The 72,089-nt window shown below is 32.5% G+C and overlaps 2 protein-coding genes across 3 annotated transcripts; one reads left to right on the top strand and one right to left on the bottom strand.

The window, feature by feature from the left end:
- The first annotated feature begins 853 nt into the window (after nucleotides 1-853).
- On the top strand, nucleotides 854-16,834 carry LOC139493160 (uncharacterized). 2 transcript variants are annotated; one of them, XM_071281333.1, is made up of 4 exons: nucleotides 854-1,232; nucleotides 6,617-6,946; nucleotides 12,964-13,198; nucleotides 15,598-16,834. In XM_071281333.1, exons 2-4 carry the CDS (start codon nucleotides 6,854-6,856, stop codon nucleotides 15,894-15,896), a joined length of 627 nt encoding a protein of 208 aa, XP_071137434.1. In that variant the 5' UTR covers nucleotides 854-1,232; nucleotides 6,617-6,853; the 3' UTR covers nucleotides 15,897-16,834. The 2 variants fall into 2 exon arrangements, with proteins under 2 accessions (XP_071137434.1, XP_071137435.1); XM_071281334.1 differs by lacking the exon at nucleotides 854-1,232 and having other exon boundaries at nucleotides 6,398-6,946.
- Nucleotides 16,835-34,459: 17,625 nt separating this feature from the next.
- On the bottom strand, nucleotides 34,460-39,640 carry LOC139492316 (ryncolin-4-like). The gene is made up of 4 exons (XM_071280532.1): nucleotides 39,521-39,640; nucleotides 39,043-39,139; nucleotides 36,557-36,721; nucleotides 34,460-34,707 (listed from the first exon to the last, which is right to left on the bottom strand). Exons 1-4 carry the CDS (start codon nucleotides 39,620-39,622, stop codon nucleotides 34,460-34,462), a joined length of 612 nt encoding a protein of 203 aa, XP_071136633.1. The 5' UTR covers nucleotides 39,623-39,640.
- Between the last annotated feature and the right edge of the window lie 32,449 nt (nucleotides 39,641-72,089).

Raw genomic sequence — 72,089 nt, forward strand, 5'->3', positions numbered from 1 at the left:
GCATTACATTGCATTACATTGCATTACATGGCATTGCGTATTTCACATTATATATCTATTGATCGTATTGTTGCTGATTTAATTAAAGCAGAATTCAAATTTTCTTGATTAGCTAAGAACATAATCATTTGAAGATTGATTTTATAATATCTATTTATTTGTCGTCCTTCATCGTTTTCATAAATTACTAGAGGGAATTTGTAGATTAATCCTGGCCACAAAAACAATTGGTATAAATACTGGAATGCCCAAAATTACTACTTTAAATGAATAGTACAACACTCCATATAAGATTGGGTTCTTTTTGTCCTTATTTCATTTTATTTTATACATTTTTATACATTTTCCTGCATAAAATTTTTATATTTGAAAAGTATTACAGTATTCCATTTCTGTTAAAAGATTAAATAGAAGATAATTGTTATAATTTATATAACACTATGTTAACTGATGCGAATGTCTGTACCGTGCAAGTTAGAGGTTTTGCTAGCTGTATAACCAGGTTAAATCTACCATTTCTTATACGTAAGGAAATGTATGTGACAAGTAAGGAATTATATAACACAGCTGTTTTCCATTCGTTTGATGTGTTTGAGATTTTGATTTTGCCATTTGATAAGGGAATTTCTGTTTTGAATTTGTCTTGGAGTTTATTTACATTTCAATATGTACCAAAGAAAATATTTAAAATACATCAACTGAATAACAACCCAACAACACCTTAATACCCCCAGTTTTTTTCTTTCAGTTTCAGCAGAGTGATGTGTTTTAGTGAATATCATTGTAAATATTATCTGTTGTCTTGGTTTGAAATCGACCTAATCAATATAAGTATGTTGCACAAGTAGTACATGACACATCCAGGGTTTTCCTTGGTCTCTGTTTCCGTATAACGGTATAATTATACTGAAACTTAATACCGAGTGACAATACTCAAATATATCGCATATTTAGTCTTATTGTTGCAAAGTTTATTGTAATCTATTCAACATTTAAACTATCTGTTGATTTAATACAAAGATTAAAATTAAAAATTCAATAAGATTCAATTTATTTTACATGAATGACTGTAACATAGAATACAGAAATAACGCGATAGGTATTTAATCTGATTTGTTTATTTTTCTGTTAAACTCTTCAAAAAACCGTCACGTTTGTATGTGTAGTGATATTACTCATCATGCGTGGGAATTGGAGAAATATAGAGGACTAGATATTGACAATAGCAGAAGGTAAGAATATGTTTTTTTTTTTTATTAAAAACCTAAAGATTCCTATTTTTTAGAATAGAAGGCTTTCAACTCCGTTAATCGCACCCGTCTCATAAATGTGAAACAAAAGACTGGAGTACATGTTAGCTAGTAGTTATTTCTTGTAACGTTTTGATATATATTCTGACTTAATTCGATTTATAATTATAATTAATCCTTTAGATCTTGATAATTTTCCTCATAGCAGGTATAGAATATAAATATGTATACTTAGAGTATTAATGCAGTATTGATGAGACTGTCATTAAAGTGAGAGGGTTAGCGCTATAGAACCAGGTTTAATCCACCATTTTCTACATTTGAAAATGCCTGTACCAAGTCAGGAATATGACAGTTTTTGTCCATTCGTTTTTGATGCGTTTTGTTATTTGATTTTGCCATGTGATTATGGGACTTTCCCAATTGATCTTCTTCTAAGTTCAGTATTTTTGTGATTTTACTTTTTATAACATTGAGAATTGAAATCGTTAAAATGATTGTGAAACTTAGCGCTAACGAAATAAATCTGGTACATTTGTGTAACAACACAAAAAACACAGCTACATTATTTCAAGTAATCTTGATGTACAGGTCTAAAGATGCATATCAAATGTACAACTGTAAAGCTGTATATAAACTGTACAACTGTAAAGCTGTATATAAACTGTACAACTGTAAAGCTGTATATAAACTGTACAACTGTAAAGCTGTATATAAACTGTACAGCTGTAAAGCTGTATGTAAACTGTAGATCTGTAAAGCTGTATGTAAACTGCACATCTGTAAAGCTGTATATAAACTGCACATCTGTAAAACTATATTATAAGTTGTACATTTTTAAAGCTGTATGTAAACTGCAACTCTGTGAAAATGTACATTATCTGTACATTTTAAAGCTGTATGTAAACTTCAACTCTGTGACAATGTACATTATCTGTACATTTTAAAGCTGTATGTAAACTGCAACTCTGTGACAATGTACATTATCTGTACATTTTTAAAGCTGTATGTAAACTTCAACTCTGTGACAATGTACATTATCTGTACATTTTAAAAGCTGTATGTAAACTGCAACTCTGTGACAATGTACATTATCTGTACATTTTTAAAGCTAAATGTAAACTTCAACTCTGTGACAATGTACATTATCTGTACATTTTAAAGCTGTATGTAAACTTCAACTCTGTGATAATGTACATTATCTGTAAATTTTCAAAGCTGTATGTAAACTGCAACTCTGTGTCAATGTACATTATCTGTACATTTTTAAAGCTGTATGTAAACTTCAACTCTGTTACAATGTACATTATCTATACATTTTTAAATCTGTATATAAACTACAACTCTGTGACAATGTACATTATCTGTACATTTTTAAAGCTGTATGTAAACTGCAACTCTGTGACAATGTACATTGTCTGTACATTTTTAAAGCTGTATGTAAACTTCAACTCTGTGACAATATACATTATCTGTACATTTTAAAGCTGTATGTAAACTTCAACTCTGTGACAATGTACATTATCTGTACATTTTAAAGCTGTATGTAAACTTCAACTCTGTGACAATGTACATTATCTGTACATTTTAAAGCTGTATGTAAACTTCAACTCTGTGACAATGTACATTATCTGTACATTTTAAAATCTGTGAATAAGCTTAACATATATAAATTCTACCACTGCATCTTGTGTGATACGATACCTATCAACAGTTTATATACAATTTACAGATTTACAGATTATATACAGTTTTATAGATGTAAATTTAATATACAGCTTTACAGATGTGCAGTTTATATACAGCTTAATAGATGTACATTTGATATGCATCTTGAGACCTGTACATCAAGATTACTGGTACGAAAGTAGCTGTGTACACTGTAACATTGTGACTCTACCAGTGCAAGTCATCTGGATAATATGTTGTTGGTTGTTTTGTTTTATTTTTCTTGTTTGTAAGTCAACTGTTCAAAGGAGTCGTGTTTTGGTGTATTCTCGTTCTAAATGTTATCAACTGCAATTTTTTTTTTTAATTCCCACAAATTATTTTGTGTATTATAATAAATTATAGGGATACACGTGTATAGGGAAATTATTAATACACCAAATTGAATACTTTTGACTTTTTTAAGTTATCATTTTAGCATAGGATTTTCCTCAATGTACAAATTAAACAAATAAGGTTGAATCTTGATATTTAGATAATGGATTATGCAGTACACCCTTTATTAAACTAACAGTACATTGATTATGATCTCTGACTGACTTGTGTACATGTAATATATAAAGACATATCTTAATGTTAATCATATCACCTAAATATTAAAATTTAATTCAATATGTTCTTAATATAGCGATGACTGTTTTATTGAACAAACTAGGGGAGATTTGTAACATTTCAAACATATTGAAACAGTTACAGGAAGTCTGGACATAAATTCTTATTACTTTAAAGATCATGTTACCAATTTCAGTCAAGACTAGTAGACCTGTGTGGTACATAACTTTTGTATTTTATGTTTCCATAGTTAATGTATCAATACGAAATACATTATATAAAATAAAAAGTTTAAAAGGTCATCCCTGCGAAGGTTAATCTGTAATCAATCTGTAGATTTAATATTTATAGTGTTTTCAAATAGTTGTATATATACAGGTCCTCGAATAACATAAAATATGGAAATAAACGCAAGTCATTTGATGATTATATTTAAATTAAAACACACAGTTCAAATAAGAGTAAGAAATGTGTGACACATAGAATTTCCATAGATTTCTAAAAAGCTTAGAACAACCATGATATAAACATATGAGATATTTTTCTGTTAATGAAAAAGAAGAATAAATTCATCGTAGATTCCAAGATTCAAATGTACATGTCTTCTAAAATAATTTCACCAGTGACGCTCGCATAAAAAAAGTTAAAAAATAAAACATCCAAAAAGGGAACGAAGTTGGAAAGTATTTCTCTAAAATCACCATAGTATTACTACATGCTAAAAGCAGATCAAGTTAAAAAAAAAAAATCAGGTATTTCTTTCGCAATTCGTGCTTTCTCCGAGAAGACTGTCGCGGTATATGGCTTTTTGTTGCTCTCAAGTAAGATGCAATTAGATACAGACTTTCAATCACGTACGCGCAGGCGATTCCAAAGACGTTTGTATGATGAAGACATTAGTTATCAATGGCGTCATTTCAGATCAAGCATCGTCCTGAACATACAAGGACTATTTGACACTGGACGTTAAGAGACCAACAATCAATCAATCAATCAATCAATCAATCAATCAATCAATCAATCAGATCAATCATCATATCGATAATTTCACTCATGTCTTTCCAACTTATAGCCTACAACAATTCAGATTTGGGACAAGCAAAAGGAGTTTGAGGGTGCTGATCGTAATTCGATTTCTTGTTATTTTACATACGCTGTATTATATATAATTCACCTAGAATGATCAAAATGATTCATGTATGTTATTGACTACATAACGTCTGTTACCGAATTATTTTGATTTGTTTCGTATTATTTTTTTTTTAAATTATGATATAATCTGAAGCGCTAGTGGCTACATGATGTAAAACTATTTTCACAAATATATATAGATTTTTATTTATGATTGTTCAATGTATCTTTCTACTCTAAAAATAAACCTGGTGTTTTCGAGACAAACATATTGAATACAGATTTTATTCCGGTGGCACACATTCTCCTTTATGATACCACTATAATAAGACATTAATAATATTAAACTCTTTTGATTTAATTTCAGAATAATGTTCAGTGTTGTTTTGAGAATTACCCCCGAGGATTGACATGGGGTATAATAATTGTTCACTTTGTAGACGTCTTTTCGAATGCCCTATGCGCTATGTCTTGTAAGAGAACTTGCACCAGCTCGTTGAGGGGTCTGTTGAGAAACTATTCATATCTACAATGTAACATCCTTATTCTTCATTGGCAGTTAAGAAAATTCCCGTCCCTTATCCTGGTCGTTCACCTTGCAGAACATAAATTATACCTATTGCAATAATAGTAACGATGATATTGTCAAATATATATACGTACAATAACTCACTGCAACGGAACTGTTAACAAGCACATATTAATCAATCAACATCGAATTATGTATAAAATTACTTTTATGTGCAGAAGCGTGCAGGTTATACTACTTGCTTTTAAATTCCACCTCGTAGTCTAATGAAGGAAGAGGTCTTTATCGTTCTTTTTTATGACTATAGCTTCATCCATTATGTAAAATAAGTTAATAAAAGATACATTTTGGTCAGACACTTGGAAATTAAATCCAAAATCAATACCAACGTACGTAACACAGAGTATTAAGTAACATGCAATCCTGATACAAAAACGATGAAAATCTATAATAAGAAGGATAGCGATAATAGACGGACAAATGTATTGACAAGTGGAATCACTTTGCTTGTGCTTTAAAATTAGAAAAGATGACACCAGTTTTTACTAGCAAAACAAAGGAATAAAAGGTCATTAATACATAAAAATAAAAAAAGAGATGTTTAGGACACGTGTCGAAATTAACTCCGACCGTCTCTCTCTCTCTCTCTCTCTCTCTCTCTCTCTCTCTCTCTCTCTCTCTCTCTCTCTCTCTCTCTCTCTCTCTCTCTCAAAATTCATTTCCCGTGGCATATATGTCTGTAATCTACATTAATTTATGACAGAACCTACCTATTGTAAATATTGTTAATTTGTTCTCGTCCTGAATATATGCATGATATATTTGCCACTGGACGTTAAGCAACCAAAAATAAATCATACAATCAAATGTTTTCGTTTTCAGTATTACATAAATAATAAATAGAAATGTTATAAACCCCCGTTCAACTGTATATTTTACAATTACTAATGAGGGGAATACATAAACTAGATTTGATTGTATTGGGAAGGGAGTTGTCTTCATTATATATATATCAACTGAATGATTGTACGACAAAACAATAAAACTATTCACTTAACAACCAAAACATACGTGCATTTAATTTTAATAGTCTGAGTCAATTAACAAACATATCTATAAAAACCCTAAATGCATTTTACAAGTAGAAATACAATTAAGTTGAATATCTAACAAATGTTACCAAATCTAAATCAATAAACTTCAACTTAATTCCGTTTTACCATTAATAATAATTGTGATTTAAAGAAGACAGTTTATTATATAGTGCATTAAGAAGAGCAAGTGAGATAAATATAAATTCCTATAAAATTACAGAAAAGTCAATAAAAGTGTAATGATGTCATTCGGCCGTATCAAGTCATTAAATGAATGAACTGTGGAGAATACAACACGTGTCTTATTGATTAGGTTTTATTTTTCCTTTCAGAAAAAGGATATTTTTACCTGCAGAATCTGATCCAATCTTCACGAGACAAACTAACGCGTAGATAGAGACACAACAAAGGACTTTCACTTTTCACTTTGCATGAATGTGTAGTTATAATTATAAAGTTGGAGAATTGAAGTATTTACTAAACGTCAACACCGTTATAAGCATGGTGAAGTATTTATTTTAAGTTAAGTAAACTTCTTGTGACACCTTGCAGTGATAAAATTGTTTATAATGGAAAAGACGGGTATTCTCCAGTGTGCTCAGGAATATAACTATCTGGTAGAGAAAGTCAACGTTAACCTTAAATCTCTAAAGACAGAACTCGTAAGTATATATTTACTGATTATTCAATGGTAATAATAATAATAGAGGAAGGCTATTACTCAATATGCTCAAGAATCTGAACTTATGAGAAAAAAAGTCAAATTAATCTGAAATCGAATAAGACATGGGAACGGGTTAGTGTATGTTTTTAATGTATAATTATTTTATCAATGAAAAGAAGATGTGTGCTTTTCAATGCACATAATTATACATATAGTTGTGTCATAGAAAATATCAGTATTAATCTGAAATGTCGAATAAAGGAAGTGGTTAGAATATATTGTTAATGTATTTCTTTTGATCAATGACGTCGGTGTGCGCTCTTCAATCTACTTAGAAATATAATTGTCTTGTGCAAAATGTCAAAATACGGAACTGGTTAGTTTAATGTTTATTCCTTTTCCTATATGTGGATGTTTTCTTGTATTGATTTTTTCATCTTAGTTTTTTTTATTGATATATTTATTATGTTTCCTGGTATATGCATCAAAAGTTGACAAATAAACAACAATAACAATGGAATGAACATCATGTAATAACAAAAAATGGGCAAAAAAATAATATTGGATTTTATTGTCATGACGACATCTGTCCGATACCAACAAAGATCAAAGTGTAACAAAATGAACATCTGAATATACACACATGGCCTTCAAAATAAGCTAAAAGTAATCCAGCAAATTGTATAAAATATACACATGCTATAGATTGTTCAATATACTTATAATACAATACGTGTGCATTAATATTCATAATATGATTTGTAATATAATATATGCTAACACTGTGTAGATCTATGTATAATTGTGTCACTTTTGACATTTTACAAAAACAAACTTGTATTGATTATCAATTAGTTACTCTTTTTTTTTAGTAAAACATATTATATGTTATGTATGAAATATTTCCTACGCAAACGGTATACATTACAGGTTTTAATAAAAAAATATATCGGCTGCCATCATTACGTTTCTGACAAATTTGACATGGTTTTTTTTCACTGTGTTTTAGTGAGATAAGTAAGAATAAATCTGTATGTTGAAAACCTTATACTTAACACTATAGATATTGTCTAACGATATAAAATCATAGTTACGACGTATGTAACGTTGCAACTGATCTGCATGAAACATTTGCCCCTTGACGTTTTTTAAGCATTCACACAAATGTTGAACAGATTTTTTTGTCTGCACCAGGCAACCTACAAACCTAATATTATCGTTTACAGAGCAAAATATAAGAATTAATATGTTTTGCGGAATAAAAAACACCTTTTAAGATATATATAGACTTGCTACAATTCCCTTTCTATTATTTCTCTCTTACTAATTTATATGTTTACTGATAAGTGCCAGCCTACTGATTGCCCTTGGAGAAAGGCCTTCCTCCTGTAGATGTCAGTATAATTGTAATCTCCTAGTTATAACAGTAAAATTATTAAAGGGGCAAAATTGAAAGAAAAAAAAAAATAATAATTAGGAAGGGACATGCAGCAAGTCTAGATTATATCCACAATGTTACAATGAGAATAAAATTTAAATATTCAGTTGGTTAAAATCTAGGTCGTCAGGTCAATTATCTTAATAAACCGGGAACACCCAAATTCAACTACAGTACTGTATAATAAATATTGTAAGTTTATGTGTTTACAATCTTAAAAACAATTTAAGTACGCTAAGAGTCAGAGGTCATTATTTTAAATTAATTTGTTATTTACGGAAGACAAAGGCTGGTAAAAATCCTTACCACGCTATTATAAAAGAACATTTTCACGAAATCCTCATAGATATATAATGGTTCTATTAAAGTACGAAAGTGAATCAGATCTATACAGTTTGCAACATTTACAGTTTATATTCGGACCTTTTATCGTGTTTTATTTTCTAAATTCGAGATTTTTTACCATTGTACATTTTGAAGTCCTTTTTCAAATCGATCATCTTTTATTAATTCTTTAAATTGAACTGACATAATAAGAATTCCATAGTTTTAGTGTTTGGATTCAGATTCTCCTAACAACAGTACTGTTGATATATTTTCCCACGGAGCTTTATCCAAAAAACTTAAAAAGTTTGTACATTCGGCATGTGTTCTGTAAACTTTCATTTTGATACCCATTTGATACCAAAGTAAAAAAAATGAAGTGAAATCAAATTGAAATTAAAATCTTCCATAGGTATGACAATCACCAACAAATGGATTTGTGCTGATCCCTAAGTTTGTGAAAACATATACAATCGTGGTAATGCGTGCAAATATCAAACAACTCGGCTGCCTCTATGTTCGGAATCCCCTTACGTATTTATATAGGTTGATATAAATATCAAGCGATGTTGTGATATTTTGGATATAAGACTACATCCAAAGATATTTTAATAGTATAATATTGTTTTCTAATCGGTTTAAGACAATAGTGAATACTGTTAAAATCTAGGCTATTCATTATAATTACACCTTATGTAAGAATCCTGGATTTTGATTGGTTGATAGCTAGTGTATTTTCACCAATCTACTGTTATCAAATGAATATCGTTCATTTTTTAACAACGCCGGGGTATTTGCCTAAAGGATATGCCCTCTCTGCCGTGGTATTTGCCATAAAATACTCTACCCGACTGGACGCTTGTAACGTTACGATCATCAATGCGTTTTTGAACATTAACATTCGGTGTAATAATCAGATATAGCATGTTCCTGAGGGGTATTTGCGAAAAATACCAGTCTTGAGAATGAATTTTCCTCGCCTAACGGCTCGCGAAATTTAACATTCTCTCGACTGATATTTTTCGCAAATACCCCTCCTTAACATGATATATCTGTTTGATAGTACCTCCGCTATCATCATTTGGTAAAGAGGGGGGGGGGGGGCAAGAGGCCGCATGCCCCGGTAAACAAGAAGATGACCAACAGTTAATGTGAAAAAGCATTAATTTCAGAAAACTGTTTACAGTCCCCGAGAAAATTTGACGAAGAAGTTATACATAAAGATGTGGTTCATGAGCATTTCTCGTTTTATTGTATGTATAGATTAGACCGTTGGTTTTCCCGTTTGAATGGTTTTACACTTGTATTTTTTGGGGGGCTCTTTATAGCTTGCTGTTCGGTGTGAGCCAAGGCTCCGTGTTGAAGACCGTACTTTGACCTGTAATAGTTTACTTTTATAAGTTGTGACTCGGATGGAGAGTTGTCTCATTGGCACTCCCACACCATTTTATATCTATGAGACATGGTATGATCGCTAATGCAATGAGACAAATATCCACAAGAGACAGCACTAAGATGTAAAAGACGATATTGCTCTGTACGGCCTTCATAAACTTGTACAATGTATAGTAAGCTATATTAGCATTACATGTACATAACAAAAAAAATAAGATGTGGTATGGCCGATGATACACAACTCTCCACAAGAGACAAAAATAGGTTTGATACAGAAATAAACAACTGCCTATACATTTGCATTTTAGCATGAAATCGGGTTCATGAATACTATCGAGAGAAACTTATGTATCACTGAAAAATTATTGCTCCAGGGTTTTCGATATCACAAACTAGTCAAAACATTTACTAAATTTTATCATCGGTATAAGGACATCATTCGTAAATATACCTCAACATGCAGACTTCTTATACGTTCAGGTATTTCACATCCAATCTTTTATGGTAATATTCTTTACAAGGCACAAAAATGTCAGTATTCGTCTCAAAAGCTTACAAAACCTTTAAGCAGACTTATTAAGAAGGGATATAGTTACGATACTGATGTCAGGTCATTAAGGATTGTATATTTTGGCTTTAATATTGATTCACTTATAGGGTTTTTGCATCGGAACTAAACACATTTATTAAAAAAAAAAAAAAAAGAGGTGTTGGCATGACACGGGTTATGTTCTTCTCATATATAGTAAATCCATAACGGGAGGGATTGAGCCTGATATTCATATGATATTTCAATCAGTTTAATTGAGGTCTGGAGCTGGCATGTCAGTTAACTGCTAGTAGTCTTTTGTTATTTATGTATTTTTGTAATTTTATTTATTTTCTGTTGCTACAACTTCTGACATATGACTCGGACTTCTCTTGAACAGAATTTTAATGTGCGTATTGTTATGCGTTTACTTTTCTACATTGGCTAGAGGTATAGGGGGAGGATTGAGATCTCATAAACATGTTTAACCCCGCCGCAATTTTGCGCCTGTCCCAAGTCAGGAGCCTCTGGCCTTTGCTAGTCTTGTATGATTTTTAATTTTAGTTTCTTGTGTATAATTCGGAGTTTAGTATGACGTCCATTATCACTGTACTACTATAAATATTGTTAAGGGGCCAGCTGAAGGACGCTTACAGATGCGGGAGTTTCTCGCTACATTGAAGACCCATTGGTGGCCTTCGGCTGTTGTCTGCTCTATGGTTGGGTTGTTATCGCTTTGACGCATTTCCCATTTCCTTTCGCAATTTTATTAAGTACTATGCCCAAATCCAGTAAAAACTTTCATATGAATAATATTTTACAGAAATAAATCAAAAGAAATTAAGTTATAATATTACATCTTCATGTTTATGTATTTGTTCCCATAGTCCAGTGATAATTAAATGTGCTTTTTGACTCTATTTTGTATTGTACCATGTAGATTGTTAACACATTTCTAAAAACAACATGGGAAATGTTTCTTAAAAATATGCAACTACTTGTGTGTTTATCTTGAACCCACTGACATAGTTTTATACTAAAATGTAAACAAACAGTATACTACAAAGCTAACTATTTTACAGAAATGTTTGATGTAGAAAGGCTCCCATCAACATATAAGTGATGATAAAGTTTTATTGACATGACCTCTGTCAACACATGCTAGCACTTGATATATGAAATATTGCTTCCTTAAAGTACAAATCAGTTTTATTTATACTACCTCGAAAACAAATTTCGTGTCGGTAGTGAAAATAATCTGAGTGCAATGCAAGTGATCAGCTTTTTTTTTTTTTTTTTTTTTATACTTTTTCTGTTTGAAAGTTGGAAGTTATGTCATAAACATTAGCAATTTCGATAACATAAAAGTGCAGTATATAAAAATTGAAGAAAAGATGTAGCTGTGTATCTCATTAAAATGTCCCTTTCTTTACATTTTAGTGATCAGGATTTTTATACAAACGCTCAACAAAGTTAGAGGTAAATAGGGACTCTCGTGTCCGTCCGTTTTTTTAGTTCCACAAAATTGTTAATAAATAGCCACTTTTCATAAAAATTTGAATGTTTTGGACTAGATAAAACAATTGATTTCGATTTTCTTGGTTTTCACCTCAACTAAAAAATTATTGTTTTAAAAGTTTAATACAATAAATTCTATGCACCTTAAATCAAAGTTTACTTGATAAGTTAAAGTTTTCTAATATAATTGGTCCAATTCATCGGTTGTCGTTATCAACATTCTTTTTATAAACTTAGTTTTAGAAAAAAAAACGTATACAGTGGTTAGATAATTCCCGTTCAAGCCCATCAAAATTTTACATTTAAGATATTTTACGGTTGTCACTATAAAAATCTAAAATCAACATTGACCATAATGACATCGGGGCTTTAGAAGAGTACATCCTTTACAATACTTGAAATACATATGTAGGAAGAGAAAAATAACAATAAATCAATTACACCGCTAACAAATGTCTTCTGATAAAACAAACAAACAAACAAACAAACAAACACACACACAAAAAAACAAAAAACAAATACAAAAAACGAAAAAAAAAAACCAATGTTTAGTAACCATGTGTATTTTAACTGCACAATGTACTAAACTATGACATTTACGTATTCTTAACCCATTTTGCAAGGTTGGATCGGACTTTATTCTGGTAAATCCACATTTCAGAACCTACTTGTCAATGATTTATTGTGAAACATTTGTCAGTCTGATTATCGTGGAATATATTTGCTATGGATCATATATAATCTAACAATAATTAATCTACACGGTCCTTGTAGTTGATTCAAAGCTATATTTGTATTAATCTTATTTCAGCTGGCTATGAAGAAACAAGATGTTAACTTACTGAAGCAGCTGATACATATCAGTGACGTTATACAAACAATATGTCAGAAACAGCACACGCCTAGCCCTGATAGCGCTGTTGACGAGTCACCCACAGAAACCTTCCACAAAACAAAGAGGGCACCACTAGTCAGACAACAAAGTGTTCCTTATTATATAACTGTATTAAGAGCTCAATCTAGTAGTTTTAATTCAAGTTTTGAAGGTATGCATTCGTCTCGTCTTGTATGTTTAGATAACACAGATATACGTGGATAATGAATACAAAGTTCAGTTAATGAAAGTTTATAATATTATCACGAATTTTCAATTAGAAGAAATATTGTACACTGAAAAGTGCATATACATATATACAGCAACGTATTTTGATTTTTCATGCATTTCATTTTTTGTCTTTTCGGCTTTTTGGTTCAGTTTGTGTTCTTCATATTTAATGTTTAACTTAGTTTTTTTGTTGATTTTTCGTCGATTGCCACGATTTTGTGTGTCGCACTAAGGCTTGAGAATTTTTATTCTCATTTATTTTGGTAGATTCAATCGCTTGTTATGATATAGCCGCCTTTCTATACAATACTAGAACACACCCGTGATATCGCAGGTCTGTGACTGAATTAAAGTATATAAATATGCGCAAGCCTTATTTTAGTAATAGTATTTTCATCTGATAAAGTCATGCCGATTATAAGATACACAGTTTTCTCTGCTTTCAAATCTTTCTGTTTGAACCCGTCGAACTGGAACTTATCAATTATTGGTAATATTAATTATTTGGAAAACAAAAGGTCCTGGAATGGAGTATTTTTTAATCAACAGCATTGTCCTATATTAGTTATAAATAAAGTTGAATTCTTTGATTATCTGTTTTACGTCATACCCGCTAACAAATTGAAAAATATACCTATACGCCTTATTTTTAGTCCAGATTTTTAGTATTCGTATTGTTATCTTAGAAATTCTTACTGATTAAAATACTACAATAGGTAACAATTTGACAATGATTGAATTTAGTAGTGTCAACCCTGTGATTATGACCCGTGTTTATAGCATAATCCTAAATACACCGTTTGGTGGTGCGCTTGTCAGATGCGGAACGTGCATATAAGGTAATAGATAACAGGTGAATATACTATTGGTATCGGTATCGGACTCGACCCGGAACTTCATAATTATTGGCAATATTAATTACATGGAAAACAAAAGGGCCTGGAGTGGTGTAATTTTTAATCTATACCTTTGTACTATATTAGTTATAATATATAAAGTTGTATTCTTTGATTCGTCGTTTTTACGTGATGACGGCTGACAAATTGGACCTCGTAATTTTAGTATTATAGATGAGTAGGGTTTCAACTGAGTGTGTCGATGTTTGTATGTTTAATAACAAAATTGACCATACCAGGTTTCAACTGTTCTGTGTAGTCCCCTTTTGTTTTTATGAACCAATGAAAACCACCTAATAACAGGTTACTGATTTAAGACAGGAACAATTGAATTGGGCTTAAACATGTTTGTAATCGTTCAATTCTACCCTAACATTTGAATGTGGTGTAGCAGTACAACGTGAGAAAAAACATCTTTAAACTTAGGTGCGAATGGTTTAACTCATTAAATCGATACGAAGCCTAGTCAAAACAAAACCAACTAACACAAAATATAGACACGAAGCGCCGCCAAAAAGTCAAAGCTAACTATAACTAATACGAAATATAGACACGAAGCGCCGCTAAATCGTCAAAGCTAACTATAACCGATACAAAATATAGACACGAAGCGCCGCCAAAACGGCAAAGCTAACTATAACTAAAACAAAAGATAGACACGAAGCGCCGATAAAACGTCAAAGCTAACTATAACTGATACAAAATATAGACACGAAGCTCCGCCAAAACGTCAAAGCTAACTATAACTAATACAAAAGATAGACACGAAGCGCCGCCAAAACGTCAAAACTAACTATAACTGATACAAAATATAGACACGAAGCGCCGCCAAAACGTCAAAGCTAACTATAACTGATACAAAATATAGACACGAAGCGCCGCCAAAACGTCAAAGCTAACTGTAACTAATACAAAATATAGACACGAAGCGCCGCCAAAACGTCAAAGCTAACTACAACTGATACAAAATATAGACACGAAGCGCCGCCAAAACGTCAAAGCTTACTATAACTGATACAAAATAAAGACACGAAGCGCCGCCAAAACGTCAAAGCTAACTACAACTGATACAAAATATAGACACGAAGCGCCGCCAAAACGTCAAAGCTTAACTATAACTGATACAAAATATAGACACGAAACGCCGCCAAAACGAACTCACGAAACTTGTTACATCTTACATGTGCTTATTTGACCGCTTTAGATAAAAGTCAGTGGGTGCCATAGTTCCTTATTTAATTAAGGAAAGCACATCGTATGCTAGAATTATGATCTTTCTCCATTGCCATAAGGCTTGATTTTCCTCTAACTTGTCCATCATTATAGTCGTTTGGTGTTATATGTTTTTTGGTCAACCTGTATAGTTCTATATCTTAGATACAAAACATATTTCTTTAATGCATCTATTGCCAGACCAATAGTTAAGTTTATTTTTATTTCATAGGAATCAACGAAATTCCTGAAGATGAAACAGATTCCTGCTCGAATGATGATAGTGACAGTTTACTGTCAGTCAGTATGAACGGAAGTTACTCCACAGTACCACTATATATACAGAGGGCGAACCGACCTAGGTCCCTGTCGTATGAGGAACCAGTCGGTGGAACCAGTCATGGCAGTATTGTAGGACTGGACGACAGTTTCTTTGAAAGTGTTCTACAAAAGAATATTGCCTTGTGGAAATCTGAGACACAATCAGAAAAAACTAAACTATACAGTGGTGACAATGTGATTGGAACTTAGAGACAAATGTGAATTCCATTATATGATTTTACAACGCAAACGTCCATGCCGTGTCAAAACCAAACATCACTTTCGCGAACCTCTGAAAAGATCTCTTTCATTTCAAATATGGTATACGAAGGTTTTACAATGTTTTCAAACACTCATGTTATCAGACATTTGAAATGTGTGGAGTAATTTTGTATATTTATAACTTCGACTCATGGCCAAAGAAAACGGTTAAAATTAAAAGTATCGCAGTGAGTTTGTATAGGATGGTTAACTTAAAAATTCGAAACGCAAATGTATACCTATATGTATTTATCAACCTTGGATTAGACCAACGAATACTTTATGGGACATAGATGGATGAAACAATTATATATGACCCGTAACATAATACATATGACATATGATTGAAACATATTTACACACACCATTTAAAAAAATATATTTTAACCATATACACTGCTACTTTTGCATAGATAGTGGTACTATTTCTGTACTTAAAATCTGAAGAACTGGAAATTTAGTTTTAATATTTTGTTCTATTACTTTACTTTAAAATTATTGTTATATTTAGGTACCTTCATTTTACAGTACTTGTTTTAATAATTTTAAAGTAGCAAAATAGCACTAAATATTAAAAGTAAATTTCCAGTACTACAGATGTTTTTGTACAGAAAACCTATGCAAAAGTAGCTGTGTACACATAGCATTTAAAATGATATTTTAATTGTATACATGTACATGTACACCCATCGTTTGAAAATAGTGTTTTTATTGTTTATTGCTTTATAAGCTTAAAATGATAACAGAGTTTAGTAAGAAATTAAGTCCTAAATTTCTAGACAGTAAATCTAGTAAAATTTTACAAATCGGTTATAATTATATATATTTTGTTATTTTGTTGTCAAATGTGTGCAATATATATTTTTATTATTAAAATTTGAAAATAATAGCGTTGAGTTTGCAGTGACCAAAACAAGCCAGTTTGGTCAGAATGCAATTTATTATACTTTATATAAGTTATATATAAAAAAAAAAAAAGGGTTGCTACGATGGTTTCTGCAATTAAATTTAAAAAAAGGTGTACATACTAGTTCAAGATTAAAAGACGAGGAACAAATAATTAATATATACGAAAAATTATAAAAAGGATCACACCAGTTCTTATCCAGTTCTTATCCAGTTACAGGTTTGCACAAAACTTATTGTGGAATTATTAATATATGACTGTCAACATTGAATATTTAAAGTTGCGCATACAATTGAAAAACGGCCAAAAAGTTGCTTAACTCTTTCTCGGAATTTGGCAAACATTTGAATAAAACGGCTAACTAATCTTTGCATCTTAAAATCATTCAAAATGGTTGATACCTTTTGCATTTAAAATTATACTACCTGTTCATGTTCAAAGTATAAAGTCTTCTGTTCTTCATAGATAATTATAATTATTGTCGGATTTTAAGAAGAAATGTTGGTTTTCGTTGTATTTATTTCCGATGCGAGCCTACTAATTGACATTGAGTCATTTATGTGTGTTCTCCAGGCTGTTTTTCTGACATCAGCATATCGTATAATCGATATGTAACCAAATTATTATTGCGTAATGATTGTAGATAGCTGCAATTTCAGTACAAATGTTGAAAGATAGAAATCATGAAACTCACAGAATGGGCTAGATTGATGTAAGGGTTTACTTAGTCGAACTCGTAAGCTGAAAATGATAAAATCGTGATGGAATCTGTCAAATTTTTCGTGACCTCGCCACTGCTTTGAAATCTTGCAAACAGTTTACGAACTAGAACACATTAAGAGAAGAAAACCGAATCAACACCAAAATCACTGACTCCTGTCCTTTTATAAATACAGCCACATTTCCTCTCTCCTCTAAAAGAGAGACGAAAGATGCCAAAGGGACAGTCAAACTCATAAATCGAAAATGAACTGACAACGCTATGGCTAAAAATGAAAAAGACAAACAGACAAACAATAGTACACATGACACAACATACAAAACGAAAGAATAAGCAATACGAACCCTACCAAAAACTAGGGATGATTTCAGCAGGTGCTCCGGAAGGGTGAGCAGATCCTGCTCCAAATGTGGCACCCGTCGTGTTGCTCATGTATTACAAATCCGAGAAATTGTCTAATTCGGTAGGTCACATTCATGAAAGGGAAGCCAAGGGCATTGAAGGAACATATCTGATATCATCTGTGAAACGGTCAATCAACTCGTGATGGCGTCCGTAAAATGTACGAAAGGACGATTTCAACTCTAGGTGTAATAGCTTTCTTGTGAGCATCAACCCTCTATAAAGACAATCATGATAGGAAATACAAGCACGGGAATATCGTATCAATTGGGAGATGTATACCCCGTATGCAGGTGCTGCTGGAATGTTGCGACTTAGAAATGGAAAGTTCACAATTGGAAAGCCGAAATCATCTTTTTGTCGTAAAGTTTTGTTTTCAACCGACCCTCATTGTCAATATCTAGATATAAGTCAAGATATGAGGCCGACTTAACTGTATCTGTTGTATCCTTTATCTATAGTTCGACAGGATAGATGCCGAGTCATCAAACTTTGAATTATTTAGTGAGATAACATTATCTAGTATATAGCGGAACGGATATTGCTAACTTCTGATCTTTCTTCCTTAAGTTTCACCACCAAAGACACAAACGCCTTAAAGACTTTAAAAAAAAGTGAATTGGCACCGGTTTTACATGTCTGTGTACCAAATTTCACCACCTCGGGTTTTCATATTGGTGGAATTCATGTTACGCAATTTTTAGTTTTTGTGGAGAAGTGTTTGCTTGTTTCTTTTAAATTGTGATGGTTTCTTTTCATCTTGGTTTTTTCTTTTTTCCTTTATCTGTTTTTCCTTTTTGTCCTCCATGCTGAAATTACAGGGTAAAACAACACTCGAATCGCTACGAAACTGTAGAGTATTCAACATTTTAAGTAAATTGACGTGTTATTTTCTTAGAAGTTTAAAAAGCAACAAAGTTCTTCATGTAGAAAACTTTACAACGGTGGTACAAAAAAGAAAAATCGTAAATCCCCAATTTTCATAATGTTACGTACATCATTGTATCGCATTCATTATATTGCAGTGTACCTACATCGTACATGTAGCTATTGAAGTAGGTGTCGGGGTAATGCATGTATGAGTCAGAAAAGAAAAAAATATAAAACACAATAAATAAATAAAAAAAAAATCCACAATCGTCATACATTATACATGTATATGGCAAGCTTTAGTACGCCCAGATATACATGTATAACTCGTATATCAATTTTACAAATAACACATCTAACTGAATCATTTGACGGTCTCGTGAGAATAATTTACACGAAACTGTTTTTAATAGTTAATAATCATGTGAAATGTATCTTAATAGGACAGAGTACTGAAGAGACAGAAAATATAATGGACCATGGTTATTATATATAATTGGACTATTACATATACATACATTTAAATACATAAATATAGTTTATGATTTCAAGCAGCTCATACGAATATTATAATATCTATCGTTTATATATAAAAAAAACAACATTATTCATGTGAAAATAAGGAGATCGTTTATATGGGTTTACTATCTATTTATCTTTAAACTGGGAAGAAAGTGAAATTATTAATTTTTACTTGATGTATGACCTTTATGTCATTTTAAACTTGTGAGAATAAATATGTATGTAGTGATCCATATTAAATATATAACATAATCCTTAAACGTATCTGAGAAAAATAAAGCAAATGAAGTTGAACGATCATTTTTGGCAATCTTCACCACTTAGTCACAGAAGGATGATATTGCACTTATTCTGTCAGAATCATGCAATACGGGGATATGACAGTGGTATTGGTAGTCGAAAGAAGAAAATAATGTCTTCAAATGAAGCTAAAAATGGCGACACACTAATTAAATTTTATGTATCAGTCATCAAATTTTTAATAATGAACCATACCGGACAAACTTTTGTGAAAGGAAATAATAAACGCCACTTATAAACTTATAAAGAGGTTTGGGCCCTATTAGCCAGTCGACACTGAAGTTGTGAGTTCATATCCCGCGTACGGAGCAGGTGTAATCAACTTCAATCTTAGTTGACTAGGCTTGTCAGTTTTCCTACCGAATGTCAGTGGTTCTCTACGCCAATAAAAATGGCCGATACGAAATAGCACAATAGTGTTGAAAGTTGCGTACAACACTTATGTTCTTCTTCGCTATACTCATACGAACATAAAAATTGTCTTAATAATACATAAATAAAACAAAAAGCAATTTGGGATGAGAAATTGTACTGATCAGTTTAATAAAAATAAATTGTGACAACTCTGGTCATGTAAATCATGGTCTCTGGATCTCCGAAAAATGGTAGGAAATCTACAAATATAAAAATGTTAAATCAGAAAAAGAGATAACTGCAATTACATATCATGAATGCAAAATATACGTGTCGATCTGATCAGTAAGTTTTTCTCGACAAGAGAAAAGGCGCGAAATCTGGATATATATGTGTGAAAACCGAATTACTGATTTAAGCGCATGCGAATATTTATACGACAAATTAAGAAATGAATTTATCAATTAACAGTGTATGTAAAGTGCGGATCCTAAAATATCATTTTCACTGTATATGCCAGAAATTTTTGATGTAGAATGATAAATAAACAGACGACTTTTTTTTTAATTTTTGATGAAAATGAAGAAAATTAGTTAAAAAGTATATGTTAAGAAACACATAATACTAATAAAACAAAGTAAGAGATGCGAACGGGGTTTTTTCGCGTCTAAATCCAAATAGCTGTGAAGATCTGTGAAATATATACCAAAATAGGTGAATATTTAGGACATTTCACAAACAGATCGTGCAGGTGTTTATTACTAACAGGTAAGATGTTGTTGCAGAAAAAATATTCATTTCAACACAGTTATCAAAGTTGTATAACGTAGAATAGGTTTTGTCATTCAGTTTCTTCATATTGAACTGAATTCCACTATGATGCTTTCTTTATGCGAGTCATGTTTACTGTCGAATAATGATACTATTCTTTCATTTTCACTGTACAGAGCGATTCATTAGTATTGTATATGCGGCGCATTTTCACTGTATGATATATATATTTTTTTTTATCTATTACAGCGTATTTTTTTAAGCATGTAAAGCAAGACTTTAGTTAGCGTGCATGCTTTGTTTTTTGTTTGTACAATCATTATGATAACACCCAATTTAATTCAAATATAATAATTATATAAATACAGGTTAAACTATGCCGATAAATATTGTTTAAAGATGTCAATCTTATTTACAAAGTTTGTATAAACAATTATACAAACTAAGCAATCAAGTCAACCAAAGTTTTGCTTTACATGCAGTAGGAAATTAGCTGTAAAGCCTCAATTTAGCCGACTTGCTCAAACAATAGATAAAGTAAGAGACGGATTTGATAAAATTTAACTTACGGAGGAAAGTTTGGTTTTAAAACACTCTAAATAAATTCAATAAAAATAACATTTATTTCAAATGTATTCCATTTTTAAAATTTCTTATGAATCGTATAGGGATCTTTATCCTTGTTTTTTTTTATCCATTTCCATAACCTTGTTTTTTTTTATCCATTTCCATGACACTTCACCACTAATTACGTACATCTTGATACAGATTGAATCGTTGGTTTTCCCGTTTAAAAGGTTTTACACTGGGGCCCTTTATAACTTGCTGTTCGGTGTGAGCCAAGACTCCATGTTGAAGACCGTATTTTGACGTATAAAGGAATACTTTTATAAATTGTGACTCGTTTTGAGAGTTGTCTCATTGTCACATATGACATCTTATCTATCTGTGGCTCAACCCAAAATTAGACAGGATAAAAAGGGATAAAAAACACACTTTTTTAATATATTTATAATGGGCTTAATATGAGTCAGAAAAGAGTAGAATAGTGGGACGCGTTGGGGTATAAGCGTGACGCGGAATTGCCGATTTTTTTTGTAAGCGTGACACGTGATAGTCAAATGATTGTGTCGTGAAAACGAGAAATAAAGTATAGCGGGACACGGAAAGTTATAAAAAATGAGAACTGCATAGTAGAAGCGGGATACGGGAATAAGATATTTTTTTTATCTTCATCCTATTGTTACAGTCATGCCTTCAATAACAAATGTATCCCATGCATGCATTTTTATAGACAAAAGACCTTATGGATATTTGGGGTTCTTTGACATGCTGAATCTAACCTTGTATCCAGTTTGGGGATTTTTAACAAGTTACCGAAATAACCCACATAGAGGTCCAAAGGGTCTAAGATCATCAAACATGAATTGTAGCATGCATGTTGTGTACAATTACCCAAATGTGCATTATTTGACCTCTGTGGTAGTATCCACTCGCGGATCTAGAAATTTTTATAAGTAGGGGTCCAATGACTACCTAAGAGGGGGCCCGCTCCAGTGATTCCATATAAAAGTAACCAAATGTTTTCCCAAAAAGGGGGCAACCCCCTGTCCCCCTAAATCCTCCTCTGGTATCGAGTTGTTCATTACGGATATTTTTTTTTGTATCAAGGGTGCTCTACTTCACGTACAAATGCAAACAAAAAAGTTCGCCCACACCTTACATTTCATGTTTTAATGACTGTGGATAATTTATGTCACATACCGTTTCACCTTATACAGTTTAAATCATGCAAGCAACAATCGAGTCAAGAACATTTGTTCTACAAAAACTGTCTTTTTCAGAATATGGAAATTGAAGCAGTTGAGGGTACAACTGGGGAAAGTTAATCTTTTATAAGCTTTTCTGTCACCATTGCGTTTCAAGATGCATATTTCTCTGTTCGAAAGTGTATTTATTGCGTCGACGATAACGTCCTCAAATGTACTCGTCTCTATTTTACACAGACTGCACTTAAACTCCGCAATATCAATCTTTGACTTCAAAAAAATACAGAAATATCTTTTAATTTTTTTTTAAATCAAGGAAAAACGTAATTTGAAGAATACAATATGACATTTTGAGAAGCGTTTTTGTTACAAGTTTGAAAAGCTATATATTTAATAAAGAATGAATGAGGAGTTTGTATTTCAATTTGAAAATACATTTATCATAAATTCTAAAGTCATCAACTAAGTTTTTTCATTTGTTTCAAGTGCATTTATCACATAATTCTACAATAAAAATTCCTCGCATCTTCGAAAATTCCACATCAGAAATGACTGCACTAACAGTGATAATTCATCGCATCTATAGTTAAAATGGATCGCTTTCAAAAATCGATATGCTATATTATGTTGCTTTTATAACACTTATTTGAACTTTAATGCTATGTTTGTACATAATAAAGACATATCACAATGAAAATATGTAAAAACTTTCCTTCAAATCAATTAATTTGGTATTTTCAAAACGTAAACAAATACAGTTTTCCCATGATCCTTTATTCTACAATAGACATACCCGCATATGACAGTGAAAATGAACTAGCTGGATTCGCACCTTATATACACTGAATTAATATAAAGAGGTTAACTGGTGTTGTTTAAAAAAAAAAGATCTTTTAACTTTAATGTACCAGAGTTATCTTTCTTATCTTGTATATAACACAATTTCATATCATAAATTAAGGTACTTATCTGACAAATGTACTAAAGGATTTCAATCTCGTTGGTATTAGAATCGACCGGAAGTTCGAAATGCGCGAGAACCATATGTTATGATACATCCGGTCCACTATAACTATAAGTTTTCTTTCTCGCGGCTTAGAAGATAGTCGTGTTACTACGTGCTCGTCATGCTGCCGTTTGAGATAGCAGAGGAAAGTAGTAACGGAGATATTTCTCTGGTTGAAGCATATACTTTTGAGGATTTCTCTCGTGAAGTGTACACGTCATGTGCACCTTCATCTACATCATTAGTTATGGAACGCCAACACGTCTTGTTATGACCATTTTCATTATATGATGTGCATTTACCTTTATATGATGTCCACTTGTCATTATATGATGTGCAAACACCTTTGTATGATGTGCAAATATCCCTATATGATGTGTAAACATCCTTATATGATGTGCAGACATCATTATGTGATGTGCAAATATATGATGCGCAAACATCAATATATGATGTGCAAACATACTTATATGATGTACATATATACTTATATGATGTGCACAAATCATTATATGATGTGCAAACATACTTATATGATATGCATATATACTTATATAATGTGCACATGCACTTATATAATGTGCACATGCACTTATATAATGTGCACATGCACTTATATGATGTGCAAACATTCTTATATGATTTACAAATGTACTTATATTATGTGCAAATATCCTTATATGATGTACAAATATACTTATATCAGGTGCAAACATACTTATATTTGGTACATATCATTATATGATGTGCAGTTACTATTTTATGATGTGCAAATATCTTTATATGATGTGGTTGTGTCATTATATGATGTCGAAACTTCATTATATGATGTGCTTTCATCGTCGTTATGGTCAATGACCATGATTACAATTAGAATGATTACTGTCTACGTCATAACTGATTCCGATTTGCTGCTGTAAACTATAAACCCGGCTCAAATATGTGTCTATCGCTAGCGAGAGTGAATTTAATAGGAAAAATGAGACAATGTAATATAACAACGTTTCAAACATTTCGGTGGAAGATTAAGATCAATCAATACAGGAGCTAATTGGAGAAATTTGCAGTTGTGGCGAAAATATGATAAAACAAATTCTGAGGCTCTTTATAGCTTGCTATTTGGGTTAAGCAAAGGCTACGTGTTAAAGGTCGTACTTTGACCTATGATTGTTTACTCTTACAAATTATGACTTGGATGGAAAGTTTTTTTATTGGCTCTCATACCACATCTTCTTATTTCTATTCATTGCAAAATACACCATTGAACTCAGTCACCTTTTAAAAGATTTCACAACAATAGCTATAGAATTATCTACTCATGCATAATGTGGCAAGATGGTTTGTTTTATAAAATATCATTGAATAAAATAAATGGTAAGATGTATAATGTAGTGTTACTCCTCCAAAACCCTACAAAGTCGGAAACATTCGTGATATGACGTATACATGTAGTGTTTTGTACTTCCTTAATTTGTATTTGAAACAATCTTTTTTCCACAGAATAAGCCAAAATATCCAAATTCGGACACCGCGTGCTTAGTCCACGTACTGCCCGCGAAATGCGAAATGTGAGGTTGGGTAATGTTCACAAATTTGAATATACAGATTGTTTATTTTGAACTCTTTTTAATGGAGATTATTTTAATTGCTAATAAAATTCTGCAACATGAGTATGTCAACAGATTTGGAGTGTCGTCAACGGTTTTTGAGATACAGAGGGGTTGATTCCTGGTGAAGTGTTTTGGATTTTATTTTTCATCCGATTACATGAGATTTGTTTCATTGTTAACTCATTTGGATCCTTTTCAGTAATGTCAAAGGATTTTACATAGTTCATATTGTTATATAGTTAAAAGGGGGAAAACACTGAAAATCACACTTTGCCACACTATTTCAATTTAGACGTGTTCGTCTCTTTAAAGAAAAAGTTAAATGCATTAACCGTGTCCAAATCCTTACTGTGTCCACCTTATTACTGTGTCCACAATCTTTGTTTCAACACTTTCCCAATTGTTCTGCGATTTCGCTGGCATCTTCTAGTAATTATAATTCGGAATACTTTGCTTGCTTGTGACAATGGTGTTCGACAAGGAGAACACTTATCACCTTTTCCATTTTCTTTACTTTTGATTGACTCAAAAAAAATGTGTGCGTTAGTATATTTAAGGACTTAACAGAACTATGCAAGAGAATTAGAAATATATCTATTTTTTTTAATATATTGTGTCGAGTACTCGAAAACCAGTCCCGAAGAACCTTTGTTCATTTATAAAAAAATATATAAACACATGCGTTTGTCCTCCTGACTAAAGACTTTTTTGAAACCTCTCTCTCTTGTTTTGTATATCTTGTAAAGTTATTATTGTCATCTCTTTACTGATGTCATGCATTGACTTTATGAGGATAGAGATATAGATTTAGAGGTCATAATTATACCGGTATGGATGATTGGTTTGATTGATTTGTTGATTGATTAATATTTAACGCCACTTTCAACACTTTCATGCTATTTCGTGGGGGTGAGTTTATATTGGTGGAGGAAGCCGAAGTTCTAGAGAGACCACCCGGCCTTCGTTTGGAAAACTGACAATTATGGTCAATTAAGATAGTAGTCGAGCTTACCTGCCACATGCGGTATTCGAACTCACACACCTAAGTGTCCACAGACTAGTGATACAATAATTAGACTATTCACACCACTCAACCAGCGAGTGCCCATCTCTTTCATCCGAAATTGTTTAAAGGAGATATGGAATGAACTTCAACTCGGTGTATTTCATTTGCTTTCAGCTTTTTATTATGTTTTCGTGCATATATTTCACAACTTCAATATACATGTAGATGGTTATGGATGGATGCTTGATGGGCAAATTGATAAGCATATTCGTACAAGAACATGTTACAGCTATTTTCCTAATGTATGTAGTTTCAAGGTTTAGTTGGCTTGCTTTCTTTGTTTATATAAATGTTTGTTCACGCATTCAATAACATCATACAAGCTGAAACCCAGCCTATCTGTTGAATTGTAAAACTTGATTAAAATGCATGAGCAAACAGTTATAAAAACAATGCAATCAAGCCAATCAAACCTTTAAACTACATGCATTAGGAAAATAGCCGTAATGTGATATGAATATTAACCCTGCTTTGTACAAGACCGACACCCTGAGCCTTATTTTTAACATGCTAGTTCACAAGTTAACTTTCCGAAGGAAGGCATGTCACCTTACCCAGCCAATTCTTCTGATTCCGAGCCGACCAGCTTTTGCTCTTATTCCTTAATTTCGCGTGCTTACATGTAGCAGGGAAGCAGCAAATATCAATTTGAAAGTCTTTGGATTTGACCCGACCGAGGATCGAACCCATGACCACTTCCACTCTATGAGAACATGTTACCACGAATGCACCACAACATGTAGTAACCCGCAATATAAAAGGTTTTGTGGGAAGCCGCTCAATTTTTTTTTTGCAGAGGGGGGGGGGGGGACATTTTTGGTAAATGTTTCTTGATTTCTTGAAAGAGATTTTATATTTTCAGAAGGGAAGCGAAATAATTTTTCTCTAATTTTTGTGCTATTTTCACATTTCCTGACCGGTGTGAGAAAAATATTTCTCCTCACTAGTGAAAATCTGTTCTCGGCAAATGATTAGTCGAAATTTGATTATGACGTCAAAATGTTTTGTTTTCTTCTCAATTTTCCTATTGTGACGTCATGAAAAAAGGCGATCTTGCCTGATGACGTCGCATATAAAGAGCACAATTTTCTGAAAATCTTTGAAAAAGAACGATAAAAAGCATTAGAGAAACAGATTCCGACACTATAACTCGTGTATTACGATATTTCTCCACTCTCGACAGTTAAATTTTATTATTTAAAGGGCTCGGCAAGCCTCGCGCTTTAAATAATAAAATTTAACTGTCTCGAGTGGAGAAATATCGTAATACACTTGTTGCAGTGTAAGAATCTATATGTTTCCATTTAAAATCAGAGAAAAATTAAACAATAATGAAATTAAAAAAAAATAACCATGTTCTTTTTTGTTTTTGTTTTATTAAAGTCCATCAAGGAAATGCACGTGATCCTACCCACACTACAGTCTGTGTCCAACAAATGATTAATATTGTACATCTGTCTTAGCTTTGGTTACAAGGATCTGACAAGACTTCGTTTTACTTTCTGTCCTGGTATATATTACATCAGCCAATGACATTTTAGCCTTCATATGTTTGAAGGTATGGATCAATCCGACAAAACTAGAGAATCCAATGATCTTGAATTGAGCGTTTTCAGATCGGCGTAAGCAAAGCTTGAACACACAATACCTGTAATCTGATCAGATTGGTTCCTAAATGAACTTAAACTCTGCATTTATTTATTGTTTACTGAGACCTGTTGTTCTCTTACAGATAGAGAGTTGTGTTTTGAATTTTTTAAAGTGAAGATTTGCAGTAGCGGCTTTTAATATTTTGAGCTTATCCCGGAACTATAATAGATAAAAAATAGTGCAATGTGTGTGAGTATGCTCTATAATGAAGGTCCTTTTGGGCAATTTTGGCTCTTCAGAGTTTTGTTGTTTAATTGGTTATTATCTTGATAACTTATCTATAGAAAAACTCGTATAGACAAGAACAGATATAATCAAAGTAATGATGTACTGATCATCGGATGACCTCAAATTCTTGTGGATGGAAAAACAAATCATATCTGTACCTGAAAGTAATGATGAATAAATGATTGTGAATTCAACGTCACCGTAATAATTATTATATTGTAGTGATACAAATTATATATTATTAATCTGTGATCAAGAAAAAATATTTTTATGAGTATTCATTGAAGAAATAAATTAATAATTAAAATGTCAATTGTTCTTGAGAGGTCTTTCCTTTTTGTAATGTAAAATACATGTTCCAATAGTCGTAGAATGCATTGAAAAGCTCTCAAACACACATAAAACCGTTAAAATATGACAAAAACAACAAATTCGCTTTTTAGGACATGACCTTGACTTTTGACCTTGTGACCTTTGTAAAGGTCATTGCTCCACAATGTCATTATAAAAGACCCCATGGGTCTAGGACCTTTGGTTCAAGAGTTAAAGCTAATTTTGTCTTTTCAGAAACCGTTAACGGGGGTTATGCTCCTTAAGGGTATGTCAAAGCTCTTCGATCAAACTGTAAAAAAGTTGCGCCTTAGTCAACTCAACATTTTTCACTATTTACTATTTCTGTAAGTATAATCGTTTTTGAGATATCCAATAAAAAGTTGAAAGGTCAAAGGTCAAGGTCAACCTTAAAAAGCTAGAAAACACACTAAAAATCCTTAATATAAGGTTAAAAACACTAAATTCTCTATCTGGGACATGACCTTGACCTTTGACCTTTTGACCTTTGTCAAGGTCATTAGTCCCCAATGTGATTGCTGAAGACCCCATGGGTCTAGGACCTTTAGTTATATAGTAAAAGCTGATTTTGTCTTTTCAGAAACCTAAAACAGGGGTTATGCCCCTTACAAAAAGGTCAAATCTCTTCGGTCAAAATGTAACAAAGTTGCGCCGTAATGACCCAAACATTTTCCACTATTTAAAACTTCTGCAAGTTTAATGGTTGCTGAGATTATCCGGTAACAAGGTGTTAGGTCAAAGGTCAAGGTCAACATACACATTTGACCTTGAGGTATTTTTCAAAGTCACATGAATTGATGATGAATGGTGAAGATCCTAGGTGTCTACGACTTACGGTTTCTGAGTTTGGGTGGCCAACCGACACCGGTTAATTTTAATAGGGGCATAACCCTACCAATGAGTTGTTGAATCCTTTCGATCCAAATGTGACGAAGAACCGGGGTCTGGTCCTGAACAAATTTCACCCTTTGTTTTTTTTTCTACCTATTACGGTTACGGTGTTGGAACGGTAACAAGGTTTTTGGGTTTCGGAGGGATTACTCCGAACCGACAAAATATTTCGACTCACAGGGTGAGTTCCAGATAGGTATTCATGACACCGATACAAAGTGTGAACATGAAAGCGACACGTCTTACGGTTAAGGCTGCTAACTTCGTCAAAGTTTGGCGGAAGAATAATAATAAACAGAAGAAATACAGTAAGGTCTTTCCCTTTAGAAAAAGGAAAGACCTTAACAAGCGATCAGGAATGTTATTTTGCACTCTATAATGTCCGTATTCATAACTCGGCTACCAGTCAAAAACGAAAGCTACGTAAGTAATAATTATGGTAATTTTCTTTAATTGGGGATGGGGACGTGTGAGGAAACAGTGGATTTTTTCGTTTTTTTTCTAATGTCTACACCTTGAAAAAGGAAAAAAACAGTCAATAAATACTCCTTTTCCAAAGACCCACAAATTTTAACCCCCTCCCCTTCTCCCCCCCCCCCCAAAAAAAAAGGCAACACCTAACAATTACACACAAACGCGCATACACACATTTTCAATAGTTTTGTTCGAAATAACAAAAAAAAAAAAAAAAAAAAAATCGTATTAAGTTCCTAAATGCATTCATATAAGATTAAAATATTGCGCCAGTAGTGGATCTAGAACTTCAAGTGTGGAAGTTGTTTGCGACTTCAGGAACTTAATTTGGATTTGCCGGTTATGGTCTCAATAATATTTACCACACCTTCATTCGATATTAGCTTCAGATGAACAATTTTCTGCTATTGAAATTGTTGAAACTAAGGATTCAGGTTTTAACAATTGAGGCGAGCGGAACGAGGCGTAAAAAATGATGCCTACGGATTTTGAAGACATCACCATAACATTATACCGCAAATCTATAGCTATATTAAATTGAATGCACCTTTCCATTAAACAAAATATGAAATTAAAGGCCCCTTTTATTTCTTCCTATCCCCCCTTTTTGGGGTCACAAACGACTGGTCCCTTACATGAGCAATTACTCTATCAAAGTCTGATTTTTTACCATTCTTTTGTGTCTATCTTGAGAATTTATAAAAGGAAACTCGAACAGCTAAAATAATCAGCAAGGGAAAATTTACATTAATGTACATACTAGAAATTCGTGTTTTAACTTCTTATAGATTTTTTATGGTGTACATAAATAGACAAATTTAATGCCCTCCCTTGTTAAAATGAGCATAGAGCATGAAATGAAAGAATTATTTCTTGAATTTAATAATTTTAACCGTATGTTCATTATTGCAGACTCCGTATGTTTATTAATTTAGACCAGTCGATTAAAACAAAACGTTACAATTCATATATTTTGACAATTTCCAAACAATATCAGATGTGAGTTTTTCACATCTTAAAGCGAGGTATTAACATGCCAAGGTTTATCTCTTTTTAAATCTCAACCATTTCCCAAACAACAGCTAAAAAATTGAGCCTGATTAATTGTTACTCCCTCAGAAGCAGATCGGAATCAGTTATGAAGTAGTGAGTAATAGTAATCATGTTCATTGACCATCAGGACGATGAATGCACATCATCATAATGATGTTTCGACATCATCATAATGATGTTCTGACACCATATAAAGATGTTGATAAAGGCAACAGTAGTATACCGCTGTTCAAAACTCATAAATCCATGGACAAAAAACAAAATCGGGGTAACAAACTAAAATTGAGGGAACGCAATAAATACAAGAGGAGAACAACGACACAACATTAAAATGTAACACACACAGAAACGGACTAAGCATTAGACAAAAGTCTATGAGAATAACAAATATAACATCAAAACCAAATACATGAATTCGAGATAAACCTGATTTTGAAACTGGTTTTGTGGCACGCCAAACCTCACACTTTAATGGCAATGTTAAATATAACATTAAAATGACAACATAATATTACAGGACTACAATACAAATAAATAGGAGAACGTATTAGAAAAAGAAACACATGAATAATAGATAACAAAAGGCATCAGGTTTAAAATTCAATGCGCCAAAAACGCGCCTCGTCCACACAAGACTTACCAGTGACGCCCAGATTTAAAAGTTCGAAAGTAAAAAAAAGTACAAAAATGTACAGCACTGAGGATCAAAAGTTGGAAAAGGTTGTCCAAATACGGCTAGGACTTTCTGCTTGGGATAAGTCAAAACTCATAAATCCGAACCACACCCTATGATGTTACATTGTCATAATATAATGACCTTACCACATCATATAACGATGTTAGCATATAACATAAGGATAAGTTCACATCATATAAAGAAGTTTGCACGTTATATAAAGACATTTGTACATGATATAAGATAATTTGCATATCATATAAGACCATTTGCACATCATATAAGATTATGTGCACATCATATAAGATAATGTGCACATCATATAAGATAATGTGCACATCATATAATATAATTTGCACATCAGATAATGTCAAATTGTCATCATATAAAGGTAATTGCATATCGTATAAAGGTGATTGCACATCACATAATGCCGTTTCTACATCGTATAAGGAAAACATCACATAATATAAGGACTAAATCACATACCATTATGGGATAATGGAGAAAGCACATCATATTATGAATTGTGGACATGATATAAAGATGTTTGCACCGCATATAAATGTGTTTGATGGCATAAAAGGACAACTGCACATCATATAATGATAAGTGTACATCATATAAGGACAAATTGACATCACATAATGACAAGTGTACAAAGTATAATCTACAAATAATTCAAGATGATGATCAAAATTGTCGATTGACCCCTTAAGGAATTATGGCTCTTAATAGTCAATCTTTAATAATTGTTCGTAAATTTTTGTAATCTTTCAAAACTCTTCACTTCTGAAACTTCCTTGCAAGTTTAATCACACTTAGCCTCAATAGTTATCTAGTTTTAAAAATTCATCCGATGACCCCGTCTGCCAACCAACATAGCCGACATGGCTGAAATAAATTTAAGGGGTAAAATGCAGTTTTTGCATGTTTAAGGTGGCTCGTGGGTACAAAAATTTTAGCAAAAAATTAAACCTCTATTTTTTCATTACAAATTTTATTTATTACACTATTAGTTGTTACTTTATGATATGGTACAAAAAACAACCCAAAAAAATGATTTGGTTTGGCCCCAGATGACTTTAAAAATTGAAAAAGCTCCAAATTATCTCCCTTTGGTGCAAAAATGCCATTTTTTGGCCTTAAATTTGAAATATCTTTTTTAACTCATCGGTGACCTATATTTTTTTATTATTGTTTTCAAATAAGCTGTACATAAACTAAATAATTGTAAAATTTAAGCGATTTCTTATATTAGGTTATTTTTTTATTTCGATATTTCCTCTTTTTCTTCTATTAGTTCAACAGAAAAAAAGGACATTAACAAAAATGTATGCTTCTTCCAGAGGCAGATTTTAGCTTATATGAACGGTGACCCCATTTTTTTATTTCATTTTTCTTTTAAGTATATGATAAAGTTCATTCATGAAAAAATATAGCGAAATCCTATATTAGAAAAAAAAAATTATTTATACCCAGGAGCCCCTTAACCCCGCCACATTCTGTATGTATGTCTCTGTCACTAGTCAGGAGCCGGTAACTCAGTGATGGCGTTATTGATCATGTGTTACATATTTGTTTTTCGTTCATTTTTTTGTACACAATTTAGGCCGTTGGTTTTCTCGTTTGAATTGTTTTATATTTGTCATTTTGTGGCCTTTTATAGCTGACGTATGGGCTTTGCTTTGTTGAAGGCCATACGATGACCTATAGTTGTTAATTTATGTGCCATGTGATCTCTTGTAGAAAGTTGTCACATTGGTAATCATACCACATCTTCTTTTATGTATTTGGATTATATATCTGAAACCAAACCATTTAGCGAAAATTGTCCTGGATATAAATGCTCATTAGGTTTAGATCCATCTGCACTGAAATTTGCAGACCAATCAGATAACCCGTTGTTGTGTTGCTGTCCCTGAATTGGTAATTTAAGGCAATTTTGCAGTTTGTGGTTATTATCTTGAATACTATGACAGATATAGATAAACTGAAAACAGCAAAGTGTTCAGCAAAGAAAGATCTGCAAATAATATAATATGTTCAAAATTGTCGATTGACCCTTTAAGGAGTTATAGTCCTTATTAGTCAATTTTTAACATTTGTTCGTAAATTTTGTGTAATCTTTCACAACAATTTTCTCCTCTGAAACTTTTTAATTTTAAACACATTTGTCCACAATCATCATTGAGGTATCTAGTTAAAACAAATGTGCTTGATGCCTCCGTCTGCCAACCAAGATGGCCAACATGGCTATACAGAATAGAGGAGATAAAATGCAAGTTTTATCTATTATTTTGAAAACAAACTTTAATAAAAAGAGAACATCTGACCAGGTAAAAATGTTCAGATTGTTGAGCTCAACCAATTGTCCATACATGTATAAACTGTCAGGATTTCTGGGACCGAAAGGTTAATTAATATTAACTTTGACGTACAATCACGCCTTTTTACGGTTGTTTTTAGCAGAAATAGCTTTTTTATCAGTTACCAATATAAATTAAAAGGGTTGTTCGATGATCCTTTGTCAAGGAAATGATCAATTCAATAGATCACAAAACTTCAATGAAATAAACTATCCATGTTTTCTGTTTTACATTTAGATGGTTATAAACCATAGAATATAACGTTCTTCAAAATTTGATTTGATTGGATTAAAAAAAAGACGATACGGACTGTAAATGATTCTTAATTTTTTAATCTGTAATCAGATCAAACTTTGGCAATAAGGAACCATCCATGACACTAACAATATTGTAAACTTACAAAAGCCTACACAATCGAAGTCCAACGAATGACTGAGCCATACACTATAATCTAAACAAAATAAAAAAAAAATCAAAATGAGAATATGCATTATTTATTGTTCATAATTTAGATTCATCTATCTAGACTTTGCGGATCATCATGGTTGTTCCTTTTAATGAGTATTGATAGCCCTTCCAGGTTTTCCAATTGACGCCATCAGCAAATGAATCATGATTTCCTTTCAGATAGAGGCCATTAAGGTTGCTAAAGTGACAATCATTATACCACCAAGCACCCTTAAACACCACTGCACATTCCCCGTCCCATTTGTCGTTTTCCTTATCTTTTGTGGAGAATTTCTGTCCGTTCTGAAAAGCCATCGAATCTCCTGTAAATATATGTAGTATATTGCAATAGGAATTTAAATACTCAAGTTATATCCAAATGCATAACAACGATGTCATTATAAATATTGTTGCTAGCATTCGATTTAAAGGTTGCACTTTGTAAATACAGCTGTTTCTCAAAACACGCCTCTTTTGTGTAGACTTAAAATATTCATAGATAACTAGCTTTGTTTACATACTGGTTTCCAGTTCTGATCTGTAGGTTGCATCTCATAGAGACATAACTTAAGAATGTTACCGGTAAATATACATGTGACTATTGCTTATATTGAAATCTGTGGAAACTCTACAGTCGAAGTAGGAATAATTTTGAAATTAAGTGTTAGTTTAAACTTTTGAAGTTCAGAGCCTATAAACGTTGAAAATATGACGCACAACCCTATGTTTTGACCTTTGAAAAAAATAGTAGTGCATTTGCACTTTCCATTCTAGGAAATGATGTTTTTCAAAACTTCATAGTTAAAGTGGTACAGTTTTAGCCGCAAAGAGAGTTCCTTTAAACATGACATTTGTTGCAATAAATGAACCGAAATTTCCGTTGAAATATCGAATGTTTGTGTCTATCCTTTATCAATTTGATATTATACTATAGCATTTTGATACTTTATCAATATATGTGTTTCTATTTCATGAATTAGCATACTGAGATTCAGTTAAGATACCATTGAAAAAATTCTAAAACCAAGATCTTACCCATGAGGGCGTTGATTTGTTACATTGTATGAAAAACGATACTGTGCGCAACAGATTGATTATAAAAAGAGGAAAACAAGGGGTTCACGCATCAAGGAGAATTTTTGGAATAAGGAGATAAAGAAGTAGATGAATACTTTAACCGTTCTATTTACAATGAATAAATATTTTTATCATATACTTAGCATTGATATGATAGCTTTTGCATATGTGTAATGAGCAGAACTACACAAGCTATAATTTACCACCCGGGCTGATAACCCATATCAGGTGCATATCGTGCACAAAACCCATAATAGTGCCTCTCGTGCAAGTTACTTTCGGTGTTTTCGGTATCGGTTGTTTACTTTTCCATTGTGACGTCAGATATTTTTTATGACGACGTCAATATTTACGGTAACTTTTGTGGGATAGTTTAGTACTTGCTAACAAATGCCATTAACAATTATGAATCGGTTTATAGTACAACAAACATGGAGTAATAATGATCATACAACTACCAAATTGTTTCAATGTTTCAAAAATGTTACCATACACATATATGGAGGGAGTGATGCTGTTGTTGGACAATTATAGTATATTGGATTCATAATTTAACTTCTTTATAAATTTTTTGACTGTTTTAGTTATTTCATTTGTTTATTTGCCGTACATAAAACTATTGTCGGAAGTATATGATAAAGCGATTAATACATGGCCTTTTCCATATCAGCCTGGGTATCATCCCTCGACCCATTTCAGCACCTCCACTCCGTCTCGGGATGATACCCAGGCTGATATGGAAAAGGCCATGTATTAATCGCATAATACATGTAATATTTCGGGTTGAAATAAAACGTGCATTTCGAAGAATTTATTTGTTTGCAAATAATGTATTTATTATAAAAATCGGGAAATGTGGCAAACGACACAAAAGGAACTATTTAATTGCAATATAGATTTTATTCAGGGTTTTAAATTTCTGTGTCATTTTACGTCTCTTATTGAGACTTCTCATAGGTAATCATACTACCTCTTCTTTTTTATATTTCCCCTTTATCAAAGTTTAAAGAGTCAAAGAAGAAAATAAATAAAGATAAGGGCTGACAATAGAATCCAACATTTAGAGGGTTATAATTTATATAAAAAAAATCTTACCTGCATCACCAAAATAACCACTAACACTCAAAATATAACCAGAACTTTCACTACCAATGCTGAAGTTGTCATAAAGCGCATACTTTTGGTTATTTTCAAAGTCTTCCATATCAATCCTCAATCTGTAGTGTCCTTGAGAGGTCAGCAGATGCAGATGATCGTTACCTGATGGAAATTTAAATTGAAAGCAACTAAAATTTATACTATAGGTGAGGCCCATAATGGGGATGCCCAAGTAATCACATAACTATAAACTGTGTGCCTATATAATCACAAGAAAATCAAACAATAAGAAATACAGTCATAGATTATCAAATAATTATGACATGTTTGGTTTGGTAATCCAATAATCACTATTAAAACGGCCAAGTTATCACATAATAAAAAAAAAACACGAGAAGGCTCATAGGAGCAGGAAGGTGTGGTTTCTCAGTAGCCGCGAACATACTTTGATCAGGTATTATTTGTCGTTGTTTAATTTCTATCGTTATACTCATAGCATTACATTTCTTCAAAAGGCTCTTGTTGCTGATCTTATTTGGCCAACATATTCTGATGATCTTTCTTAGGCAGCTAGAATGGAAAGCATCTACTTTTTGAAGTTCACTCACTAAACCACACGCCAAGTTTCTGAACTATGCAGTAGGACAATTCTCAGTTGGTCCTTAAACTGGTTGAACTTAGTCTTGGAAATGTTGCACGTCCCTAAGATAGTCTTGGCTTTATATCATTCTCTGTCCCATCATCTTTACTTATGATGCTTCCAAGGTCAGTGAAATCTTCAACATTGTCCACTGGCAGATCATTAATTGTTATTGGTGTTGTGCTTCTAGTGTTTATGGAAATTACCTTTGTCTTCTTGACATTGACATTCAGATCAGTTTGCTTTGAATATTTGTTAAGTATGTTGGTCTTCTCTTGTAGGTGTTAAGTAGTTGTTGATAATATTGCTAAATCAATGTCTTCTAGCTGGTTAAACATGATCCACTTGATACCCCTTTTCTTGTCTGATGTGGTATTTCTTTTCTGCATTCAAAGCTGTTATAGAAGGCTTTTCTAAGCGTCAAAATGTTAGGTAGAATTCCATATGATTTTAACAATTTTCCAAAGAATTATGGATACTGTCAAAATTAATATAAAGCGGTGTATTCCATTCAATGCACTGCTCGATGATGTTCCTCAGAGTGAAAATTTGGTCAATGCATCCTGTCTTTTTTTAAAGCCTGCTTGTTCTTCTCTAAGATATTCCTCCATAATTTTATCAATTCTTTTTAGAAGAATTTTGCAAAATATCCTACTAGGGACAGAAAGTAAATGTAATCCCTCTCCAGTTGTCACATTTGCGTAGATTGACTTCTTTGGTAATTTCACAATCAGGCCTTTTTTCCAGTTTGATGGAATGTCCTCTTCTTCCCAGATGACAAGGAAAAGATTGTGGAGTACTTTGGATAATGTATCTAAGTCTGCCTTTAACATCTCTGCGTGGATGGAATCAATGCCTGGTATTTGTTGTATATTATATAGTTATTACAGTACTGATCTTATTGGATATTCTTTTATGCATGCTTAATTAATCTAGTGATCGGGACTAAAATTAAAAAGGGTAGAGATAAAAAAAAAACTAGCTTAGTCCTGACACAATTTGCATGCTGGTGTCCCAGGTCAGGAACCTTGTCATAGGTTGTCAGGATTTCAATGCAGAAAAAGAAACACATACAAAGCGCGGTTCCTTTGTGGTTTTATGTGTTTTTTTGTTGTTGATTTTGTGAATGAACTGATTTTGTGGCATTGATGGATGCCCCATATCCTCTGTTTTCCCATTGATGGATGCCCCATATCCTTTGTTTTCCCATTGATGGATGCCCCATATCCTCTGTTTTCTCATTGATGGATGCCCCATATCCTCTGTTTTCTCATTGATGGATGTCCCATATCCTTTGTTTTCCTATTGATGGATGTCCCATATCCTTTGTTTTTTTTCATTGTATTTGACGTTTGAAAACAGATTTGAAGTAAGTCTGTTATAAGTTTATAGTATATAAATAAGGAAACTAAACAAAAACAGAAAAAGGGTCCATGTCCTTGTTTTCTAGATTCATGTAAAATAATTCCTTCTAGATTTGTCATACATGTGACATTGACGCCTTTTTATCAATTACTAGGAAATATTATCAAGGATTTTATAAGATTTTCAAATATAGCTTTTGAAAACAATATGTAATGAAATTATAAAAAGAAAAGTAGGGGTTGGTGGACAAAATTTTTAATAGCGCTGTGTAGGTAAAACCCGAGGATTCCGAATATCTGACAAAAACACAAAAACAAGACTAGCCAACATCCTTAATAAGTTTGTATATATACAAAGATAAAAAAAGCCACAAAGAACAATTTGATAACTTTCTGAATAAAAGTATTGTATCGGATACACCATTGATGGCCTGATGAAATCCTAACACATCTCACTTATATGTAAAAGTATGTATTACCCAACCAAAATTCTCGACTCTGGTCACCAAATCCTTGCTTATAAGCGTTCCATTCTCTATAGAATGTTATTTCTCCGTTCATTCTACGTTGAAAAATCTGAAAATAACAAATATGCTCATTTAGTCGTACAATTCATTTGAAATAGCAATGCCAAGAAAATATAATATCTCTTGAATACTCAGTCTTTAAAGGGTTTATTGAAAAAAGCAAAAATCTACAATGATAGGAAAAATGATAAATAGAAAAAAAGAAGAATTAGAAATTATATTTTTTAGATACTAGTATTAATGATAAAACATAACTCGCTATATGCAAAATTTTTCATAGGTCGGTGAAATATATTTACTCTTAGTTTATATACAAATTTTTTAACTAAAATTTCTAACCGTATAGTAAGCCGATTTAATTTTAGTTAATTCAATATATCATTAACCCATTTATTTGATTTTACCCATCTAGTATTCATTTCAAACTCACAGTCCAGCCCCCGCCATGTTTCTCCATTTCACAGAAAACCTTGAAACAAGAAATTTTATCAGGAAAGACCTTGTAAATCCCACTTTCAGTTGATTTGTCCATGTCATCACAGTCAGTTGGTCTTTTTACTGAAAGTAAAATATATATGTTTGAATACTCATAACGGTTTGTCCCAATATTACTTGAGGCATATCACTAAAAACTGCTCAGAGTCTGAATTGACCAGTTTTTGTGCTCGACCAGTAAAATCGAGCACATTTTTTTCTCGACTAGTCTAGACATTGTCTCGACTGTACTTAACTGTACTTAAGTGTACTCGACTAAGTCTCGACTTTACTTAATTAGTCTGATTCAGTACTTGATGTTCGTTGTGGAGTCTGAAATGGTCTTGACCAAGGCTCGACCTGTCTCGACCTGTCTTGACTAGTCTCGACCTGTCTCGACTAGTCTCGACTAAGTCTCAAACAGTCGCGACCTGTCTCGACTAGTATTGACTTTCAAATTTAGTTTTGACTGGTGAAAATATCAGCCCATCTAACTAAGTTAAATATTGATCTCACAAAATTCAAGCTTATTTGGCAGTTTGATTTATTGCAGTAAAATGAAATTTAATTTTACAATAGGTAAAAATAAAAATTATTAAATAAATTCAGATCTATATATTATATCTAACATAGCTGCATAGTTTGATGAAAATCCTAGTTAATTTGAAAAAGTTATTAAAAAAATTAAAGTGCACTATCTCTATTTTGTTCGAACTGCAAATTCTAGCTTTTTTGGCCTAGATTAATTTAATTCTTAAATTTGACAGCAATACAACAAAAAAAAAAAAAAAAAAAAATGACCTGGGATTCAGTAAGCTTAATATATATCTAAGTAAAATAAATATTTAATTTAGTTAGATGGGCTGATTTACACCAGTCAAAACTAAATTGGAAGGTCAAGACTAGTCGAGACAGGTTGAGACTGAGTCAAGACTAGTCGAGACAGGTCGAGACTAGTCAAGACAGGTCGAGACAGGTCGAGCCTTGGTCAAGACCATTACAGACTACACAAAGACCATCAAGTACTGAATCAGACTAATTAAGTAAAGTCGAGACATAGTGGAGCACACTTAAGTACAGTTGAGACAATGCCGAGACTAGTCGAGTAAATGTGTGCTCGATTTTACTGGTCGAGCACAAAACTGGTCAATTCAGACTCTGGGCTGTTTGTAGTGTATGCTGCAATAAATTATTCAATTTATTATTTTGTAATCTTACATCAAAGACGATATATATCAAATTACCAAAGAAATTGCTCTATATCAAGAAAGTTTTAGTTTTCAAATACTGGTTCTTTATAACATTAACTGTATTTTTGTTCAATCCCATTGATGCTTTTCAACAATTAGTCAAATGCCTTTGTATGTCAATAAAGCAAATATATATATCTTACTATTATTATTATGTAATTACTTATTTATCAACGTCTTTAATATAAACATAGTATCAGTTGTCCTGTTGTTTTCTCTGAAACCATACCCGAGGATTAAAACAGGGGATCTACAGAGCAGTAAAAATAAATCTAGTAGTTTCTGTGAAAATTGGCAACTTTTTTCTTAATATAAATAAAACTTAAACCCCGAGTAAAGTGCCAAATACTACCAAAAGTGTAGTTTCATTTCTCAACTACTGGTAGTATGATAACAAATGTATTAGAAAATAAGTTCTTATGAACTGTTATAAAGAGCAACGGTAACCTTATTTCAAGTCTAGAAGACCCATCAAAAAAAAGCAAGAAAAGTCATGTTTGCTGTTAAAGCCAATGTAACTTTTTTGGTAAATGTTCCAATACAAATTTCCTACTAATCTATTTTGATAAAAAAGTTCAAGCAGCTTTAATTTTAACTCGGGGATATCCTCTTTGATAGCTATTTTAAACAGGATACGATTCTAAGATAAGATCTACAGCTGATCGAAATAATAAAATGAATTAATTTGATTTATTAATAAAACTCCTTCAAAAAAGGGTTAAAATTATATTTTGAATTTTTTTCTGGACACAAGAAAAACTGCTTCAAATATAGCAGTCCAAGGTAGGAAGACTTCTCCATGAAGATTTTATTTTGTTCGCAGTTTCTATCTTACCCAGCAAGACTGATTTTTTTTTAAATCAGTGACCGCCGTTGATAGTAATCTTGGATTTATTTCTCGTGTATAATTCAGAGTTTTAGTATGACGTCGATTATCACTGAGCTAGTCTACATATTAGTCCATTCGCTGCATTGAAGACCTATTGGTGGCCTTCGGTTGTTGTCTGCTCTATGGTCGGGTTATTGTCTCTTTGACATATTCCCCATTTCCATTCTGAATTTTATTATTGGAATTAATAGTTAATAGCGAATACTTATTGTATATTTTTGTTCAGAGTATACATTAAAACGCGAAAAATAATTGAAATGAATAGAAAACAAAAACATTTAACAAATTTTGGGAAAAAAGGTGGATTGCTAAAAAAGCATTGCCTGTCCCCAGTACCGATGTGTTAACGATGTTTTCTCAATAATAAAATAATTAAAAAAAAAACATACCTAATAGTCAGCTATAAAAGATATCAAATGAAAAAAAATTAAACATTTAAAAGGAGAAAACTAACAACTTAATCTATACAATACAACGTACGAAAACAACAAATGAAGACGGACATGAACAAACGAAAACCACCGAATTACAGGCTCTTGACTTTGGACAGGCATATTCAGAATCCGGCGGAGGTAAACATGCTTGTAACGCTTATATATTCCATAACTTTAGACAGTAGAGTTACAGCACAACATAAGAACAAACTAAAAAAAAATAGTTGCAAATTATCAATGATTATCGACTTACATGTAACCCTATTAGAAGTGTAACCATTATAGCTTAAATAGAGAAGTTATTTAGAAAAATCTGAATTTGGGTCACAAGTTTAAGTCAATGTAAGTTACTAACCTGAACTTTAAAAAGTGTATAATGAATTGATTGATGTTTGCTCATTGTCAAGTAGCAAATATTTTATGCATGTTCAGGTTTCATTACTCATTCCCAAAAACTGCTGAATATGATGAGTTCATATTTGATAACCTGCTTGATAGTGATGAACTACGCTGTATGAACATTTTTGTATCTGTCACTCATATATCCGTTTCCTGTTTGCTTATACATATATTTTAATGTGTTAAATAAACTAAAAATTTTTTTGACTTTATGAGGGTTGCTAGCCTATAAAGCGGCATATAACGGAACCTTGTGTTACATGTATATTAAGGTATATAGGAAATTTTCTTCTGATACAAGTGCCTGTGTCAACCAAATAAAATCACAAAATTAGTAGAAAAAAGCGCCATCAGACGAAGATCAACAGTATTGTACGATTATCTACTATTTGTAGGCACAATAATATGGGATAAATATTTTGGTGCCAGTTTGTGTTTTATTTTATACATTAATAATGATTTGTGTTAATGTATTCTCTTAGTAACGGGAATAATTTCAGAATCCTTAAATAGTTAAATAGATGGTTTACGAATATCGTGTGCGTTTAAAATAATTCTAGCGATATCGTAGCTACTTCAAATAAAACATAATCATGGTAACTTGGTAAAAATATTGATGCATGTAACGTTTTATTGCTAAGAAACCATGTCAAATGATTGGAAAATAGAAACGATAAGTTATAGGGTTTGCCGTTTGTCCTTTAAATACAGCTCCGACAATTTAACTGCCAATTAAAAAAAAAAACTGATTACGATATCCAGAGAGACTCATAGGGATTTCAAAAAAAAATAAAACAAAATCTGAAGTCTGCAATCAGAATAATATTCTGTCAATAATTTAAAAAAAAAGCTTCTTTGCAACGTTCTAATCATACATACCATAGAATTCCTCACTTATTCGGATGAGAACTGCGTTTTGCCATTTTTCTGTCGTTGGGATACAGTCGGTATCTAATATGCATTGTTTTATGGAATTATCATAACTTGCTGTGACACAATCTATATCGCTTGTACAAAGGCTGGCACAAGCTACGGAAGAATCCGTTCTAGTTGTAATTGTTGAATTACTTAAAACGATCCTTTTTCCCGCTTCTACAGTAAGTTTCTTTTTATTTTTAATTTCAGTTATTCCATAGCATATTGGGTTTATTAAAACGACACCATAAAAAAGTATGGTGAGAAACAAGCAGCTCTTTTCCATACGTCTTTGAGGAAGGATACAGTATATATTGTCTTATCCAGTATGACGTAGCAGCTTCTAAGATACAACATCCGGGCATCACTGTAGTTGACGCCTTTCCATCGATTCGCTAATCACCGTCAGTATACCTGAGGGGAACACTTATTGGCATTAAAATTTATCAGATGAAAACGGTTGTGAAACATATTCTATCTTTGAAAAATTTAAATCTGAATTAACTGTTAAAACAGCTTCATTAATAATTGATACATCAATTATAACTCACACAAAACATGGATTCCTCATGTTCAAAACTTATGTGCTGGTTCATGTTCAATCAGATCTTTATTAGAGCTGACTACACGATGTTGTATGTTTTGATACTAGTTAACCGTATTTGTAAAAGAATATTGTGAACAGATTTAACACAGTGTCACAGAACAAATTGATAAGAAAAGCAGGGTTCTATAAACATGAAGCATCAAAACTGTGTACATTTCCGATCGCGCGCTTGCATAAAATGCTTTTTTTATGGTTTGTTTTTCGAAAATAATAACGCTCCCTCGTAAAACATTTTTTCAACTGCGAAATAAAGAATATATACATTTTTTGTAACTTAAAAAAACCCAAAACTTGAGAACTTTCATAAATCTAATAAGAACCCGAGTGTACATTTTATGCGATATTTCTGTAGCATAAACAGTTTATTTCACGCAGGTTTTGTTTATAATTTCTATTGGGTATTTCATTCCTAATAACACGATAACTGAGATTTTTTTTGAAATAATATTAAAACATGGAGGAAAGATAAAATATTGAATGAATGAATGAATATTGTGTCTATGAAAGCATAAATAACATGCTATTGCAATAGATAAACAAGTATATACAATGTGACAAAACAACAGATAGCCGAGAACAATACATAATATAATTAAAAACCAATTGTTCAGAGAACAATTGAAGGTCTTTCCACCAGTTAATATCTATTTTGATATTAAAATATATAAAATCAGTCTAAAATGTCAGTTCATATGGCTTTATGATGTATAGATATGAATTTAAAGCAAAGGTCAAAATCTAGAACGTCAAATTAACCTATGACCTTGACCTCAATTTCAAGGTCACAAACTGAGGATTTCAAATCAAAAGACCCTAGTCTCTAATATGTATGGTTAATAAGTTATATCACTTTAAACATAATTAAAGATATGATAGGGGCTAAAACTCCCATTCATTGTTTACGCACCCTTTCAACTAAAATTATTTAGTTACAACATGTCCCAACTAACAATTTATACAAAATAATTTGTCGATATCTTATAAGGTTAATGAAAATGAGTGAAAATATGACAAATTCAAAAATTAGAATATGACCTTGACCTTTGACCTTGACCTAATTTTCATTTTTTTGGACCAAGGACCTCAAATCAAAAGATCCTAGGTCTCTATCACTTATGGTGTTCCAGTTTAAAATACATTTTAAAATTTCAAATACAAAAAGGGAAATAACTCTCATATGGAGCGTTCATATTGCTTCGGTCGAAATTGGACAAATCATGCGAAGGATATAACGAGCAATTTTATAAAATAAATTTGTCGTAATCTTTTACGGTTGCGAAGGAGATGTGAGCACAAAGAAAACAGTGTTTGGGGAGATAACTCCTACAAAGAAAAGTATTCGGTTACGCAGGGTAAATTTCAAAAGCGCATAAACTGTTCGATATCATATACCAAATATCTAAGCGACATATTGTGAAACACAATAGGTCTTTCCACAGAAAAGTGGAAAGACCTAATAAAGGTACTAATTAACTAAAAATGTATGATCCTATTTTCCAAGCATATTTCAGATGTTACACCGTTTAGTTGTGAATGATTTCGATTTGGCTTGAAGTAAATGAGCAAGTATGAATTTATTTGCCCAAGAACAATAATATTTGGCAAAAATTAATGTCCGTTAATAAAAATATTTTAAGTCGATAATCATACAAGAACAAGTAAAAAAAACCAGACTTCTATTTATATGATAAACCACTTTTATTATAGCTCACATGGCAAAGTGGTTTTTTCTCATCACCTGGCGTCCGTCGCCCGTCGTCGTCTTCTCTGAACGAATAGTTCAAATTTATCCAAATCTGACCACAATCTTCATTAGGGTATCTTGTTTTAAAAATACGTCTAGAAAGAGATAAACTTAACAAACAAAAACGATTTTCAATCCAAGATCAATAAAACAGATTTTTATCATGAATTTTATTCTTATCTACACTATTGGAGATTGTCCTCAAATTGATATTAACATATACCAAGTTGAGCGACACAGGTTCTTTAGAGCCTCTAGTTGTATTGAATTTGGCATCTCTTAAAAGCGGATTAATATCTTTTTGTTTTTCTTTGGTAAGAAATATGATTCCAACATCAACTTTTCGAAATACAGTTTTTTTCTGTTATTAGCAATTCATATTCTTTTTCAAGACTAGTCTACTTTTTGAACTGAAACAAAAGAAAGATTATTTTTTGATTGCACTTGCGAACCGTTCAAATTGGTATTGTATATCTAATAACACGGTTAGTGCGATTCCTTTTGAAGCGATAATAAAACATGGAGACAGATACAAACAGGCATGCTTCTAAGATTAATAGGGGGAAAGAAAGTTTTTGTTGCTGTCATAAGCAATACATATTTTCCTAATTAGAATATATTCTACATTCCTTGCTATGAAACAAAAGAAAGCTTATATTTTGGATTGAACTGTGGAACTTGTGAATTAACTTTGAAACAGATAGACGCAATTCTTGGTATTACAGAACTTTGTCCTATATAATTATTACAGTTCAATATATAATTCAGTTAACTCCTATATACAATATATATTAACATCAATAATGGTTGAAATTGTCCTAAGAGATACAATCGTGTATAATTGGTATACAAATAGTAGCTATACTTCCTTCATATAATAGTCTCTAATGGTTAATGTAATTGAATAGACCCCAAGGCAATTAAAAAAAACCCCAAATACTTAAACTATACATATGCAGTCAAGTTTATATCCATGTCCGTATCTTTAACGTGTCAAAAAACAAAACAAAAACAAATAACAAAACATTGTTGTTTGAAATATAAATGAACATATCGGTAGTATATTCCTATGATGACTACCACAAGAAAATCTGAATTAAGGATGTGTCGCAGGAAAAATAAGACACCAATATATCGTCGACTCCGGTGAAGAATAAGTCACCATAAACCCAAAAGACTAGTCGTGGTAATAAGTATGGGCCATTTCTGCATTAATTGAATCGTCCAATTGCAATATACTTTATTATATAAATCTGCAAGTATACAAATTGTAAACCAAGTTTGTTCCAATAAATATGAACAATATATTTGACTGAAATATTTGCATGCAACGGAGCTTTATTCTGGCCTTAACTTACATACCAAAATGCGGCTTTCAAGCCATACTGAATTCTATATATTTGAAATGCTAAAGTAACTTTTTAAACATGGCTAAAAGAATAAATAAAGTTACAAGTACCTGCAATGGTGACTTTAGTCTTCCGCCCTCCTGATTGTAATAATGAACAGTGACTAACTCGATCGAATAGTGAAGGTATATTAGTATATATATGGTTAATATTGCCGTGCTTTGAGTTCATGCATAACTCATGCCATTTGAATATAAATATATATCATTTAAATAATAATAAAGAATCGCTTTAACTTTCTATTGTACTAATTTAAATATTCAGTGCGTAATATAAAGCAAAACATAGCGTACAAATTATAGTTTATTTCAAAATACGCAGCTAAAAACTATTGTCGTCAAACGTCAAGAAACATGAATACGAAAAATGAATATGATATGAATGGGAAACATATAACACTGAAAACACAAATAATATGAAATGCTTAATAATGAAACAAAATGGAGAAATATATCCGGTGACAGATGTACTTAAATGAATTGTAAAAAGCATATAAAAAGCACATTATCAAAACATGAAAGACAAAAATTCTCAATTTTTCCGTAGCGCAATACAAGATCGATGTGATGAGCCTCAAAAATCAAAGAGTTACTTGAATAGCTGCAGAGGAAAAAATTCTAGAGGGGAGAAGAGAGAACACAAAAAAAGTAGAAAGTGGTATTCAACAATTTATGCAAGGTCAATAAAACATATGTTTTGGACATGTTTTTGAATGGGCTTTGCAGGAGGACTCACGGGTCTACAAAACTCTTTTATACATAACCAATAATAGCACTTCGATCTGAAAATGGGATGGTTTTATAATGCCACGTGTGAGATCAAAACTTATGGAGAACGAAGATTCGACAAAAAGGCAGCCGTTCTATGAAAAGATTTTCCAAGTGATCTATGAAACATCCATTCTGTGAACTTTATAAGAAAAACCTGAAAACTCATTTATTCAGACAAGCTTTTTCATAGTTCCTACAATATTTCTATACCATTGTAATTTCAAATGTTTCAGCAAATATGTTTTAATTTATAACTTACTTTTATTTGTACGGTCTAAATTTCTCCTTAAGTTTACCATGACAATTTTATATAAAATTAATTGTTTATCATTAAGTTTAGAAGTATAGTTTTTTTGACAGTTTATTTTACATCTGTTTGTTTTATGATTTTATAACATGTTTTTTTTTAAATTTTATTGACAATACTTCTATGTAAATGAATATATTATATTGAAGAAGAGGGACGAAAGATACCAAAGGGACAGTCAAACTCACATATCTTAAACAAACTGACAACGCCATGGCTAAAAATGAAAAAGACAAACATACAACAGCACACACGACACAACATAGAAAACTAAAGAATAAACAACACGAACCCCACCAAAAAACTAGGGATGATCTCAGGTGCTCCGGAAGGGTAAGCAGATCCTGCTCCACATGTGGCACCCGTCGTGTTGCTTATGTGATAACAAATCCGGTAAATAGTCTAATTCGGTAGGTCATATTCATGAAAGGGAAGGGGATTGTAGTTATGACGTAAGGAACATATCCGATATCATTTGTGAAACGGTTATTCCATAACAGTCAACCAACTCGTGATGGCGTCCGTAAAATTTACGACGGGATGATTTCAACTTCACCATTTGGAACTCTTGGTTTAATAGCTTCCTTATGAGCAGCAACCCTCTATCAAGAAAATCATGATAGGAAATGCAAGCACGGGAATATCGTATCAATTGGGAGATATATACCCCGTATTGCAGGTGCTGCTGGAATATTGCTACTTAGAAATGGAAAGTTCACAATTGGAAAGCTGAAATCATCTCTTTTGTCGTAAAGTTTTATTTTCAACCAAGCCCTCATTGTCAATTTCTAGATGTAATCAAGATATGAGGCCGACTTAACTGTATCTGTATTATCCTTTATCTCTAGCTCGACTGGATAGATGCGTTCCACATAGTCACCAAATTTTGAATTATTTAGTGAAAGAACATCATCTATATAGCGAAAAGTAGAGTTAAAGGATACTGCTAACTTCTTATCTTTCTTCCTAAGAAGTTCCTGCATGAAATCAGCCTCATAATAATAAAGAAACAAGTCGGCAAGTAGAGGGGCACAGTTTGTTCCCATTGGAATGCCGACAGTCTGTTGAAAAACACATCCTCCGAACGTAACAAATATGTCAATCAAGAAATCAAGCATCTTGATAATATCAGTTTCAGAGAATTTTTTGTTCGAATCAGAGTGATCCTTTACAAAGTAGGATTTATCCCTCCCTAAGACAAAATACTTGTATCTACGTTGGCCATTCTTTTTTACGAAGCAAAGCAATACCAACTTTTTCAATTTGTCTTTTAGTTTGGAATGTGGAATACTAGTGTAAAGAGAAGAAAAGTCAAATGTTTTAATACTGTTACAAGATGAAAGAGAGTTAGATTGTATGTACTCTAAAAGATCTTTGGAATTTTTAAGTATCCACATCTGATTCACGCCCCCTCTAGAATAGGCAGTTTCACAATAACTTTGAAGCCCGCCTTTGATTGCTGATAAAAGAGATGTTAATAATTTAGAAAGAGGTTTCGTGGGGCACTTGGAAGACCCAGCTGCAATATACCGTTGTTTGTAAAGACACTTATGTAGTTTAGGTATCCAATACAATGATGGCAGATCCAGTTCTTCATTTTTGGTTGAAATTCCAAAGGAACACAGAACAGACCTATGATTATCCAGGATTTCCTCTTTGGTAAGTGTCGTGAGGGTATATGTTGAGTTTCCAAGTGAATTGTCATCAATCGTTTATCAAGCAGTTAATGTAATGAGTTTTACACACAAAAACGATGTTGTTTGGGGCTTTATCTGCGGGGACAACAACATATTTGACATGGAGGTGGGATAGGTGTTTTGCAACATTTGGGTCTTTAGAGATTGACGTAGCATGGGCATTGATAGACCCATTCAGTTTCCTAATTCTGATTTGTATCAACGACCTCACTGCCTTAATCCATTCGTGAAGAATGTCTACGTCTTCCTTCTCTCGTAGCCTATTACCTGGCATAATCCTCAACTGAATCCATCAAAATTTTAAAATTGTATTTCCAATTAATGGATTTAGGCTCACGATATTTTGGACCTTTCGATAACACATTTCGTAGAGAAGTGTTATTAACAATGTTGAGGTCACCGGTAATAACATGGCCAGCAGGATTATATGTTTATTGGGAATAGCACAAGTGCAATCAGGAGGTTTAGACTTGAAGTCGTCAATATCGAGATCCTGCAAAACGTGTTTGTAATTGAAAATTTTAGTTGCAATAGGTTTGGTATAGGTATAAGAAATGATTGGTACAGACTGGTCTTTGAAATAAGGAGGTATTTTCGATTGAACTAATTTATGATGAAGGATATTGCCTAAGTTGATGCCATCGATACCTTTGTTGGCAAAGGAAAGATTTTCTCTTTTTCATCTTTTCCAATGCGGACTGGCTTGAAAAGTCTGACTTGCAATATCCGAAATTATAGCTGTAATTTTGTATTGGTTTGAATGAGGGTTTGTGACAGTGGATTCCAAACATAAATTGAACAGAGAATGAAGTTTTAAAAGGGGTAATGAATAAAGTTTCGTGCGAATGTAATGAATACCTAACGGCTTTTGTATAAATAGCAGCAAGTCATTAATAGATACATCATGCAGAGAAGGTGATGTATAATGACGATGACCATGACTAAGTCTACGTCGAGGAGTCGAGTTGAAAATATTCATCACATTCACCGAGTTATACGAAGGACTAGATAGAATACCTATACCATCAATTTTGTCATTGCAACCATAAGGTGTCGCAGTTCCCAATTGTCTTATCCAGTAGTCCTCTTTTTGTCTACGGAGAGTCGTTGAAAGATTAGGATTGTTAGAGCTATGGTATATCTTTTCGATAATGCGAACTGTCATGGAAACGATGGAATGATTGGGCTGATTGAAATGCTGGTATAGAATGTCGTTAGCATTGAGGTTAATGTCTGATCTATGACCACACAACAAGTCATACGTTTGTTTAGCCTTCCTTTCGTTTCACCGACGTATACCAATCCGCAAAGGTTGCACTCTAATCCGTAGACGACATTTATCGATTTACAATTCAGATCATCATAACTTCTGGTTAAATATGACTTCTTGGTCAAATTGCCAGTGAATTCAGCATCTGTAATTAAAATTGCACAAGTTTTGCAGCCTTTGGTCTCACATTTCCAAATGCGACAGTGTTGTACTGTGTCATCAAAAACCAAAATGTCTTTAAGGCGAAATGAACATGGCTGTATATGTGTAATATTGCTGTTGTCACTAGAACGATGATCCGAATGAGTCATGTTTGTGATATTTGTCATGTCTGGTGATGAGGGGACACCTGCCGTATCAGACAACACCGTGTCCATGGTGACGTCTGTTTCGGACCTTTTTATACTGGGCGACGTCCAAGCCAGTTTCCTGTTTGATCTTCGTAAATTCATGCAATTGTAGTTTTGCTACTGGGCGGATGATGTCCTCGGGGACAAAATGTCCACCAGCAGAGACATCGACCCAGTGGTTATATGCAATTGTAGTTTTTCTACTGGGCGGATGATGTCCTCGGGGACAAAATGTCCACCAGCAGAGACATCGACCCAGTGGTTATTTGCAATTGTAGTTTTGCTACTGGGCGGATGATGTCCTCGGGGACAAAATGTCCACCAGCAGAGACATCGACCGTTTAGGTTAATTTTTTTTTAATATTATATAATGTGCTTTTAAATAATCAAACATAACAATAAAAATAATAATATAGTTTTGGCTATTCCATAAATCCGGTTCAACTCACCTTTTGTCTTAAAATGTCCATTACCAAGTTAGGAAATGTCAGGTTATCAAATAGTCCATATATATGTAAGTTGTTGTTTGGTTTTGTTGCACTTCAGTTTTCATTTGGTTCCATTGTTTTCCTCTTATAAATGATGTGTTTCCATCGGTTTTAGTTAGTAACCCAGTTTGTTTTCTCTCGATCGATTTGTCATTGTTGCTTTTTATTTCTTGTTTATTTCGAGTGTGTATATGGCATTACGATGTTTTTTTACGAATTTTCGGGGAATCACATTTACAATATTAAAATATTTGGATAAAAGATACTCTCCATTATTTGTGGGATATTGTTTGTCTTTCGACGTTTATTTTCTAGAATCTTTTAATTTTGTATTGATTTTATTTTATAATGGAACAAATTTAAGGAGTCTGCTTTTCACTGTATCCTTTATGACAACAGTAAACGTACTAAAAGTCTGGTAATGGCACAAGAGAAACAAAACAAAAATACATCGTTTTTCCTACCTCAGAGTTGGTGTTTTATTTGCGTTGAGAAATTTTCAACTCCTCATAAACTAAAAGATTGCAAATCAACAAAACGTACATTACACGTATGCATAAGTATTCAAATTTTGACTTCTTTGTCCCTAAGAAACATGATGGAGCATTCCTCAATTTAGAATGGAAGACAGTGGAAAGACCTCGCTGGTATAGTTGTCGTATGTCATATCTTATATGTGGAGCAGGATCTGCTTACCCTTCCGGGGCACCTGAGATCACCCCTAGTGTTTTGGTGGGGTTCGTGTTGTTTATTCTTTAGTTTTCTATGTTGTGTCGTGTGTGCTGTTGTTTGTTTGCCTTTTTCATTTTTAGCCATGGCGTTGTCAGTTTGTTTAAGATTTATGAGTTTGACTGTCCCTTTGGTATCTTTCGTCCCTCTTTTATAATTTTGAGAATGAGCTTTTAATGACATGACTATTATTGTTGTTATCAACTCGAGTTTTGTGTGTTGAATAGAAGATAAAAAAAACATTGCGACTTCATAATTAGATTTTTTGAAAATCTTTACTCTGAAAATGAAGATCAACCCTATTTAACCTCCATAACCATGGTAGCATACTTCTATAATAGAAAATAAACTTTATGACGCGATAATAATTAACAAAACTTTTGCTTCTAATCTTCCTAACCAAGTTTTCTAACTTTATTAAAACTTGCTAAAAAGTTAGATTTAAGATTTTGTTTCAAAATTTTATAGGTTTGTACATGTGTTATAATTAACGGCAAATGAATGTGTAATTTAACATAATAAATAAATGTCTGTTTAATATTAAGCCGATTAAGATATCAGGGGGGTCTCACCATTGCCCTGGGATCTTTGTCCTTACATTTTAACATTTTTAGCTGAAAAATGACAATCTAAGCCATTATTCTGGGAAATCCTTTTGTTATTATCTTTATATATACAATGTCTATGAATTCGTCGAATTTTTAGACATTGAAAGAACAGGAGGGTCTCATCGTCATTTAAGCGGTGTCAGGTAGGTTATCGTTATATATTTCTTTTTTGGGGCTTTTCATATATATTTCTATTAATATTTCTAAATGTTTCTAGAGTGATCAGTTTTTGTTTTTGTTTTAAGAATTTTTAGATATCAAATTACATTTTTGATGTATTTTGATGTTTTTTTTTTAATTATTGTTTATATAACATTAAGACAAATATGCAACTTACATAATATAAGAATTGATAAAGGTTTATATTCGAAGACAACTTGAAGAGGTCATTACACGATTTCCTACGTATCTTGTCACGGCTCCTTTCAACTTTGAAAATCATGTTTTAATGTTATCAAATATAATTTTGTTTTATGATTTTCAACTTAATTTGAATATCGAACCGACTAATAGCACCCGCTTGGATTTTCAACATCGAAAAACGAACCGGCCGCTTACTTTACATCCATCATTTAGACGTTTAAAGACATTCAGGATTGTTTGGAACTTAATGGAGACATCAATGCATCGAACTTAATCAAATAGTTGAAATGTTGCTGGACTAACAAATTCTAACCAATCATACAATGCTTATGTTATTATGCAAGGAAACAGAAAATCCCAAATTGGCATAAATAAAATAAACCAATGATCAATTTTCTCGTGTAACAGAGGGACTTTTGTTTTTCAAAAATGATTAAATTTTATTTTTATTTCAAAAATCGTTACAGAATGAGAGTAAAACGATAGTTTGTTTCCAATGGAAGATAAGGTGGGACGAAACTCTTGTTCCATTATGTTTTGCAAGAATATGTTGATTCTGAAAATAAAATAAAGACATGTCCCCCTTTTTCGCAAGATAAAGATTTGCCTTATTGTTTTATTATATTTTGCACAAAAGATTACAATTACATGGTTATATTTATCTTCAGTATACCACGTAATTGATTTTAAAATTTACATTTAGAAATTAATTTTCGGTCTTTAAAAATGCTCGATGGATTATGTCTTGAATACTATAAATAACGTGATGACCCCCACACCAAATTGTATTCATCTTTCATCCAACAAGAGCGCCAACAGTAGTATCGCCTTTTCTAACAAGTCTATTTTTAAAGTGTAGCCATAAATGGCGACACAGGGAAAACTAAATAAATTATATATAATGTATCAGTCATAAAAATGGTTAATACTGTTAATAATTAACCATATCAGACAATCGCTTGTGAAACGAAAATGATCAACGCCACGTTTTACCTGAACTTCTTTCCCATAAATACATAGGCTTTAACAAAACAATGATATTGTCGATAACCCATACAGCTTGAAGGACAACGGATTTTAATAAGTTGAAAATACAATTCGTAAGCATAAATACATAAATAATACAATTAAAAATGAAGACTGAATGCTGATTTGCTGTATATTTAAGTTAAATACCAAATAATGACAAAGCCTCTAACATCGACGATCCCGCCGGCCAGTCACAGCCAACTAAAACGAGTTAACTCGTTCAAACTACATTAAATACTTAATATGTAGTGGAAAAAAGTTGGAAACCTGCGTCCAAATCCTAAGCTCGAAAGACCGCCGCAAGAGGTATACTTGGACAGTATACAAAAAAAAATGAAACATAGATCATTATTCGAACCACAACACAACTATTCATCAGCAGAAACATGAATTTAAACTAAACAACAACATTTTCACGTGACTTAATGAGGAAATTTGAACGCATCATTAATACACATGTTTCCCGCTATTCTTTAAAACGCGGGAAAGTGTAAGTATTACTTTAACTTCATTCCCATAAATACACAGGCTTTAATTAAACGAAACAATATACCACATTGCCGATAACCCAGACCGTTAGACTAAATAAGAAAATTCATATTCATCGTTAATACAAATGTTTCCTGCTATTCTTTGAAACGCGGAAAAATGTAATTATGAAGAGGTTAACTGGTCTTGTCATTTTTAAAAATCATATTCATCCTTAAATTTCGTTATTGCCCGATTTTCATCTTTCTGTTTTTGAACTTTGCCATATAGGATAGAAAGTAATAATTGATAAAGATACACTTTAAATAAAAAAATTATCAGCAAGTCAAGATCTACTAACAAGTCAAATGTTGACGCTATTGTTTAGTAGACTGTCACTCTTTATAGGATTGATTGCCCTTAAATGACTATTCGTTTATCCTCTTTTGTGTTTTGAATACAAAAGATAGAGAGAAACTAAATAGGCTAAATGATCAGCAATAGAAGATCAACAAACCAGATGTTTGCCACTGTTGGAGAGTGTTCTTTGTTGAATATGCTCAAAGACCAAGGTGAGCGACACAGGCTCTTTTGAACCTCTATAGTTATGAATTAATATGATCAGTCTTTTATTTCAGAATTTTGGTATGTTGCCTTTCATAAATAAATGTACCAGGTTGAAAACTTTGATAAGGGTTCAAATAATACTGGTTTATCATATCAAATTATTTAATTAGAAGTTAATCCATTAAATGGTGGTTTCCCAATTTAAATGTTTTAACTGCCTTTAAAATTTCAACTGGCTGAAATGGTTGATTAAATTTGTTGTCGGAATTGCATGTATTTAGTGTCTTTTACGGCATGTATCTTTTGAATAATTTTATCATGGAATTAATTGTTTTGAATATTAAAAGATATGTTAATTTGTTTGAAAAAGCTTATACATGTACATAATTCTTGATTAAAGTGGTTTTTGTCGAACCTGCGACTTGTGTCGTAGAAAGCTCGGCACAGGGATAGTGAGGCGGCGGCGGCGTTAACTAACATATTAAACGCTTTATATTTTAGAAAGTAGAAGACCTGGATGCTTTTTACTTTGTAGATAGATGCCTCATGTTATGATGTTTCCGTCTGTCAAATGTCCATTGTCCTTGACCCCATTTTCATGGTTCAGTGACAATTTAACATTTTATCTTATCTTATCCATATCTTAGATACTATTAGCAATAGATGTATTATGTTTGGTGTATGGAAGGTTTGTAAAGTGAACATGTCCAACTGGCAGAAGTCATCTGGCCTTGACCTCATTTTCATGATTCATTGGTCAAGGTCGAGTTTTTGAGTTTAGGTTTTTTTCGAATACTAGTACTATATGCAATAGGTCAGCTATGTTTTTTGTATGAAAATATTGAGTGATGTACCTGTCATTCTTGCAGGTTTTATTTGACCTTGACCTCATTTTCACGGTCCATTGCTCAGTATTTACTTTTTATGTTTATGTCTCACTCTGTTTCTTAAACTATAAGAAATTATAGGTTAACTGTATTTGTTGTATGGTAGGATTGTAAGCTGCATATTGTTACGGGACGGGTGTGTGTGTCTCATAAGTAAACGTATTTATTCAATGTAAACTATACACTGGTGACTATGTTAATATCTGTCAACACTGATATTGAGTTACAAACTAAGTAATTACTGGTAGCGTAGCTGACTAAATGCTCAGAACAATAGTAGCATAGTAGGCAAAACAGCTAAGGCACTGGATTTAATATGGCTGCTCAGAAACTCATTAAGTAGTTATCAAAGGTACCAGGATTATAATTTAATACACCAGACGCGCATTTCGTCTACATACGACTCATCAATGACGCTCAGATCAAAATAGTTATAAAGCCAAACAAGTACAAAGTTGAAGAGCATTGAGGACCCAAAATTCCAAAAAGTTGTGCCAAAAATGGCTAAGGCATTAACATTTACCTACTTTTGACATGTACAACATATAACAAGATTTAATTAAGCTTTACAATTTATTATATACAAAACATTCAATAAGATTACAAGCATGAATCCCACCAGAGCAACACATTGATAAAATGTACTATATTTTTGATTCGTAAATTATTAATCAACAAGTAGTCAAACAAACATCAAGGTCAATCATGGTTTGGTCAATTCATTCAACGGAGATGCTTACAAAAGCAAAGGAACATGTGTTTTACGGTTTTCATCGACATCGGCACTTTTGGTTTGCTTTGGAATCCGGAGTAAACACACTGGTAGCGGGCCGCAGTCTCCTTGTGCACTCGTTTTTATACCTCTGTCCCACCAGTCTCATGCCCCTATATATGTTGACGGTGGGCAAATTACGCAATGATGATTGGATGCTGATCTCAGGTCAGCAGGTCATTGACGTCAATAAACATAGTGGTGCAAATGGCGGCGATAGCGATTGTTGACATACTGTCGAGTCGGAATATGGACAAACAGGACTTATATAAGCTTACTCTTAGCATGTATAGGCCCCGGTTACAATATTCAGGCCTTACCTAAATAAAACAGCAAGATAATAAAGCGGGAACGTGTAAAATTAGAGTAAACAGAAGGTGGGTAAAGTCGTTCAGTCAGAAAACACCCCCTGGTCATACAGTGACAACGAACTCTATTATATCATATCTCACCGAAATTTTTACATATATACAAAAACAATAAAAATATATACAGTGTTCATCAAATGTCTTTGTATACGCGTTGGCTAACAGTAAACAACGAATGTGAAAGTAGAAGTGAGTGTTGTCTGGGTAGCTAGAAAAAGTCCTATGTACAAACCTACAGCTTAATACCCACTAAACCGTAACAATATGTCTGTCTGATTTGTACCAGCTGACCTTGACCTAATTTAAGTAATACATTGGTCAACGTTAAGTTTTCATCAAGAAATGTGAATATAGAACACAAATTATAGAAAGCATTATTATGATTACAAGATAGTTTTGATATACCTTTATATATAGACACACCGAGCAATTCAACCAGAACCTCGTCTGGCTCTTTTGTGTTTTTTTCCTGAGTACTTTTGCATATACAATCAAATCCAGGTTCATTATCAACATGTTTACCACTGTCACTCAAAGTTTCTACAAGTTTAATAATATACATTGATACGAAATGTATGTACGTATTCACTATTTTTTCAGGGATTTAAACCTTGAATATTCCACATGCTAATGTTAAGGTTATGTTCAGCAAAACTAGGTTTCGGCTTTTTTTTTAGTAGAAAGATTCAAATTACTTTTGTTAAAATGAATTAAAAGGACAAAATGGGAGATGCTTTTTGGATGATCCTTTGTCAAGGAAATGACCATTTCTATAGATTTTAAGACTTCAATGAAATGAATTATCCCTTTTCTTTATTTTTCCTTTACATGGTTTTAAACCATAGAAAAGAATGTTCATCAAAATTTGATTTGATTTTATTATAATTACTGACTGTAAAGAATCTTTTGAATCTATATTCGTACTACGGAATGTTAGGGCCATGTTAATTTACCGTAATAATCAGATCAAAGCTTGTAAATAAGGAACCAACAATAACCCTTAAAATATTGTACGAGGAAAAAAGCCTACAAAACCGAAATCCAACGAATGACTAAGACATACTGGATCATACAATATAATGTGAAACAATAATAAAAAATGACAATGAGAATATGCATTATTTATTGTTCATAATCTAGATTCATCTATCTAGACTTTGCGGATCATCATGATTGTTTCTTTTAGTGAGTAGTAGTAGCCCTTCCAGGTTTCCCAAATGACGCCATCAGCAAATGAATCATGGTTTCCCTTCAGATAGAGGCCATTAAGGTTGATATAGTGACATGCATTATACCACCAGGCTCCCTTGTACACGACTGCACAATCATGGTCGATTTTATCGTTATCCCTATCCCTTGTGGAGAATTTCTGTCCGTTCTGATAAGCCATCGAATCTCCTGTAAATATACGTAGTACGCTGCAATAGGAATTCGAATACTCAACTTATATCCAAATGCATAACAACGATACCATTGTAAATCTTGTAACTATGTACTCGATTTTAAACATGTCTTTTACATTTTGTTGCAATAAATACATAAGTCATTACTTTTCCCGTTGAAATGTCGGATATTTGTGTCTGTCCCTTAGCAATTTTATATATTTTAAAAGGTATTTTAATTTTTGATAAATGTGTTCTTATTTCATGAATATTAGCATACTCAAATTAAGTATAGATACCATTGAACAAAATCTATACTGTACGCAACAGATTGAATATTAAAACAGGAAAAAAATCGTAAAACACCACCAAAATTAAAAAAGGAAAAAAGTAAATATAAATTCAAATACTGAATTATTTTGGAATTAACAGATATCCTGTAACAGTATGTTATGTAAATTAAATTTTATCAATTTATGTTCTTTTTTTTTAAATCGATTTTGAGATTGTATGTCTAAACACTTGCAAAATAGACCCAAACAATTTTTGAATATTTCTTGCGATATATTTATGGTATTTACTTCGATGATAGGGATAGCTTATATTGATACATTTGTATTTACTGATACAAGAACGGAGCATTTTTGGATTAAGCAGAAAAAGAAGTAGATGAATACTATAACCGTTCTAATTACAATGAAAAAATATTTGTATCATAATATTCCGGGTAGAAATAATTGTGAATTTTAGAAGAACTTATTTGTATGCACACCTAGTGCCTTGATGTATTTAATATAAAAATTGGGAAATGTGGCAAATGAAACAATGAGAAACAGTCATTTGCAATAAAGATTTTATTCGGAATTTAACAATAGACTGAAGATCTGCCAAAATATGCTACAATATTACGTCATTATACATAAATTTTATCGAATTTTAAAGAGTCAAAGAAGAAAATAAATAAAGGTAAGAGCCGATAAAAGAATCCAACATTTAGAGGGTTATAATTTATATAAAAAGCTTACTCACATCACCAGAATAACCACTGACACTCAAAACTTTCAATAACATTAATGAAGAATGAAGAAGGGTAGAGATAGAAAAAACTAGCTTAGTCCTGACACAATTTGCATGCTGGTGTCCCAGGTCAGGAACCTTGTCAGAAGTTGTCAGGATTTCAATGCAAAAAAAGAAACACATAACAAACACGGTTTCTTTGTGGTTTTATGTGTTTTTTTTGTTGTTGATTTTGTGAATGAACTGATTTTGTGGCATTGATGGATGCCCCATATCCTCTGTTTTCCCATTGATGGATGCCCCATATCCTCTGTTTTCCCATTGATGGATGCCTCATATCCTCTGTTTTCCCATTGATGGATGTCCCATATCCTTTGTTTTCCCATTGATGGATGTCCCATATCCTCTGTTTTCCCATTGATGGATGCCCCATATCCTTTGTTTTCCCATTGATGGATGCCCCATATCCTTTGTTTTTCCATTGATGGATGCCCCATATCCTCTGTTTTCCCATTGATGGATGCCCCATATCCTCTGTTTTCCCATTGATGGATGTCCCATATCCTTTGTTTTCCCATTGATGGATGTCCCATATCCTCTGTTTTCCCATTGATGGATGCCCCATATCCTTTGTTTTCCCATTGATGGATGCCCCATATCCTTTGTTTTCCCATTGATGGATGCCCCATATCCTTTGTTTTCCCATTGATGGATGCCCCATATCCTTTGTTTTCCCATTGATGGATACCCCATATCCTTTGTTTTCCCATTGCTGGATGGCCCATATCCTTTGTTTTCCCATTGATGGATGCCCCATATCCTCTGTTTTCTCATTGATGGATGCCCCATATCCTTTGTTTTCCAATTGATGGATGCCCCATATCCTCTGTTTTCCCATTGATTGATGCCCCATATCCTTTGTTTTCCCATGGATGGATGCCCCATATCCTCTGTTTTCCCATTGATGGATGCCCCATATCCTCTGTTTTCCCATTGATGGATGCCCCATATCCTCTGTTTTCTCATTGATGGATGCCCCATATCCTTTGTTTTCCCATTGATGGATGCCCCATATCCTTTGTTTTCCCATTGATGGATGCCCCATATCCTCTGTTTTCCCATTGATGGATGCCCCATATCCTCTGTTTTCCCATTGATGGATGCCCCATATCCTTTGTTTTCCCATTGATGGATGCCCCATATCCTTTGATGCCCCATATCCTCTGTTTTCCCATTGATGGATACCCCATATCCTTTGTTTTCCCATTGCTGGATGGCCCATATCCTTTGTTTCCCAGTGATAAATGCCCCATATCCTCTGTTTTCCCATTGATGGATGCCCCATATCCTTTGTTTTCAAATTGATGGATACCCCATATCCTCTGTTTTCCCATTGATGGATGCCCATATCCTTTGTTTTCCCATTGATGGATGCCCAATATCCTCTGTTTTCCCATTGTTTTAGACGAAATAAGATTGATTGATTACTGATGATTAATGATGAATAATTTAATTTTTGATGTAACGCGTCTTCTGATTGGCTGACGTTATTTTGTTATGAGCCAATAGACATAATTTAGTCATGTGACCGTGACGTCATCAACGTTTTTTCATGGTTTTCGACGGTTTAAAATGGATTTAGAATTAAATTATAAAAAATGACTGTAATATTTTTTCTGTCTATTCGAAATAACATAAAAAATGTGGTGCACACTGTTAAATAACCCGCTACGCGCGTTATTCAGTGTGCACCAAATTTTTTATGTTATTTCTTCATAGACAGAAAAAATATGAAAGCCATTCCTTGAATAAATAAATAAATAAGACACGCATGCACAATGACAGAACAACAACATCTTAAATGTTCGCTACTCTGTTTCAAAATAACAAACTTTTAAAAAGTCTGTTATAAGTTTATAGTATATGAATAAGGGAACAAAAAAAAAACCAAGAAAAAGGGTCCATTTCCCTGTTTTCTAGATGTAAAATAATTCTCTCTAGATTTTTCATACATTAAACATTGACGTCTTTTTTTCTATCAATAACTATGAAATAATAACAAGGATTTTTTTAAGATTTTCAAATATAGCTTTCTAAAACAATATATAATGAAATTATAAAAAAAGAAGGGGTTGGTGGACAACTCTTTTAATAGCACTGTATTGGTAAAACCAGAGAATTCTGAATATCTGACAAAAACACAAAAATAAGAGTAGCAAACATCCTTAATACACTGTATCGGATACGCAATGGATGGCCTGATGAAATCCTAACATATCGCCCTTATATGTAAATAAAGGCAACAGTAGTATACCGCTGTTCAAAACTCATAAATCCATGGACAAAAAACAAAATCGGGATAACAAACTAAAACCGAGGGAAACGCATTAAATATAAGAGGAGAACAACGACATAACACTAAAATGTAACACATATAGACAAAATCCCACGAGAATAACAAATATAACATATATATATAACATCAAAACCAAATACATGAATTTGGGATAGACAAGTACCGTGACACGTCTTATCGCAATGTGAATTTACACTCAAAAATAAGAGAAAACAAACGACACAACGTTATAATGTAATACAAACAGAAACGAACTATAATATAACAATGACCATATTCCTGACTTGGTACAGGGCATTTTTAAAGGAAAAAATGGTGGGTTGAACCTGGTTTTGTGGCATGCCAAACCTCGCACTTTGATGGCACCGTTAAATATAACATTAAATTGACAACATAATAATACAGGACTACAATACAAATAAATAGCAGAACGTATTAGGCATAGAAACCCATGAATAATAGATAACAAAAGACATCAGGTTTAAAATTCATTACGTCAAAAACGCGCCTCGTACAAACAAGACTTACCAGTGACGCCCAGATATAAAAGTTCGAAAGTCAAAAAAAGGGGGACAAAGTTGTACAGCTCTGAGGATCAAAAGTTGAAAAAGGTTGTGCCAAATACGGCTAGGGCTTTTTGCTTGTGATAAAGAACATCCTTATTATATAGAATAATTTATGCTATTGCAAACAGTAAATAAAGGCAACAGTAGTATACCGCTGTTCAAAACTCATAAATCCATGGACAAAAAACAAAATCGGGATAACAAACTTAAACCGAGGGAAACGCATTAAATATAAGAGGAGAACAACGACATAACACTAAAATGTAACACATATAGACAAAATCCCACGAGAATAACAAATATAACATGTATATATAACATCAAAACCAAATACATGAATTTGGGATAGACAAGTACCGTGACACGTCTTATCGCAATGTGAATTTACACTCAAAAATAAGAGAAAACAAACGACACAACGTTATAATGTAATACACACAGAAACGAACTATAATATAACGTATGTATTACCTAACCAATATTCTTGACTCTGGTCACCAAATCCTTGCTTATAAGCGTTCCATTCTCTATAGAAGTTTGTCTCTCCGTTCATTCTACGTTGAAAAACCTGAAAATAATAGTAAATAACAAATATGCTCATTTAGTCGTACAATTCATTTGAAATATCAATGTCCATAACATATAAGTACATGTTATCTGGATGTGGATATATAGATATAGAAAAATATCAGCCCACGAGCCAGAATATGAAGCTAAATGTCGAGTGATCGTAGCGAACGAGCCATTTAGCTTCATATTCTGTCGAGTGGGCTGATATTTTTCAATATCTATACATTCCACATTTAGATAACATTTTTATCATCTTTCAAAGCAATGTTTTTCATCAAAATTTCCTTTTTTAATAATTTTGCGGGAATTGTTATTACCGGAGTCACTACAAAAGTCAAAAAGTCTGAAAAGACCAGTTTTTGTCTGAATTTGCATGAATTTTTACTCGACATTCTTAATTTGTCTGAATAATTTTTAAAATTTCTTGACATAGTATTAATTTGTCTAATAAGGTTCATGATTTTTCTTGACAAGTGTCTTGACAGTATGAACATTGTCTTAAAATTTCTCGACACATCCTGTATCATCTGATAAGAGTCTGGATTAGTCTCGACCAATTCTTGACTGTCTTAAATTTGTCTCGATCTGTCTTGACATATTCTTGACATTCTTAATAATGTCTGAATATGTCTTGACATATTCTTGACATTCTAAATAATGTCTGAATATGTCTCGACACATTCTTGACAGTCTTAAATATATCTTGACACTATCTCAACAGTATAAATTTCGCCTTAGAATGTGAACAGACTTATTCTGCTCTGATTATGACATTCTATTGCTGTTATATACTTATAATGGCTAAACTAAACTTTGAAGAATCAAGGATTAATTTGGTAAAGTAAGATACCCTTTTGGTGCAACTAAATTGGAATACCCTGAATAATCCCCCATGTATTTTAATTTTGATTTGTTTTTATTAAACGTTGAATTAATTGTTTTTACTTGGAATATAAGTTGAAGTTACTGACAAACAACATTTAGTGTGGCTGAAAAAAAGAGGAGGGGGGGGGGGGGGTGCTTTTGTGAAGATCAAAGAATTTGTTCCCATCTTGATTCAAATACCTTTTTCGTTTTTTAGGACAACCAAAACACATTCTTTATTCCAATTTGAGTGTTGAATTTTATAAAGTTTTAACAAACATAAATATTTGTGATAACTCCTTCCGTAAAAGAAAATATGTTTAGATCTATATTATGCATGTCTTTTTGAGACCAATGATTTTTATAGAAAATGGACCAATTATAAATAAACTTTTTTAATTATGCCTGGAGAAGATAATACTTTTCTTTTAATATTTGGGAAATATTCATTGTTTCTTTATGTTAAAATAATTAACTTCATAAGTTTGATGAAGAAAATCAATTTTAATTCATTTTTTTTTCATCAAAATGATAATTTTCATGTTCATATATGAACAAACTTTTACAATTGTTACTTTAAGTTGCATGGTCGGTCAACTGATAAGTTGTATGGCTAAGTACAGGTAAATAAGTAATTTCAATTTGGCAGTTGCGTGTACTCTGGGGTGTGGAATACCTTACTTTTATGGGGAACATCCTGTCCATGTGTAATACTTAATATATATTCCAACAGATGACATTACACAAATTTTTCTTCTGTTAAATGAATGATTTGTATATCATCATAATTTGCTATTTATATAAGCCACATTTTGGTACAATAATTATTTACCATATAAACATTGAATACTATGAATGTAGATTGAAATATGTCTACAGTATGATTGGTTTTAATCATTTATTTTATAAGATTTAGGAATCAAAATTTGTAATTATTGAAAAACCCAATTTTAAATTGTTTTATATCAACATACCCACATTTAAATTATTTTATACATTAGATTTCATAGCCATATATGCATTTGTAAAGATATTTATATACCCAAATTTTCAATTATTTTACATGTCCAACTTTTATTTGTGAAGTGTAACTTGAAACAACTGTATATTATACAAAGAGAAATAAAGATTAAAGTTATATCATGAATATTGGTCATGATTTGTAAAACTCAGAACTGTTGAGTAAATTTAAGACACAATTCAAAATGTTCAGAATATGTCAAGCTATACTGAGAAAAAATAAGAATGTCGAGAACATGTCTAGAAATTTCAAGACAGTATTCAAATGTCAAGAATATGTCAAGAAATTTTAAGACCATATTCAGAATGTCGAGAATATGTCAAGTACATTTCATACAAATTTGATATAAATGAGAAATTGTCAAGAAAAATTAAGACACAAGTCATACTTTTGGAGAATGTCAAGTAAAAGTTCATGCAAATTAAGACAAAAACTGGTCTTTTCAGGCTTTTAGACTTTTGTAGTGAGTGTCTCTGTTGTTACTAAGCAACACACGTCATCGACATATTAAACCGCGGAACACCTTGCGGCCAAAATACGCAGGGTAAAATATTCCCATTAACTACATGAAGAAAAATGTTTTTTGTGCATGATAATTCATATACGGGTGTATAATATTTGAAGATGATACAAAAAAAAAAAAGAAATAAGGCTTAATGAAAGATTGAAAACAAAAGTATTTCATATCATCAGAAGAAGAAAATATCTACTCGCTGACTGCCGAACAACTTTTAAGCATACGCTTCACAAAAAAAATCCAGAAATATCGCATTAACATGTTGTTTGTATTAAGTCTGAGAGTACTTAAATATTTAGTAGTCGTAACTCGCTAAGGAGAAGTTAATTTGAGAAAGACGGATATTGGTAAATTGACCTTTTTGTATGTATTAATACCTCGACATCTCGCACCTTGTACCCGCCATTTGTACGTGAGAAGACATGGAAGGTAGGTGTTATTTTTATACTGACTTCCCCACCAAATTGCAGTGGGACGGTATTAGGTTCAAGTTATTGAGTAGTACTATTTCCTATACGTGCTTTGCCTAATGTCATCATTGAGAAAAACATATTTTCCGGGGGTATTTTCTTCACTGAGGAACAAAAACAACCAGACTGAAATTATGGAATGTTTTTTTCAATATTGCTTCGCTGCATACTGTTGGTCCATGTACATTAATATACATGTCATGACTTTTTTTTGTATCATTCTTTTGGTAACTTGGAGAATAATTGATAAGATATATCATGTTTGTGATTCTTGAAATATGTATATATGCTTTCAGTGTATTCAACTAGGTAGCTCAGGGGTCAGAGCATCTCTATGAGAAGGTCTTAGGTTCAAATCCTAACTTAGTTACACTGAAGCAGTTAAATACTATAAATGGAATCTAAACATGTATTCATCAATAAATATTTTGCCTACTTGGGTCTATCTTATGTGAATGTTCAATGTACATAAATAGCCAATATAAATATGATTTACACCAGTTTTCACATTGTAACTTGAACTGATATTTTGTAACTTGAACTGATATTTTATACATGTATCAATAGAAAACCAGACAACTTATACATGATAATTGATAATCATAGAAAACCAAGTAAGGTGAACATTAAATTAATGTATTGGTATCACTTTAATTTCAGATTTGAACAAAGTATTTTAAATTATCAGTTTTTATACTGATGCATAAATGAAATATAGAATACGAATGATTTCGGTTTTAGTTATCACTATCACTATCACTGTCAATAATACAAGTACGTTTTCGTTTGTTCACTTTGTTCAAGTTGTTCTTATTAGAGGGTTGCTGATCGGATGATGTTCCATTGTTAAAAGTAAAGTTAAAATTTCCACCATGAAAGGTTGCATTTGTAAAAAGACCACTCATTGCAGGATTCACGTTAGGAAAATTGAAATTCCCATGATAGATCGACTGATTACTGTTACTGTTACTAATAACTTCTGCCGACTGAGACTGTGTTATTGTTTCGACAGGTTTAGTAATAATATGTGTTTTACTGTTTGATATTTTTGGATTATTTGATGATAACATTAATGAAGTCTTTTTCTGCTGCTATAAGCTAGTATTTGAATATGATAAGAGACTGTTCACATTTTTATGTCCTGTCCTTTGAACAATTTCAGTGTCCTGAACTCCTGCATCTTTTTGTTTTTGTATAGACCCTTTCCTTGCACTGTGACCTGTGAGCCTCTTGTCATTATTAGGCAGTGCTTCAGTTGCCATACTTTTTATTATTTTTGAAATTGATTTTGTACCGAGCCTTTGAGCTTTGCACCAAAGTAATTTTGAGCCATAATTATCGTCTTGGAATGTTGTGGCTTGTATATAAAATGGGGAATCATCTTTTTTCATTGTTTCTGGTCTTTTCTGTCGATAAAGTTTGTATGCGAATACTGGACATCTAGAGTGGTCATTTTTATTCTCCATTGCAATGGGTCCTGTCTTCCGTAAATTGTCACCCTGTCTTGTTTTTGTTTGTCGTTCGCGACAATACTGGAGATATTCATCTCCATTTGTGTCCACCTTTAATGTTATGTCCCCCCAACATAAATTGTAATGTTCTGTAACCCCCCGCAGACCAAAGTGGTAGTTGTTATTTATATATATTGTATTCATTAGAGAGCGCGGACTTGTTGCACCCATTACATTTTTAGAGTAGAAGTTATTAATGTCATCGTCTGTTAATGGGTCAGCAGCATTTGGTTTATTTCCCAATCCAAGAGACTTCAAATTTTAAAATTTTGCACTTAATGTTTGTCTGCTTTTATAAAATTCATCATCCGTCATGATGTTGCATTGGTAGTTGCTGTCTTTTAGATACCGACTGATACTTTGTTGGATGGATTTCAACGAAGTTGGTTCGTACTCCATAGTGCCATTGATTTGTCTTTCTTTTGTGGCACTGATAAAAAAGAAACCTAAAAAGCGGTCCAATTCATGTGGAGGGATTTCATAAATTTTTCTGGTATCATTATGTTTAGTTTTCAAATATGATTGAAAGATGTTGAGATCAGATTTGGTTTTTCTGCAGGTATTTTTGCTTTCTTGTTCTTTTATGAATGATTCTAATTCAGCGTCTGTTACATCTCTGAATCTTTGATGGTCTGTTAACGTTGATGTAGTGGTTGCTTGTTTTTTGTTTACATTTTTTGCTGCGATATCTTCAATTTCTTTTTCTGGGTGTACATTGTCATCTTGTTGTTTTTGTGTAATTTGATTGGATTGGATGTTTACCGGGAGATTTTTATACCGCTCAATTGATCTAGGTTTTGAAAAGTCCCAATAATTACAACATGGGCTATCCATTTCACTTAAGAGTTCATTTGTGTCTTCTTCCGATTCCCATATTGCATCATCATCAGTTTGACTTTGACTTTCATGTGCTGAATTTCCCCCGAATTGATGTAAAAAATGTCTGTTTGATTGGTTTTCAAAAGCATCATTTTTGTCAGTAGCCATTTTGTATGTTTGTTTTGTTTTGTTTTAGCAGACGAAAAAAAGACCTTAGACTTGTCAGAAAGGGGTTGTTGTATTGCTGTAGATTTGTTTTGGCCATTTTTTTAATTTAAAATGAAACGTTCAATCTAGAGTGTATATAACATGTGCATTTAATTAATCAATTTTTATTATTAATTTTACTGTGAATTTGATATTCACTATACGTTTTTTTAATAATTTAAACTGCCACCCCCGCATTGTTGACATTTGTATCGATAGATTGATCTCAATACAGGTCAGATCAATAGTTCAAATCAGGTCAAATAGTTCAGTTCTGAAAAAAGTAGTCCTGGCAGAACTTATCAAGACTGCCGTCGACACCGTTTTATCAACATCTCGTTTCAGAATGTAAAGTAATTTTAGGAAAAAAGAAATGGTCTATTGTAAAAAAGGTACTGCAAGTGTAATTTGTTTTATTAAAAGAATATATTTGGTGACTTGTCACCATTACAATACAAGGTAATATGTTGGGAGAATTTGTTGATAAGTCCTGTTCACTTGATAATGTCTCCTGAAAGCAAACTATATATTTTTTAATACACATACATGTAACGTTTTGTCACAATATTACTTGAGGCTTATGATGTAGCAAATTATTCAATTTATTTTTATAATCTAATATCACTAAAAACGCGATACATGTCAAATTACTAAAGAAATTGTTCCATTTTAAAGAAGTTTCAGTTTTCAAATACTGGTTCTTTATATATATATTATATATACCACGCTATTTCGAGTTAACATATTTAAACGACGAATCCGCAGGATGAGTTCGTTTAAATATGTTAATAAGTAAGGCGTGGTGTATATGTTTTGTAACGTCATTCAAAAGTGGCCTGATAATTTTTATCCAATTAAAAACCAGATGGAGTATCGTTCTAGCCCGCTGCTTAGCGCGCGCACGAGAAAATCGATCCAGACAATTTTTTGGAAAATCAGCCGGTTCATTCAGTGCTTACATATGGTTAAGAATGGCCGTGAAATTTGAAGACGTAGATTTTATGGATATTGTTGGAATCGAGCAATAGGCTCATTTATGCCACCGAGAACGTTAAATTATCTCGACCCCAGGTGTTCCGGAATGAACTACAAAACAAGAACACCAGCCATTCCAATAAATTAATCATATACCGTAGGTATTATCCTTTTTCAGTTTAAAAAAAAACAAAAAAAACTATACTATACGGCACAGACATGACAAAAAGTTATTTTTGTGAATTGAGCAACTCGGGCTCATCTCATGCACATACCTTTTTTAGAAACAAAACTCTGGTTTGACATAAAAAAAAATCCCCCCACAATAATTTATTGCATTTATTAAATGCATTGGCAAACATAATCCGGCTCAGGTATTAACAGCACCCCTTCCGAAAATTAAATAGTTAGTTCCTAAAACTAAAAGCATGGACCAGTTGCCTTCTCTGGGTATTTCTTATGAAACACTGGTTGAGTCGTTAGAGGTGTGTCGTTGAAATCGTTGAAATTAAAGTAGTCAGTGACGGAATTCCCAGAAAGTAGAAATCCCATTTGTAAAACAAATGGAATCCTTGTCCTCGTGCATTCACTAAACTGTCATCACTTTGGTGCATAACAAGGAGGCGGAGTTTAAATCATGATTTAACATAAAAAAAAAATCAGATTATACCATAGTCCAAGCTCCGCTTATCTACGTGAAGTTGCAAGGGCAAAGTACGTCATGATTCTTTTTAATGGAATAACATATCAATCTTTGTTTTAAACCATGTTTTTTTTTTTAAATTGTACTATTAAGCAGATTACAATGTATTATATAAAGACTTCGAAGGAAAAATGTCGTATTATGTTACAATATTAAATGTATTTTTGTCCAAACCAATTTTTGTTAATTTATACAGTAAACTTCATTTCCACAATGAGTCAAATGCCTTTGTATGTCAATAAAGCAAATACAACAAATGGAAGTTTTTAACGACTTTGACTGGCTATACAGCCCTTGAACGGTCGGTCCTAAAGCAAATATATATCTTACTATTATTTTTATGTAAAGATACTATCAGCTGTCCTGTTGTTTTCTCTGAAACCCTACCCGAGGAGTAAAACAAGGGGTCTCCATGTGTCCCCCCTTTTTAATATTTTTATGAAAGACCTGAATAATATCTTCTGTTCTGAAGACTCATTCCCACCAAAACTGGTACACTCAACCCTTTTATCACTATATTTTGCGGATGATTAACTGTTGATATCAGAGATTAAAGAATGTATACAGAACAGTAAAAATAAATTTATTAGTTTCTGTGAAAATTACTATTATCAATGATTATCGACTTTAGATGTAACCCTTTTAGAAGTGTATCATTTTAGTTTAAATAAAGAAGTTATTTTGAAAAATCTGAATTTAGGACACAAGTTTTAGTAAATGTGACCTCAACTTTAAAAGTGTATAATGAATTGATTATTGTTTGCTCAATGTCCAGTATCAAATATTTCATGCATATTCAGGTTGACATATTAAGATAGGTAATAAAAGTCTATACATCATACCATTGCAGTAGCAATGTTGGCTTTCTTGCACTCTGTCGTCTGCCCATCTATATTTGTCCAGCAAATATTTTCATTACTCATCCTTAAAAACTGATAAAAAGGATGAGTTCATATTTGATGAGCTGCATGATAGTTATGAACTATGATGTGTGCACATTTTTGTGTCTGTATCCGTTTCCTGTTTGCTTATACACGTATTTTAATATGTTGAATAAACTCAAGTTTTCCATAATTTTATTGATAATGCTGCTAAACAGAATGACTTCACATTTGGTTAGTGGCTTTACCATGATAAGTTGTGTCTGCCATTTTGGATGTGTCAAAATTTGAAGATACTTCTTGCTTTCAGATACTTTCAATTGTGAATTTTTATATGCTTAGCAAA

This window comes from Mytilus edulis, chromosome 10 (genome assembly GCF_963676685.1).
Source record: "Mytilus edulis chromosome 10, xbMytEdul2.2, whole genome shotgun sequence".
Classification (NCBI taxonomy): Eukaryota; Metazoa; Mollusca; class Bivalvia; order Mytilida; family Mytilidae; genus Mytilus; species Mytilus edulis.

Excerpts from the sequence above, each read along its gene's own strand:
- LOC139492316 (XM_071280532.1), bottom strand. The coding sequence starts at position 39,622 with ATGGACAAATCAACTGAAAGTGGGATTTACAAGGTCTTTCCTGATAAA. Across the intron at positions 39,140-39,520 it reads AACATGGCGGGGGCTGGACT|ATTTTTCAACGTAGAATGAA; the intron begins GTGAGTTTGAAA and ends TGTTATTTTCAG. Across the intron at positions 34,708-36,556 it reads TGGTTATTTTGGTGATGCAG|GAGATTCGATGGCTTTTCAG; the intron begins GTAAGATTTTTT and ends ATATATTTACAG.
- LOC139493160 (XM_071281333.1), top strand. The coding sequence starts at position 6,854 with ATGGAAAAGACGGGTATTCTCCAGTGTGCTCAGGAATATAACTATCTG. Across the intron at positions 6,947-12,963 it reads AATCTCTAAAGACAGAACTC|CTGGCTATGAAGAAACAAGA; the intron begins GTAAGTATATAT and ends ATCTTATTTCAG. Across the intron at positions 13,199-15,597 it reads TTTTAATTCAAGTTTTGAAG|GAATCAACGAAATTCCTGAA; the intron begins GTATGCATTCGT and ends TTTATTTCATAG.